This window comes from Bubalus kerabau, chromosome 4 (assembly GCF_029407905.1).
Source record: "Bubalus kerabau isolate K-KA32 ecotype Philippines breed swamp buffalo chromosome 4, PCC_UOA_SB_1v2, whole genome shotgun sequence".
NCBI classification, from domain to species: domain Eukaryota; kingdom Metazoa; phylum Chordata; class Mammalia; order Artiodactyla; family Bovidae; genus Bubalus; species Bubalus kerabau.
The window spans coordinates 166557704-166629792 of record NC_073627.1 but is presented as its reverse complement, the minus strand read 5'-3'; the positions used below and the strand labels follow the sequence as shown (position 1 = coordinate 166629792).

General features: G+C 43.9%; 1 long non-coding RNA gene and 1 other non-coding gene across 2 annotated transcripts; one reads left to right on the top strand and one right to left on the bottom strand.

The window, feature by feature from the left end:
- Nucleotides 1-1713: 1713 nt before the first annotated feature.
- TRNAC-GCA (transfer RNA cysteine (anticodon GCA)) lies at nt 1714-1786 on the top strand. The gene has a single exon. It is a non-coding gene; the product is annotated as a tRNA-Cys (tRNA).
- Nucleotides 1787-41571: 39785 nt separating this feature from the next.
- LOC129651769 (uncharacterized) lies at nt 41572-48284 on the bottom strand. The gene is made up of 3 exons (XR_008714294.1): nt 48030-48284; nt 47563-47867; nt 41572-42642 (listed from the first exon to the last, which is right to left on the bottom strand). It is a non-coding gene; the product is annotated as an uncharacterized LOC129651769 (long non-coding RNA).
- Nucleotides 48285-72089: the final 23805 nt, after the last annotated feature.

Here is a 72089-nt window from a genome sequence, read left to right as displayed (position 1 = left end):
TTGTGTCGCGTGGGCTCAGTAGCTGCAGCTCATGGGTTTAGTTGCTCTGCGCATGTGGGATTTTAGTTCCCTCACCAGGGATCAAACCCTCCTCCCTTGCATTGGCAAGCAGATTCTTAACCACTGGACCAGCAGAGTAGTCCCCTCCACTGGATTTTTAGAACTTAAAAAAAAAAAGAAAAAAGGAGCTAGATTAGTGTGGGGGCAGCAAGTCAGAGAAAAAATTTCTCAGTAGGGCACCATGTCTGATTAAGAGCTAGGATTTCAGATGAGCTCAGTGTGATTCCATCAGAATTCCTGAATCTTGAAGTGCTTTGGTTTCTTCCTCTGTAAAATAATTTTAATGATTCCTACCTCGATGAGTATCTGCTAGGACCAAATGTTTTCATATATGGAAAACAGTGTCAATTACACGTTCATCCATTCTCATGTATTGGAACAGCACATATCAGAAATAAATGCTCAATAAAGTGAAAATGTGAGTCACCGGTTGTGTCCAACTCTTTGTGACTCCATGGACTGTAGCCCGTCAGGTTCATCTGTTCATGGGATTATCCAGGCAAGAATACTGGAGCGGGTTGCCGTGACTTCCTCCAGGGGATCTTCCTGAACCAGGGATCAAAACCAAGTGTCCCGCATTGCAGGCAGATTTTTTTTTTAACCATCTGAGCCACCAGGGAAGCCAATAACTCTCTGCTATTTAGAAAGAACAGGCAGGAACCCCTGTTAGATGCAGGGGATTCAAATGTGATTGAGGCATGGTCCCTGCCTGCCAGGAGCTTACTGATGGAGGAGGAGTGGCAGATACATTACCAATTACAGTGGTAAAACTGGAAAACCCTGGAGTCAGCTGGGGGCCACAGACACTCATATCCTTGCCTGCTGCCTCTTGAGTCCCCTTTCCCGGTCGCTCTCTCTCCTCAATCCCTCTCTCTTGAATTTCTCCCAGGTTCCTTATCCCTCTCCCTCTAGTATGTATTATAGCTTTCTCTTTCCTCCACACCCTGAGTGGCAGCCAATACTGGGATCCTGAGGTTTTGCTTTCTACCCTAGGTGGGCTGATAGGGAAGTTTCCAGCAGAGGTGTTAAGAAAATATATATGAGTATTTAGGGATTGCTGGTGTGATTCCACAGACCTGCACACTTAGTCTAGTAAAACCTCTTCATGGCTTTACTGATTACAGATATTATAACATTAAGAATAAATGCATAACATTGTGTATATCCCTTTAAGACAGCCTTCATAATAACTGCATAGACTGTACTGTAGTAATTGTAAAATTAAATTTTACATTAAAGGATAATATGTGTGTCAAACATTTAGATATATTAAAAGGTCTATTATAAAACAACAGCTGATCTTTGTCTTACCACCTTGTTCCCCAATTCTCCTACTTATGTCTTCTGGAATTTACCTCCATATTCTGCTTAGAAATATGTGCTTGTACAGCTATGCTACAATTCATTGGAATTATCTGTTGACTTCCTTTGATAATGGATGAGATTTAGGTTTTCTTAGACAAACACAAATCCACTTCTTTTTCCCTTCATCCTCCCAAAATGGTTACATCACATTTTTTGTTAAATCGGTAATTAGAGTTTACATTATTCTGATTATATATCACTCCTTGACCAGTCAAGTAATATACTATGATTATGTTTCCTTTCTTATACAGCTGGGCTTATTTTTTAGTCTGGAATTAACATTTTGCTTTCCTGGTGGCTCAGGCGGTAGAGAATCTGCCTGCAATGCAGAAGACCCAGGTTCAATCCCTGGGTCAGGAAGATTCGAAGGAGAAGGAAATGGCAACCCACTGCAGTATTCTTGCCTGGAGAATCACATAGACAGAGGGGCCTTGTGGGCTACAGTCCATGGGGCTGCAAAGAGTTGGACATGACTGAGCGACTAACACTTAAACTTACAGTTTTTTCTTAATTTTCCTATTTGGTATTGTTTTTATTTATTTTAAAAATTTGTTTAACTTAAAAATGTTTTATTATTTTTAAAATTATTTATTTGGCCGCCTTGGGTCTTAGTTGCAGCACATAGGATCTTCGTTGAATCATGTGGAATTTTTTTCTGCAGCATGCTGGCTTAGTGGCCCCATGGCATGTGGGATCTTAGTTCCCTGACCAGGGATTGAACTGGCATCCCCTACAATGCAATGTGAATTTTTAACCACTGGACCATCAAGGACATCCCTGGTATTATTTTTGTATGACTCTCTTCTCCTTTAGGCTTGAGAGCCTCCAGGACAAGGATTATATTTATCATATATATTTATCTTTGTATTCCCAGACTAGCATAGTAGCTGGCAATAAAGATACTGAACATATGCGTGGATGATTGATGGGGTGGATATTTTAGTCTACTTGTGTTTCTCCATAGAGGCACGGTTGGCGTTTTGATAGGACAAGTCTTTGTTGGAGGGACTGTCTGGCATGGTGCAGGAAGTGATGGGTCCCTGGCCTCTGCCCACTACAGGGAGGCAGCTGTCCCCAGCCATTGTGTCAGCCCCAAGTCACTCCTGCATCTCCCCTGACACCCTTTGCAGTGGTGGTACCACCTGAGCTTGAGACCAACCACATCCGATGCAGTGGGTGTCAGCACCCAGGTGTGTCAGTGTGTTTGCCTGATGCCAGAAGCCTCGGAAGTCCAGCATTAAGAGCAGACCAAGAGCTGGCAGCTGTGCAGAGATGGGGCCCTCTTTTTTGGGTAGGGGGAGAGGGGTACAGGTCCAGGATGGTGCAAAAGTTTGAACGGGGCCCCCATCCAGAGAGGCAAAGCAGGGCCAAGCAAGGAACAGTCACTGTAGCAAGTCTATTGTAGTATCGATGCCTATTAGAATGTTTTGAGATATTTCCCTTTCACATCCATACACCCCTCCTTGGGAAATCACACTTGCCACCCTCATGGGGAGCAGCCCTATGAACCATGTGATGATGGCTTCTCAGCACCCACCTGACTGCAACAATGATTAGGAGCCTCAAGTAACAAGATAATTCATTGGCTGACTAGTGGCCTTTCAGATTTTCTTTTATTGAGTAATTGAACCAACAGGCCAGAGGCAGTAGTCATTCAATGGTGAGTGTCTGAGCTGAAAGGTCATATAGACTTGAGATGAAGTTTGCAACATGACGAAGGGGAAGCCACAGCACATGTAAGTCAGAGTTTTGGGAGAGCACATAAACTGTGATTGAAAAGAGGAAGCCGGCTGTTAGGCCAAGGAGAGCATGACTCAGCCCTGCAGGAAGGAGGGAGGTGAGAGCACGTGGCCCTAGAGAGGGGGAGGGACAGTAGCTTGTCTATTGGGTTCCATGAGACTCCCTGCTGACTTCCAATTACTCTTCTTATTTTATGAAGCTGGAGTGGTTTCTGATTCATGCAACCAATGATATACACTCACTATAACTCCTTGGTTCGATCTGCTATTGAGGTCTGATCTCATGTCAGTCGTTAAAGCCAGGAATCAAGAACCAGAGTCAGGGAAAAGAAGGATGTCAGTGAGTCATGGTGAAGTGGCTTTGACAATGCCAGAGCTGATCCAGCTTCCTGTTGGGACTGGGGAGCATGTATGATGATAGGAGACAGATGAGGGACGAGACTTCCCCACCTGAAGAATGGTATAGGGGCAGGAACTGCTGGGAGCTCCGTTCAGCCTCACACAGGGCATCCGATCCATTTTGCCTTGGTCTAGTTGGCTGATAATTTCGTCTTTCAGCCAGAAGCGGAAGAGGCTTGGGGAACTTCTGTTCTGGACCTAATTCTGACCAACTAGGAAAAATTGCTTGGCAAAGTGAATGTGACAGAAACCTTGGGAAAAGGCAACAACGTCATCCTGGGGTTTGTGAAAGCTGAAAAGAATGGAGGCCGGGCAGTTAGAAGTCTAAGCCAGTGAGCATTCATATACTTATTCATTCTTGGTGCTGGGACTACAATGTGTAGCAAAGCAGCGTTGCTCCTTTCGGGAGGCTTATGTTTCACAGCAAGTAAACAAATGAACAAAATCATTTCGGATACTTTAAAAGTGCTATGCAAACAATAAAACAGGTAATGGGCAAGTGCTGGGTGTGGAGGGCATCCAAATCAGATGGTCAGGGAACACCTACCTGTGCAGAGGGGACATTTGACCTGAAATTCAAGTGATGAGAAAGAACCAGCCAGCATATCATGAGAAGGGCCAGCAAGCACAAAGAAATCCTGGGTAGATCTGGCTTGGTCTGGTCAACAGGGGTCCACAACCTCCAGGATCTGATGCCTGATAATCTGAAGGGGAACCGACGTAATAATAGTAGAAATAAAGTGGACAATAAATGTAATGTACTTGAATCATTCTGAAATCATCCCCGTCTACCTCAGTATGTGGAAAATTTTCTTCCATGAGCTCGGTTCCTGGTACCAAAAAGGTTGGGGACCACTGGTCAACAATATAAAAAGCATATGCTTTTCCTTAGATTGAAAAGCTCTGTAAGTGTGCAGAAGTGTTTTTCTATTACAATTAAACTTGGGCAGCCAACCTCGTGATCTTGGAGAAAATTCTAGGATAGATTTTTAAATAAATAGTTCTTGATACCTACACAAAAATTGATGGCCATTAGTGTCTGATTTGTGACCACTTATATAACTAGATCCTCTCCATATTTTGCAGGGGTTGGGGGGTTCGGTTTAATAGAATAATTAGGGTAGAGAGAAGCAGACAATGTATTTTGATTTCAGCAAAGTATTTGATGATATCACATGTTATTTTTATGGGCAAATTCAAAAAATGAAAAATTCTTATTTGGCCAGCTGACTGCAAAAGATGGTCTTACAAAAGAAGGTCCATTTGATCTGTGATTCTAGGAGCCAAACTAGAACCAAGGGTTGGAAATTATGGGAAAGCAGATTTTAACTCAGCGTAAGTCTGACCTTTCAAAGAGTAAGATATGTCCTGAAGCTGCTTTGGAATTAGGACACAGATGAGTGAGACCGATGCAGCAGATGGTGAATGTTTGGGGGCCTGGTCTCAACCACCATGATAATCTAGGATTATATGATTTGGGAGAAATAAATGAACATGACATACCATTTTCTCTCTCTGATTTAATAATGCATGGGTCCATACTCAGTCGCTTCAGTCATGTCTGACTCTTTGCAACCCCATGGACCATAGCCCACCAGGCTCCTCTGTCCATGGGATTTTCTGGTAAAAATACTGGAGTGTGTTGCATGCCCTCCTCTGGGGGATCTTCCCGACCCAGGGACTGAACCTGTGTCTCCTGCATCTCCTGCATCAGAGGCAGATTCTTTACCACTGAGCCACTGGGGAAGCCCATGATTTAGTAATGATCTCTTCTATAATAAAGGAGATATCATTCATCCAGAGGAGAAACCTCAAAGCTTTCTCCCCCATCCCTCACCCCCACATTCCATCCATTCTCCAATGCCTTCTCCTCGTTTCTATTCCCACTGCCGTTGCCCTACTCAGACTCCCACCAACTTTTGCCTGAACTATCGTGTTGACCTCTTCATTGTTCTTCCAAACTTCTGCTCTCTCCCCTCATGACTTCATTCTTTGTGTGTGGCCAGAAAGACACTGTAGAAAACAGAAACTACACCAACCCCCCCTATTAAAATCTCCACTGACCCTTATTTCCCTAAGGAGAAGCTCCACAAGTCTTGGACTATCCCTAGGCTCCAACCTCATTTCCTGCATATCTGTCCTCCTCCAAACATGCCATGCAGGCTTAGGCCTCTTGTTGGTCCAGCCTTTCAAGCTCTCTCAAATGCCACATCTTCAAAGAAACCATCTTGCTTCCCTAAGCAAGAATAATTACTTTTCCACTTTTATTCCCACACAATAACGTCTCTCATTAATTACATAATGAATTTACTCTCTCTGTCAATCTTGCACTTTTCATCCTTTTCAGTTTACTAGTGGTGCCTGCTATGGACCTGCTCTGTGCCTGGTGTTAGCAGAGAAAGGTTAGTACTAGTTCATTATGTGGCTGGTATTTGATATGTGTTTTATATCCATTATCCCAACCTTAATCCAATGTTGTTCAGTTGCCAATGAGTTACTGTTATTATGAGATAAGAGACATTATCCCAATGTGATGGGCCTATGATATAGTTACTGGTATTATCCTGCTTTTAAAGATGAGGAAACTGAGGTTTAGAGAAGCTTACCATGATCATGCAGTTGGCAAGGGCCTGGGCTGGAATTTATATTCAGGGCTCAGATTTCTAATCACTGTGTTAGGACATCTTTTCATGACAGATGAAGAGACACAGAGAAAACCTTGCCCCCAGAGAGTTCAGAGACTGATGCTTCTGGCTGCTGAATGTCTATACTTAGTGTTCCTATATTTCTGAGGCCATATTTAGCCATTTCCTTATCAAGTCGGCCCATTGGATTTTAAGCTCTTTAAGGGCAGACATGGCACCATACCATCATGTTCCTCTCCCATCTCCCAGGCACAGCGTTACTCTAATTACATTTGCAGATTGAGTTAACAAATCATTAAATGTGTCAGACCAACTCTGCTGCAAGTGTTCCTGGGTAATAGGATTTAATTATATCCAGCTCTGGGCCCTGCACAATGGGGACATTGACAAGCTGGTGCACATTCACTGAGAAAGTGGAGGGGCTGTTTTGAGTGCTATATATAAACACTCCCTTCCTTGGCATTTATTTGGAAAGTATTAAAATAACCTGTGAATGTGTTAGAAGATCTTTCTGTTCCCTACTTTATAAATGATTATTTCAGTCTTGAACAAAGTTGTTTTTTTTCTCTTCTGCATGTTGCAGTGTTTATATTCTGATAATCAGATAATAATGAGAAAGCACATAACAGCTGTAAAAATGGCATTATGCAATAAACATTTTCAGAGTCAAGAGGATAGTAGACACAGTGACGTGGAGACACGTGCTACTGTGCCCAGTAATTAATTGTTCACGGCAACATTGGGTTTCCCTGGTGGCTCAGTGGTAAAAATCCGCCTGCCAATGCAGAAGGTGCGGGTTTGATCCCTGGGTCAGGAAGATCCCCTGGAGAATTAAATGGCCACCCACTCCAGTATTCTTGCCTGGGAAATTCCACGGACAGAGAAACCTGGTGGGTTAGAGTCCATGGGGTCACAAAAGAGTTGGATACAACTTAGCGACTAAACAACAACAACATTTATTGAGAGCTTGCTGTGTGCCTGTCACTGTTTGGAAGTGCCTTCTGCCTATGAACTCATTTACGCCACACAACCCCATTTTACAGCTGAGGAATGCAGAGGCACAAGGTCACTTAACTGCAGATCTCTACTGAGCATCTCCTGCATTCTACTATTGGTCTTCCTGGCTTTCCTATGAACTGCCCCTTTAAAGGCAAGGACAGTGTCTGGTGCAGCTCTGTAGCTTGGAGCCTGGCAGATTCCTGGTAGGACAGAACCTCACTGCTCTGTCAGGGAACAGGGCTCTTCCTGATCTGCTCATCTGGGAAAAGCTCAGTGAACTCGGTGGTCTTGCTGTCCAAGGAAGGCCAACACATCCTTCTGGGGTTGACTCAGGGGAAACACTAAATTAGCAGCATGGATGCCCAGTAGAATAAGCTGTGCTGAGGGTTGGCTCAGCTTGGTTCTGTGGAGCACAGAACTGAGTTATAAGGTTGCTGCTACTGCTGCTGCTCCTGCTAAGTCGCTTCAGTTGTATCTGACTCTGTGCGACCCCATAGACGGCAGCCCACTAGGCTCCTCTGTCCCCGGGATTCTCCAGACAAGAACACTGGAGTGGGTTGCCATTTCCTTCTCCAATGCATGAAAGTGAGAACTGAAAGTGAAGTCGCTCAGTCATGCCCGACTCTTAGCGACCCCATGGACTGCAGCCCACCAGGCTCCTCCATCCATGGGATTTTCCAGGCAAGAGTATTGGAGTGGGGTGCCATTGCCTTCTCCAGTCGTGAGGTTAGATGGTTAGAAAATTTCGTAGCCTCATCCTGAGACGGTCAGAGTAAGTGCGCTCTTGCTCACACGACCATAATTCTCTAGGTCTGTGGTTAGACAGCGTGTGAACTCACTGGGAGAGACACTGCCCCTGGTCCTCCTTGTTATGCTTCCATTTCCTACCACGCCCCCTTGGGTTGTAGTTTCCTCCTATGGTGATGGTACCACTTTTAGTCAAACTCTTGCTCAGCCTTGGTGTCTTTTCTGTTACTTTCCTGTGACTCTGCCTATCTCTGCTTTGACCTGTAACATGCTGATTTTAGTTTTATCTTTAAAGGGCTATCTCGTGCCCCTTATTTTAATTTGTCTTCTTTCCCCATCCCTCTAACCCCAAGTACAAACAGCATTATAATCCCCATTTTAGAGATGAGGAGGAACAGAGCCCAGCCTCCTGACTTGAAGCCTAACATCTGCCCCCTAGTATCTGTACACTTCAACAGTTCCATTTGCTTGTATGTTGCACATGGCATCAAATGTCTTTAGGCAATGGCATGGTCACCCCAGGACTCAGGCAGTCAGTACTACTACTGTGCTTCCTTTTTTTAAAATTGAATATTTATTTATCTGGCTGTTCCAGGTCTTAGTTGCGGCATGTGGGATCTAGTTCCCTGGCCAGGGATCGAACCCAGGCCACCTACGTTGGGAGCACAGTCTTCACTGCTGGACCAGCACGGAAGTCCCTTGGTTCTTTCCTAACTTGCTGGGCAGAGTGAACACTGTGCCCATCCCTGGCTTTCCTATGCAGCTCGCCAGTGCTTTTCATGCAAATGCTGCCCCCGATCTTTTAGCTTTTCTCTGCTTGGCTCTGGAGTCCTTCTTACTTGGCCGTGTTTTTCTCTGTCCACACAGAAGCTTTCTTGTACACTGCCCCCAACAGTACTTATAATCACCTCTCCTGAGCCCAACACCATAATCTCATATCTAATTCACTGTCTTCCTTTCTCATTTCTCTGTAGCCTTCATTTCACTCTTGCCCTGAGCCCGTCTTCCCCTCTCAACACAGGCCATTTCTCCAAATAGGCCAGGTTGGCCACAATCCTCTTCCAGCCTCTATCATCTGAATGGCCTCTTTCTCTGTCTCTTATTTACTTCTTTATCTGGGAGCCCATCCCATTTATTATTAAATTTCATTTACACGGATCTCAGGCCCCTGTGTGTGATTTCCCGGCTCTCAGCTGGTTGGATTCCTTTTTTCTGTCCCCAATTACAAGCAGACGTTAGTAATCAACACAGAGCCTCTCTGATAATCAAATTAGACAAGTGGGACTCTGCCTGTATTTTCTTCTTAATCACTGGGTGTGTTAGTAATAATGTCAGCTCAAATAATTTGGCGGTGTGAACCTCTCTCCATGTTATTTATTTATTTTTCCCAGATCTACTTCAGTATCATCCCACAGCCAAAGAATGCAAACTATGTCCTCATCCAGACTGGGTTTAGAATCTTGATTGTGGACAATGTCAACTGCTTCAAGCCTGGGTGAAGCTCATAATTGGCTGGTAGTACATCATGCAGGGGATTTTCTTTTTTTTTTTTTCCCCATCCTTAACCCTAGCTGGTAATGAGTTTGTGCCCTGCAGCTAGAGTCCTGATGGCCCTTGACATTTTCCTTTGCTTCAGGAGAGAGGTTACAGCTGGGCTCTGCTCTTTGCAGTGGAGGGGCAGGAGGGAGAGAAGGCAGAGGAGAGCTGGCTGCCAGTGCCTCCAACTCCTCAGGTGACCTTGGCCGAGTCACTCTTCTCAGTTGTAAAGTAAGGGCTCTGATCTCCAACCCTCTCCACTGGAATGGAAGGGGACAATGAGATAATGTTTCTGGAGCCCTTGAAGCCACTTAGCCTAAGGACGCTGTACAGAGACTGAAGTGTCTGTAGAAATGCACTGATAGATACACAGTGAAATTAACAAATGGGAAGCCTGGAAGAAGAGGTGGGACTTTTCCTGCAGGAGGTACAGGGCATCGGCTTTGTGATGTGACAATAAAACCAAGTTCTCCATGTGGGAAGCGGGGGCCCTGAAACATCACTTCTCCTCTGAAGTGGCTGGAAAAGGGGGGTGCCAGAAGCAAAGGTAGGATCTGTGTGCTCTAAATTGGACTTATGCTGCTCTGGTAGAATGGAGATGGCACTCTATCTGAAGATTTTTTAAAAATGTATATGTATGATTTGTTGGCTTTGGGCAAGTCATTTAATCTAAATCTTACATTTCAATCTGTAAAATGGGGATAATATTACCTCACAGGGGCTTTTCCAGGATATAAGGAAGGACTTACTACAGTAAGTCCCCCGCTTACAAACAAGTTCCATTCCCAGAGTGCCTTTCTAAGTCCAATTTGTTCATAAGTCCAACAAAGTTAGCCTAGGTACCCAACTAACACAGTTGGCTATATAGTATTATACTCTAGGGCTTCCCTAGTGGCTCAGATGGTAAAGCGTCTGTCTGCAATGCAGGAGACACGGGTTCGATCCCTGGGTTGGGAATATCCCCTGGAGAAGGAAATGGCAGCCCACTCCAGTATTCTTGCCTGGAAAATCCCATGGATCACGGAGCCTGGTAGGCTACCGTTCATGGGGTTGCAAAGAGTCGGACATGACTGTGCAATATATATAATAAGCTTATAATACTTTTCACACAAATAATACATAAAAAAACAAACAAGCACACAAAAATAAAGAAAGTGTTTTTAACCTTCTACTGTTTGTCGTTCAGTCACTGTCGTGTCCAACTCTTCACTACCCCATGGACTGCAGCATGCCAGGCTTCCCCATCCTTCACCATCTCCTGGAGTTTGCTCAAACTCATGTCCATTGAATCAGTAATGCCATCCAACCATCGCATTCTCTGGCGCCCCCTTCTCCTCCTGCCCTCAATCTTTCCCAGTATCAGGGTCTTACAGTACAGTACTTTGAAAAGTACAGTAGTATAGTATAACAGCTGGGATACAGGGGCTGGTATCGAGTGAACAGGCAAGAAGAGTTACTGACTGGAAGAGGGAGAGGAGGTGGGAGATCATAGAGCTGAAGAATCATCAGCAATAGGAGATGCAGGGCAAGCTACAACTTCACTCATACCTGACGCGATGACACAGGTTCTGGTTCCTTGCTGGATTCAATTCTATCTACTCTCTTTAATAAAAGATCCAGTGATGTCTGAGGATAGCTCTTGTCTTCTCATCATAGATGACACCCTGGGCTTGAAATAAAGATACTGTACTCTATACAGTACCGTATAGTACAGTACATAGAAACAACCACATGTGGAGGACGCATGCACGTGACAACGTATGCCGGACACGTGAACTAACTTATGTGATTGGATGTGCAATGCACATTCGCATCTTTCAAAGTTCACAAACTGAAGGTTTGTATATGGGATACTTACTGAAACAATGGTGTGCTGGTGACCTGGATCTCCAGAAAAAATAAAAATCCCTGATATGTGGCAATTGTAATTTCTGTGGTGTAAACGATAACACTATGGATGATTTCAGGCTACTAATGGTTTAACTGCTGACTGGCAAGATTTCTGATTATTAAGGGACTGGGCTTTGTGAGTCTCTGATTGTAACACATGTAGGTACCATTCGAGGGCCTGTGTGCAACAGGCCTCATACATATTTCATCTCATCTTCACAGCTTGCTCCTCAGGTAGTTATAATGAACCCCAGCTTACTGATGAAGAAATTGAGGTTCTGAGATACCTAGTAGTTTGTACAGGGTCTCAGGTTAAGTGAGAGAAGTAAGGTTTGAACACATAATTTTAAAGTCTATGCTCATTCCTCTATTCCAGTTTGGGTAGGCATGTCAATACAAGGGCAAGTGTGGCGTAATCTGAAACATATTACAGTGAAGTAAATGACTCCCTTATCTGAGATATGACAGGATAGATTCTCATCTTTTGCAGAGTTCTAGGGCAGCAGTACCTAATCTTTTTGGCACCAGGGACTGGTTTTGTGGAAGACAGTTTTTCCACAGACAGCGAGGGTGTGGCTGGGGGGAGTAGGATGGTTTCAGGATGATTCAAGTGCATGACATTTATTGAGAACTTTATTTCTATTCTTATTCCATCAGCTCCACCTCAGATCATCAGGCATTAGATCCCAGAGGTTGGGGATCCCTGTTCTAGGATTCACCCTGGATTTTTCAGATTCATAAGGAATGAGGCCCCACCCCTTTCATCTTCCTGGCCAATAAACTGCCAGATGGAAGGAGGGCCTCTGCTTCTGCTTCTCTGCTGGGAACCCGCACACATTCCTGTCGAGAACTGTAGAATGGAAATGGCCATTAAAATTAATCCTGGGAGATGAGGCAAGCCAGAGTTTGGCCAGATTCCAGTGTAATGTGCAATCCCCCAAAGAGGAGAAAGAACATTCCTTCTGAGATGCCGCTCCTCTTTGAACACTTGGCCCCGGTCCAGCTAATGAAGGGCAGAACTCCGTGGAGGACTGCCTGTTCACACTCCCTTACAGCTTTTTCCCTTTGCCAGCCCGGCCTTCATGCCCTACTCTTGGATCTGGCCAGCTACTTCCATGCCTCAAACCTATGACACCCACTAACTGGATTATAATTATTTATTTGCCTGCTAGACTGAGCTGCTCTCAGAGCTTGAAAAACCAGCTGGCATCGCTGCCAGTCCCACGTTTCTCCCAGCCAGAGGCCATCCTCCAATACAGGAAGTGCACTTTTTCGCAAGGACTTTGCCCACAAGCAGGGCAGCAGCAGCTCATGTTGACCGCCAAGGTCAGTTTTCCTCTCTGTCCCGCTGAACCCAGATCCTGGGACATCCTTCTCTTCTAGAGACTTAACTTGGGCAGCTAACCAGAGGCAGAGGGACTTGCCAAGTCACCGATTCCTAGACTGTGATTCTACAGCTGGGTGCACACACTTGCCAACAGCAGAGTTTCTGGTGTGTAGGTGGCGACCAGCATGGATCCTGTGCAGTGGCAAGGGATGGCCACCAGCCAGGGAGGCAGGTGCGGGGAGCAGAGGGTGACCGAGGGCAGAGGGGGATGTGCAGCTTGGTCTCTGCAGCTCACGGGGCAGACCTGGGAGCTCTCAGTAGGCTATACAAAACAGGCAGCGGGCTGCATTTGGCCCCTGGACTGGAGCTTGCTGCCCTCTGCTCTAGACAATCAATGAAACAATAAATCAAGCCCTGGTATACAGTCTTTGCCAATTTATGTGGTACAAATATCCCCACTATGGAGGATTTCAAGCTACCAACATGACATCACTGAATTTTGGGTTGGGAAGAGACATGTGGTAGCATGTCATTAGATAGTATTTCTGCCATAAGGATGCCATAGACATGAATAACTCAAGAACATAGCTTATAGTAAAATGTTGTAAAATGATTAGGAAAGGATGATTTTTGAGTATTACCTTTGTTATTAATATAGCTTACTTACTTGTAAGTTTATAGACTTTAATATTAATAATGGTTATTGGACAATCACCTTGCAGAATTCCTGAAAAGTCAGCAAGTTTAGGCTTGGCTGCAGCATACCAGTGTCCTTGGTTCCTCTGACTACACCAAACCATATGGAAGGGAAGAGAGAAAAGCCACCCACAACAAGAGATCTGAGAATCAGCTCTTGACATAGAAATGTTAACCTCTTCCATTCCTTCCCCTGAAGAGTTCTATACCTGGCATGATGTCCGGTTGTTTTCTTAATCTTAGAACAAGAGCAAGAAGATTTGTTTCTTGATGATGTGAAGGGGGCTCTTGAGCCGCCCCTAGTGGTTAAAGAGTGTGGCCAACATGAAATTGACACAGAAGAGGAGCAAAGAACAAGGACAAAACCAAGTCCAGACAGAAAGTGTCCAAGATAACTGAAGGACAGGGTGGAGATAAGAGACAGAGGGGTCAACACGTACCTCAGTTGGGTACTGATTGGGTCAGACCTGTTTAAGACTCAGAGTTGGGGTAGACTTATGGTTGAGCCATTTCTGATCACCACCTCAGTCAATTAGGCCAGGATATGCTACATTATGGAGAAGGCAATGGCACCCCACTCCAATACTCTTGCCTGGAAAATCCCATGGATGGAGGGGCCTGGTAGGCTGCAGTCCATGGGGTCACTAAGAGTCGGACACGACTGAGTGACTTCACTTTCACTTTTCACTTTCATGCATTGGAGAAGGAAATGGCAACCCACTCCAGTGTTCTTGCCTGGAGAATCCCAGGGACGGGGGAGCCTGGTGGGCTGCCGTCTATGGGATCGTGCAGAGTCAAACATGACTGAAGCGACTTAGCAGTAGCAGCATGCTACATTAAGGGGCTTCCCAGGTGGCTCAGATGGTAAAGAATCTGCCTGCAATGTAGGAGACGGGAAGAAATTAAAAGATGCTTGTTCCTTGGAAGAAAAGCTATGACAAACCTAGACAGTGTATTAAAAAGCAATGACAGTACAGTTATGTAAAGTTTAAAAATAAAATAAAATTAAAAAAAAATAAAAAAAAATAAAATAAAAAGCAATGACATCACTTTGTCAACAAAGGTACGTATAGTCAAAGCTATGGTTTTTCTAAAAGTCATGTATGGATGTGAGAGTTGGATCATAAGGAAGGCTGAGTACCAAAGAATCAATGCCTTCAAACTATGGTACTGGAGAAGACTCTTGAGAGCCCCTTGGACTGCAAGGAGATCAAACCAGTCAATCCTAAAGGATATCAACCTTGAACATTCATTGGAAGGACTGATGCTGAATCTGAAGCTCCAATACTTGGGCCACCTGTTGCGAAGAGCTGACTCATTGGAAAAAACCCTGATGCTGGGGAAGAATGAGGGCAAGAGGAGAAGAGGGCAAAAGAGGATGAAACAGTTGGATGGTATCATGTCCACCAACTCAAAGGACATGAGTTTGAGCAAACTCCAGTAGATAGTGAAGGACAGGGAAGCCTGGCATGCTGCAGTCTATGGGGTCACAAAGAATTGGACATGACTTAGCAACTAAACAGTAACAACCAGTATTCTTGCCTGGGAAATCCCATGGACAGAGGAACCTGATGGGCTATAGTCCATAGCATTGCAAAAAGTCAGACACGGGTGGACGACTAACACTTTCACTTTCACTTCATGCTACATTAAGAAATAATCCCCCAGTCTCAGAAGATGCAGTGTAGATACATCATGAGTTGGCAGGGAGATTGAGGAAGTGTTGGCAAGGGTAGGTGCTTTGCTCATCAGAATCGCTAGGAGACCAGGCTGATGGAGCAGGCTCATCTCAGATAATACCCACTGAAGTATCAGAGGGAGAGAGCCCCGGATGGTCTTTCACTGGTGATTAAATTCTCTGTCCACTTCTTGCTTCATTATAGAACTCATTGTCCAGAACTGGAATTAGTTACCAGGCCTCATCTGAGCACAAGAGAAGCAGCTAGTACATTCTACCAGGTAGTACCATTCTACCATGGACCCAGAAGGGACTTTGAGGAGGACAGGAACATCTAAAGAACAGCACTCATGGCTGTCACGTCTTGAAAAACACATGAATCATGATGTACACAAGTAGAGAAGATGCCAAATTCCATTGGAAAGGAAGTCATAACCGAGCTGGATATCGACAGACAAGGTCCACCATGCCCTGGGAAGAATGTGTGTGAAGGCCAAATGTGAGGAAGAGGCTGGGGTGTTTGGTGGGAGTGGCAGGAAGCGCTGGTGGCTGCGTGGAGGGTTCAGTGGTGGGATGGGATGAGATGAATGGGAAGGACAGGAGGGAGTAACTGGTGCATAACTTCTGTGCCTCCCCAAGAAATTTGGACTTGACCTCGGGAGCAATGGGACGGAATGCTTAAGGATTTTAAGCATGGGTAAGACGTGCCCAAATCTATGCTGTAGAAAGAGAGCTCTGACTGAAGGATGGAGGCTAGATTGGAGGGGCCAGTCCTGAAAGCAGAGGCCAGTTAAGGAAGATTGGTGGTGAGAGTCTGACCTGGGAGTATGACAGGACGATGAAGGCTTGAGATACTTCCTAGGGAGGTTTCCCTCTTGTGATCCCTTATCACGAGATCCTTTTTTTTTTTTTTCCTCAGCTCTTCTTGTTTTGACCCCAGCCCCAACGAGATGGGAAGAATCAGAATGGGAAGATGTTCTTTCCCATATGTGCTGTGCTCAGTCGCTCAGTCGTGTCTGACTATTTGTGAACCGCTGGACTATAGCCCGCCAGGCTCCTCTGTCCATGGGATTCCCCAGGCAAGAATACTGGAGTGAGTCGCCATGCCCTCCTCCAGGGGATCTTCCCAACCTAGCGATTGAACCTGCTTCTCTTGTGTCTCCTGCATTGCAGGTGGGTTCTTTCCCATGTATTCCAGTCATCAGCATGTACTGTGAACACTTCCTCCCTGGCTTCTGCTCCCACCTCCTTCCAGCACATTCCTCTCCACTCCCCAACACTGTGTCACTGAGGAGGGAGGTGGTGGATCAATATCTTCACTGGGGCTTCAGTGCACCCTCCCGCCCAGAGGCTAGTGCCTGGGTCCTGCCTGCTGGGCACCGCTGCAGTTTCTCAAATGCCTTTCGACACTTACTGCAGGATGACCTTTGAGCACTGGTGCAAACAATCTATTTTTTCCCAGCCTTGGGGACTGGCCTGCCGTCTCAGTTTCAGCTTCCCATGTATTTACTGCCTGCAGAAGGTTGGCGTTCAGCCACCCACTCCTGGATTTCACGGTGGTCATCAGTTGTCCCTTATTCCAGAGCAGTAGTCCTTGACAGTGGAAATACTGAAAAGCACAGAATGGTGCTTCTAGAATGTCAACTCTGTGAGGACAGGCACACTCTGCTCTTGCTCAGCTTTGGACTATCTGGATCCACAATTCCAAGAATGGTCCCTGGCACACAGGAAATGCTCATCAGGAAGTGCGTTCTGAATGAATAGGTGTGAAATGTGAGCACCTAGAGGAAACAGCCAGCATGTGGGTATAGCACTTGTCTTTGGGTGGTAGGACTGTTCTGGTTTAAGGCTGTACAGAGAAACCCAAAGGAACTTTTTGGCCAACCCAATATAATATATGATAAGCAGACAAGGGGCCTGTTTACTTGCAGTCATGTGACCTTGGGTAAGTTGCTTCTCCTCTCCGTGCCTAAGCTTCCCCATCAACATGAATACCTCCCTTGGCTGTTAGGAAGGTTAAATGAGATCATGCCTGTAGATAGGGAACCTCTGGTGCTGGGGACACAGGAAGCACTCAATCAACATCACACCGTCACTTTGTTATTGTCGTCGTATGGTCCTGATCGTGATTGGACATTTCCGTGGATACCTGGAGGCTTGCCTCGAAGGCTTCCAGAGAAGAGGTAGTTGTGGGGAGGACAGAGAACCTGGCTTGGAACGAGCTGACCTGCCGTTTCCTGGCCAAGTGACTGCAGTCAGGGGCAGTAACTTCTGAGCCACTGTCCCTTCTGCGCCACAGAGACTTTTGTGTGAATCAATAAGATGTGATGATGTCAGGTTCCAACCAGGTGTGCGTTATTATTTTTATTACCTAACAAGTTAAAAAAAATACAAGGAGTCTGCAGGCCTTTCTCCTCTCCTTAATGGAGTTACTGCTCTCCTTCATCGCAAACAGAGAGTTCCTTGTCCCCAACAACCACGAGAGCCTGGTTACAGGGCAGAGCCTGCAGCCCAGGGTGGCTTTTCTGCCAGGCCCAGTGAGGCTCCTGTCTCTCGATAACCCGGGTCCTCCCTTTCTCCTGCCCCAGCGCTTCCCACACAGCTGCAGCCTCATTATCCAGAGGGACTAAGAGCTTCGGAAAGGAGCTTAACCGGGGCTAGGCTTTCAAGTGTTCGTCATAAAGCTTCAAAGTTCACACCTTCATTAAGATGTGAAGAGTCAGGCTCTCCCCCCACTTCTCCTGGGGCTATTGTTCCCTTCCCGTCCGGCTGCAGAGTCAAAAGACAAGCGGGATTGGTTTTCTTTGTCCAGACAGCTCTCCTAACCAGAAAGGCTAGACCTGTTTGTGAAGAAGAGAAAGCTTGTAACCTGTAGCCCCCTTCAGACCTGCTGGGAAGGTTTCACGGATGCTGGGGACTTGAGGCATTTCTCAGGGCTGTGAGGCTGTCCCCAGGAGGCAGGACTGGACTTGTTCTGTGAGGTCTCAAGGGAGGGGCCTGAGGACCAGCGGGTGGAAGCAAAGGAGGTGGCAGGTTTCAGAATCCTAGAAGGGAGAGCTCTCTACCTAGCGGAGGTATGCGAAGGTGGACCTTTGCCATTGGGGCAGGGTGCTCTCCATGGCAGTGGCGAGAGCAGGGGCCTCACTCTCGCAGGAAAGCTCTTGAAGATGTGAGGCTTTGGCTGTGAAGTTCAGCCAGTGAACTTTGAGGCCCCTTCCAGCCTTGTCATGCTGGGACCTCCTGACTCCGTGACCTCTACTTCTGCATACTGGACCACTTCCCAGCATTTCCCTTTAAACAATCCCCTGTCCTCCAGGCTCCCAAGTGTAGCTGTCTTCATAAACGCATGGGTGGCCTCCTTGCCTCTTCTGTTTTTCTTTTAGCTATTTTGAGAACGAAGCTATAGAGACATCTCGGAGTCTCCTCCTTTGTTACTGAGAAAGCATTTGCTTCCTTTAAGTACATGTCCAGGTCCTGATGGGTCCTTTTCCTCTTCACTGTACCCTCTCCAGGACAGGCTGAGCTCAGAGGAGCCCCAGGCACCAAACTTGGGACAGTTTTGATTGGTTCTCATGGGTAGGAGATAGCCTCACAAATAGATCCCTTTCTCCTCTCTGCTGGGAAAGCATACAAGGGGATTATCTGTGAGGGCACCTGCCCTTTGAATGGTCCTCTTGGTTTCATGATGGGGTTTCCCAGGTGGTGCTAATGATAAAGGATCCACCTGTCAATGCAGGAGACGTGGGTTTGATCCTTGGGTTGCAAAAATCCCCTGGAGTATGAAATGGCAACCCATGCCTGTATTCTTGCCTAGAAAATCCCATGGACAGAGGAGCCTACAGGCAGGCTACAGTCTATATATAGGGTTGCAAAGAGTCAGACACGACTGAGTGACTGAACACACAGCCCTCAGTTTCAAGATGAGCAACAAAGCAGAGACTGGTTTTCAGGTGAGACAACTTATGACTTGGGATGTGTGACTACAGATCACAAGTTTCACAGGCAAATGTTTTCCTTTCTATTGAGTAGAAAAAGGAAGGTAAAAAAAAAAACCCATAGTGTGTTGGAAAGATGATGGACTTTGTATACAGGCCTGAGTGTGGGTCACAATTCTGACACTCAGTAGCTGGGGGACTTTGAGCATGCCATGGTAACTCTCTGAGCATCCATTTCCTCCGGTTTCATGAGGTCAGGCAGTGGAAATACTCATCCTGTAAAGTGGCCCTAAGATTTAATGGGAGATGGCCATGCAAGGTTCCAGAGGCCCTTATTAAATGTTAATTCTCTCTCCCTATTATTATAGTTAATAGTCTTTCAGAAATTGTGTTAGTGGTCTCTTAATAAAAGCATTCTATGTATAATTATTTCCATTTTTAAATGTTCATGCATGTCATTGAGTGAGAATGCCCTTTGGTTTTTTAGGTATCTCTTCTATGAAATATGTATGTGTATTCCATTGTGTGTGCAGGGACCTTTGTTGTAGTGGTGTTTGTAAGAGCCAAAAATAGGACCTGGCCTATATGTTCCATAAAGCATTAAATAAACTATGATTATATCTATACTAGGGAACACCAGGCAGCCACTATAAAGGATGCAGACAATCTAGATGAGCTGACATGGAAAGACATATTGGGAAGAAAGAGAGTAAGCTACAGCATAATGAACAATGTGATACTTTTTTTTTTTTTTTTTTTAAGGAGATGTATGTGTACCAATGCACAGAAAAGGTCCTGGAGGCAATACATCAAACCATGGACAGCAGTTTCTAGTGGGGGACTGGGAGAGGTGGATAAAAGAAAGAAGCTCTTATTACTTTCTATCTACTGGGTTGTGTTGGGATGTTTTACAAAGAGAATATATCTACTTCTTACAAGAGTGGAGAACAAAAAACTGGAGACAATAAAAAGATCTGTGGTTGCCAGGGTTTGGTGGGAGGGAAAATGGGATAAGGGGATTGCAGAGTTTTAAGGCAATGAAAATGCTCTGTATGTTACCATAATGGTGGGTCCATATCATTCTACATTTGTCCAAACCACAGAATGTCACCAGTATGAGTGAACCCTAATGGAAACTATGGACTTCAGGCAATTATGGGGTGTCAAGCGGGTTCATCGATTGTAACCAATGTACCACTCTGGTGAGGGATGCTGATAATAGGGTTGCCTTTGTATGCCTGGGGGCAGGGAGATATGGCAAATCTCTGAACCTTCCTCTCAATTTTGCTGTGACTCTGAAAATGCTCTAAAAAATATGAAGTCCTAAAAACAAAAAAAAAGATAATAAGTAAAAGATTGCACCTTTCACTGCCACTCAAAAGCTTAGGTTGATACTGTCAAAAACAGTCCCATGGATCAAATTAAGCAACTTGCCCTTTCCTTTCCTTTCAAGGAGTCAGGATTGCTAGGATCAGGGACTTAGTGGAAGCCATTTATTTGGAAATGGAGCTGGGCTGGATGAAGTGGGCTAGATGGAATTTAGGACATTGCTGACCTAGACTGTAGAAAGAACATTCATTTATTCATTCTTTTATTCAACAAAAATTTATGAAGGGAGGGCCTGTACCTTTTAGGTGCTGAGGATAAGATAAAGAAAAGCCCCTGTCCTAACAAAACTTGCAAGTGACTGGGCAGAAGCCAGAGTAGGGGGTATAGATAATAAACAAGCCTTGTTTAATATGAATTCAGTGTTCTGCAAAGACAGATGCTCCAGAACAAAGGGGTGAGGAGTGAGAGTTGAGGTGGATGCAGGGCTGGAACAGAATCCTCAGGGAGACCTCTCTGTGGAGGTGCTGTTTGAGCAAAGATCTGAATCAAGTAAGGGAGTAAGTCACACATCAGAATGGAAGCCTAGAACAGAGAAGGAGTGTGGTGTGGTCTGGAAGCAGCAAGAAGCTGCTGGGAGGTGGTGGCTGATCACAGAAGCCTCCTAGGGCATGCCAGGAACTTTGGATTTTTTTTTTGCACACAGAGAAGCCATTGGAAGGTTTCGAGGGAAGGATGACGTGTGGTCTGGCCACATTTTGTAGAAGGCCATTCTGGCAGCTTTGAGAAAAGAGAGAGAGAGTAGGAAGGCAGGCATCTGAGGTCTATTTCTAAATGCACAGCTCTTTTAATTTTCTAAGAGAGCAAGGATGCCAGTTTGTGTGAAAGTGATAGTGGTGGGGTGGAAAGAAATGCTCAGATTCCTGAAATATTTATTTATTTATTTATATTTTGGCTGTGCTGGGTCTTTGTTGCTGCATGCAGGCTTTCTCTAGCTGTGGTGCGCAGGCTTCTGATTGTGGTGGCTTTTCTTGCTGTGGAGCACAGGCTCCAGGGCCTGAGGGCTTCAGTAATTGTGGTTGACTCAGTGGTTGCAGCTCCAGGGCTCAGTAGTTGTGGTGCATGGGTTCAGTTGCTCCTCAGCATGTGGAATCTTCCTGGACCAGGGATCAAACGTGTGTCCCCTGCATTGGCAGGGGGATTCTTCACCACTGGACCACCAGGGGAGTCCCTATACAATATTTAGAAGGTAGAGCTCAGAGGATTTTTGATGCTTTGGATGTGGGTTGTGAAGGAAAGAGGGAAGTTGAGGATGAAATGCTTGACAAGCATCTCCACAGTCTGTAGTAATGAGCTCTCATGGGAAGCTTTCCAGTTCTCTGTTAGTCTAACTCTGTTACTGATTTGCCCCTCACATCCACCCTCTAGAGGAGAACTGTTGTCCTTCGACAGATGAAGCGACGGAGGCTCAGTCGTGCCTTGCGGAAGGTCACAAAGCTCCTACTTAGAGGAACCATGTCCTTATTCCCTTAAATCTTGTGCTCAGTTTGCATCCAGTGGATGGTCCTCACTGGGTGTGACTTTTTTGCTGGCGGGTTGTAGGGCACGATTGCCAGGAGCTCACGAAGAAAGGTATTTGTGCTCAGGGCAGCAGAGGAGGAAGTTTTAAAGGAGATGGGGTTTCAGCACCTGTTGTTTGGTCCTTTTCAAATGCTGGCGGAAGATGGCTCAAGCTACTGCAGCCTGGCTGCATCACCAGAAGCAGGTGGTGGCCGCTGAAACCTCCATGGGGTCAGGCCAAGAGTGACTCCCTACAACCAGGCACCAGGCATGATGGGTCACTCTTTAGGTAACTGGCTCGTATTCCCTAGGCTATTCTCCCCAAAGGCTCAGCTCCTTCCACTACCTCTTTTTCTCTCCTCCTCATCCCTGACTCCACTCAGACTGCTTCCCATCCCAGCTGTTCCACTGAAAAGACACTCTGCCTCTCTCCTGGCTGAACCAGTGTCCTCTCTGCTCTTCTTGCCCTCCTTCTGGTCCTATTCCCCTTCCTTCCACTCTGCACTCTCGCCCTCCTCTGTGTCTCCCCCGACACCAGCGTCTCATTTCTCTTCGGCCTTGCAGCTTCCTCCTTCAGCTCATAGTCCCACCCCAAACCTGGGTCTTCCAGCTCCAGATTTTCAGTTCTTCTATAGAGATGTTCCCAACCTGTATCTCCAGCTGAGACCTCCTGAGCTCCTGAAACCATTGCTGCCCAGATCTCTGTCTTCCCAGGCAGAGATAACAATCAGGAACACAGCTGGAACATCCAGAGAATGGAGAGATGGTCCCTCCACATGGACTGGAGATTCTAAGATTCAGAAGGGAGATGCTGAGACCAGATCGTGAGGGGCCCCAAAAGCCACTCCAGAAAGGCAGTGTGCATCTTGCATTCAGGATTAAAAACAGAGGTTTCTGGTCCCAAAGAAATGACCAATTGCATTTTGGAAGAAGAATCACTAACTGTCCCTGTGGCTGGTGGACCGGCCTGGATTTTACTAGTCTACAAGAGAGCTGGGAGTGCCAGCTTTGGAAAACAAACAGACACAGTCTTCTGAGGAGTGGGTTGGATTTCAGAGGAAGTGGAAAGGAGGTGAGGGAGGAAGGAGAGAGGCTTCCGCTGGTCTTCCAGCAGCCATGGCTCCTGCTGTGTTGGTCTCTCTTTCTGGGGCAGGATGCATATCTTTCTCATTTTTTCTTCCCAGTGCTCATTCTTATGGTTCTGAATGGGGAAAAAAAAATTCTTCTGGGAGGCCAAATGAATTCATTAATGCTTCACTCTAACCCACTGAGTGAATCAGCATGTTTTCAGTTTGTTTATAGGTTAACTTTATAGTTTACAGCACACTTTAATTCAAATAATTGTATTTGATTATCACAGTCAGGCAGTTAAGCAGATATTGAGATTTCTATTTTGCAGATGAAAAAACTGAGAATCAAAGAGAGGGGACATGTCCAGGGTCCAACAGCTATCAGTGACGGAGTCAGGCCTTGAACTCCTTGGAGTCTTTTGACTCCTTGACCAGGACTTCGATGGGTACTGACTGATTATACCCATCAGGAGGTCTGAAATTTCCAACATCAGACACAAAGAAACAGTTTAGTAGACATAAGCTGCTTTTGTCCACTCAGTTTGCAAATCCCCCATTTTTGATATTTGCATTTCTGTTAGTTAAGATAATGTGAGCTGCTGAAACAAACAAGTCCCCAAATGCATAATGTTTCAAGCACAACACAATATCTACCATGAGTATTCCTGTTTGGTGGGTAAACATTTAGGGACCAGGCTCCTTCTATTTTATGTATCTACCATCTTCTCTTTATAGCTTCCAAAGGTGGGTGGGAGGTTTTGATGGGTTTAGAAGCAATACATATTATGTCTCACTTTCCATTAGTTAGAACTCAGTCTGTGGATACAGCCAGCTGTTAAGGAGGCTGAAATCATTCATTAGAATGTGTATCCAGGAGAGAAAACAGATTAGGGAAAGTGAGACAGAGACTGCCAGAGCAGTGGTGAGCCATTGCTCCCGATCTGTCAGCCCACCAGCGCAGTAGGATTTCCTGCTTCCTACCCTCCATCCTCCTTAGCTTAGACCCAGGACGGTTCAGCTTGGATAACAGTAATAAGTGAAGTAAACTTACTTCACTCCTGCACATGATTATTGGTTCAGGTAATGACTCATGACCCATGTTGAGGTTCAGTGAAACTCAGTCCTAGGTTTTACTGGGACTTTTGGCAAAGAGAACCTCTTCTGCCATTGGGGTTGCTGAGATGTGAAGACATGAGCCAGGGCAACCATTGTGTCAGCATGATGGGAGAGCGGGCTTGAGAATGAAGCCAGCAAATGAGAAAGCAAGGCTGAGAAATAGAGATACCTTTCAGTGATATCCTTTGAGTATCTACATTCTGGCATGTCAGTCCTGATCAAGTCCTACCCCTGACTTTTTTAACTAAAATATCTACTATATCTTTTTAAATTGCTTTTCTTGAACCCAGTTTGAATTGAGTTTCTGTCGCTTATAAGCAAGAGGCCTAACAGAAGCCCATTTGCGAAACGCTGTGAGCCCGTTGCCCTTCCCACCCCATCCTCCAGCCTGACGGCAGGGCACCCCTCCTCAGTGCTCCTTGAGGGCACTCCCCCTGCTGGCCAGGGAGTGGCTCTCAGCCTTTCAGTCATCCCATCTCCACATGGCTTCATTGTTCACTTTCCCACTTGCTTTTTTTTTTCTTTAAAATACAGGAATTGTTATGAATCAAATGTAACACATATTGCCTTCTAAAGAGGTCGGAACTATTTATAATCACATTGATTTTTTTTTTATACCCTACAGAAATGATAGCAGAAAAACTTTTTTTAAAAGATGTAAGCTTAGTATCAGGTGCATCTCAGGCTCACAATCACTTTTAGGTGTTTTAAAAGTCAGAGTATGATATTTAAAGTGGATAAGCAACAGAGACCTACTGTAGAGGACAGGGAACTCTACTCAATGTTATGTGGCAGCCTGGATGGGAAGGGAGTTTAGCGGAGAGTGGATACACGTACATGTAATGTTTTGCTGTCCACTTGAAACTATCACAACATTGTTAATTGGCTATACTCCAATATAAAATAAAAAGCTTTAAAAAAGTCAGTGTGGTCTCCATCAGAAAGCCTTCACTGGTAGAAAACCATGGCAAAATTCTGGTAGCGGGGACTTCCCTGGCAGTCCAGTGGTTAAGACTTTGCCTTCCAATGCAGGGGATATGGGTTTGATCCCTGGTTGGGCAGCTAGAGTCCCACATGCCTCAGGGCCAAAAAAAACAAAACATAAAACAGAGGAAATAATGTAACAAATTCAATAACAATTTTTAAAAAATGGTCCACGTCAAAAAAAAAAAAAAAAAAGAATCAAACCAATGATCCTTTTAAAAAAAATCTGGTACAGTGGGTATGTGATATCACATTTATACACACACATAGACACACATATTTTAAGAAATGGAAACTATAGCATTGTTGTAAAAGAAGTTCAAAGAAAATGTGTTGGAACTTTACAAGAAGTTCGGGGGGCCTGGGGAGTTCTGTTAACTAGGAGACAGGGGCTAGAAGACGGCTCGGTGTGGATTTCTGCTGCTGGAGAGGGTTGCACGAGCCCAGAGGAAATTTAGAGGCCAACTGCTCTCCTTTCACAACAGGCTCCAGCCACACTCCACCATGCACAGCTCCTTACACACTCCACACTCTCAACCTTCCTTAGACTTATACCTAGACGTACTCCCCGTACTTCTTCACTTAGAAAACATCATTTGAGCTGCCTCACATGGTACCACTTCTCTCAAAATTTCTAGAAAAGAATCAGAAATGCTCTTCTCTGTGACTTATGATCCTTTGCACACACGACTGTATTGAAATTTTTCACATTGTGCTTTTTGGTGAATGGCTTCTGTTTTCATCTCTCTGACTTAACCGTGAGTTTCAAGCAGAAACTATGGCTCAACCGTCTCTCTAGTTCCCACACTTTGTGTCTAGGGCTTGGGTGTGTAAAAAATCAAATAAATGAAAAACACAAATCTTACAACATTGCACAGCAGGATTTATGGGGGAGAGAAAGGTGTTTGCTTAGCTCTGAGAAGACTGATAGAATTGACAATTCAAAGAGATGGAGACTCTGGACAGGCCAGATAAACTTCGGGCATACTTTGGTCTGTAACTGAATTATGTTTTTCTTGATCACATAGGTAACAGCCAAGACAATTTTGAAATGAAATAAAATAACCTGAATTTTTCCACCTGTTCCATGTAGACTGGTCATTATCTGGTTAATACTAGGGTTACCCGTTCACCTGGGAAAGTTCAAGTTTGTATCTGCTGCCCCCGCTAACTACTTACAGTACCCCAGTTAGGTCTCTAAAGTGTCCCAGTGTGTGTGTAAGCTCTTTGGCCACCCTATTAATGGAGAGCACTATTGACCTGAGACGTCAAAGATGGAGTTGAACTAAGAGACAGTTTCTACTAAGTTGGAGAGTCCTTCATTCTAGCTTTTGTCCATGTCTTAACAGTCAGTGAAAGTAAAAGTGTTAGCTGCTCTGTAGTGTCTGACTCTGCAACTCCATGGACTGTAGCCCCAGGCTCCTCTGGCCATGGATTTCTCCAGGCAAGAATACTGAAGTGGGTAGCCATTCCCTTCTCCAGCAGATCTTCCTGACCTAGGGATCTAACTTGGGTCTCCTGCATTTGAGGCAGATTCTTTACCATCTGAGCCACCAGGGAACCCAGTCTTAACCATTAAGAAGAGGAAATTTTATTCCTGCTGCCCTTCTATTGCTTTCTGAATGGGAAGAAGGGATTTTGCTCTCTTTCTCTATTAAATTGTAGCCAAAGAAAACATTGGTGTTATCCATCATTTTAATCCATACAACCCCACAGTAATATTAATAACTATTTTAAAGAGAAAGAAGTTAGGACTCAGAGAAGTTAAGTAAATTGCTCAAGAGCACACAGCAAAGAAGGGTGAGTGCTAATGTTAACCTCATTTTGTGAGACTCTGTCTCATGCTTTGTCCACTTTGCAACATCACTCACTATTTTAAAAACTGTTTTCACAAACAGATTCCCTTATTTTGGATCTCATTTTCCCCTGTCTGAATTATTAAGTGTAATATAATTTCTGCCTTTCCAAAGAAGACCCTGTTTGACATCTATTTGTTATGGAAGATCATTCTAGTCTGTGAAGTTCAGTCTGTAGGTTATTGGGTTGTTTCTGATATGAAATAAAGATTGAGTTTTTGTGAACAAGTGGCTCTGCTGTAATTAAACTCAGCAATGATCTTTTGACTTAGGGACCATTAATATGTAATTAAGCAGGTTTAACTGGAAAACGTTTTAATTATTTACAGTAGGGACAAGCAAGGGATTCAGGAGTGGGGACAGAAATTAGACAGCAGAGCAAATAATGCTTTGCCTTGTGATTATTTCAGCATTGAGGATCACAAGGCTGCTTGCAATAGCAAAATACTGGAAACCACCTATAGTTTATTCCATGCAATGGAATACCACACAGTTGTTGTAACTGGTTATAGATACTTACTGATGTGGAAAAATAGATCCAAGACATAGTTAAGGACCAAAAGCAGATTGTGAAGCAATATGCATTATGATACTTAAATAAAAAATTATGCACACCTAGAAAAAGTTCAGAAAGATGTCTAAGTACCTCTGCTGTCCAAATTATGGGTGATTTCCCTTTTTCCCTTTTTTGGAATTATTTGATTGTCTAAATTTCTTAGTTAACATAAATTATATGTACAATTTTAAGTCAAAAATTATTAAATATATGAGAAAGTGCCCATTTCTCTCTCATCACTATCAAAAAGCTAAATGCTAGTCAGCATCAAAAAAGAAGGAAATCCTGCCACATTGGAAATGCAGATGACCCTTAAGACATTACGCTAAGGCAAGTAAGCCCATCCCAGAAAGATGAATACTATACGATGCCGCTTATAGGCAGTATATAAAATAGTCAAATGTGGGATGATGGATGCCAGGAGCTGGGGGTTGGGTGGGGGGAATGGGGAGTTGCTATTCCATGAGCATCACGTTTCAGTTACGGAGGATGATCGCATTCTAGAGATGTGCTGTATGACCTCCTGCTGCTAGCTCACGTTACTGTAACGGTGCATCTAGATTTTTGCTGAAGGTAGATCTCATGTTACGTGTTCTTACCATGGTTAGAAAAGAATAAAGAATAAAAGCTGTGCGTGTCCCACAGGACACTTTCCCCAGCTAAGCCATATGCCATGGTCTACAGGGAACTCACCCAGCCTCCCTTCTGAGACCACCAGACTTGTATCACTTAGTTTCGAAATGCCTGTTACATGCTAGGAACTGTGCCCCAGGTTCTCCCCTGTGGGATTTTCTGTAATCCTCCTATAAACCCAGTAAAGTGGAAACCATACTCCCATTTTGCAGATGAGGAGCTGATTCTGAGAGTCCTGAGATTCCTGATGGAATTTCTATTCCAGAAGAGGTTCTACTCTTTCAGCTGAACAGCCTGCTTGATGCCAAGCCCAGAGCTCTTGAGAAGGATAGCAGCTAGTCATGGGAATAAAATGTAAGCATGAATGTAAGCAAGAGTGAGGGAAGCGAGCTGACAAAATGTCCCCCTTGCCTCTGAGGTTGGGACTCTGGTCCCACTGTGCCCGAGGCCATTTATACAGTTAACCCCTGGAGAAGGCATTTGCTGGAAAGAATAACCTATTGCACCTTAAAATGAATGGCTGCTTTGGGTTCTCACATTTATTAGCTACTATTCACCAAGCATTTCCAATCTGCCAGACCCCACACTGAGTACTTTTCAGACACCATTTCATTTAAGCCTTATGACCACCCTATGAGGTAGGTACTTTTATCCTCATTTCTGCTAATGAGAAGATTGAAGCTTGCTGAGGTGAAGTATGTTGGTCAAGGTCACACAGCTTGTGAGTGGCAGGGCTCCAAAAGTCCATTCTCTTAACCACAGTGCTACTTTGCCTCCAGAATTAAAAAGAACAAGAAATGGAAGAAGAGATCAGAGGGGCAAACCTAAAGACCTGGAGACTTTGGTGAGGACCTGGGACCAGCCAGATCTTTGTGCCTCTCCCAGTGCCTCTTGTCCAGCCATGCCAGATTCTTTAGCCTCCTTCGTGGGAAGGTGCTAAGATGTGCTATGTTGAGGCAGGATAGAGAAATCATGGGTTGTAGATGCATATTGATTGGTTCAAGCTCCGTCAGTGCCACCCACAAGCTATGTGAGCTTAGTTCAGCTACACAATGTTTCCAAGCCCTGTTTTTATGGTAGGCTCATCGGGACGGCTCGGTGAGGAAAGCAGGCATGAAAGTGGCTGACACAGGCTTTGGCAGGTGTATTAGTCAGGCAATGCTAGGCTATGCCGAGATAACAAAAACACTCATTTCTCTATAAACATGAAGTCCCATCCAGGTCATCTTGTACTTCTGTTGTCTTTCACCTCCAGTCACCACAGTAGGGAACAGAAAACGGAAGGAGGCACCCCAGCTCCAAGCTGCCTTGGTCCAGACTCGGGACACGTCACATCTGCTCATAGTCCGCTGGCCAGACCTTGGCACCCAAGCCTGAGCAATCACAAAGAAAACTGGGAGAGAGAGGGGAACACATGGGTGGATATTCAGGAAAGAGGGTTGTTTCAAAACAGGACTGCTTCCTTCTCTCCCACTTCCCAGTGCATTTCTCAGAGCTGAAATTCGCACACACATCTAGAGCTATTAGTCAGAAAGCTCTCTGGTTCTAGGTAAGTAGATTCAGCATCTCTCACAGCTTTGCTTTTACATTGTACACGAGGAGAAAAGTATAAGTGAATTATTCTGATATTGATGATCTTTCATTGTCAATGGCAAAAATTCTGAATTAAATTAATACTATTACTACATTTTGGGAAACTAATTGAATGGACTGAATGCCTCCTAAAAAAAGAAGTCTTTCTCTCTTCTTTTTTCAAGATCCTATAATCCACCTCGCACAGCTTATGGGATCTTAATTCCCCCATCAGGGATTGAACTGGGCCCCCATACAGTGGAAGCATGGAGTGTTAACCAGTGGACCACCAGGAAAGCCCCTAAAAAAAAAAAATCTCTTAATTTGATGTGTGTACATATATTTTACTTTTGCATCATATCACAAATAACTAGAACTAATTTACCCTAGTGATTGTTTGCTTGCGCATTCTTATCTCTCCTTGTTTCATAGGATTTGAAGCAGTACCTTAGAAATTACAGAATGCTGTAGCAATTGGTTCTTACTATTTCTTATCCCCACCCACCACAAGTCATTCTCCCCCTTGGCACTGAGGAGATCTTTTAAGATGCAGAACTGATCAAGCCAAATCTACTTAAAAAGAAATTTAAAATTTTCTAAGATTTTACTCCGTCCCCCCAAATCCTTAGCCTGCCAGCATAGTCTGCCATGTTCCACCTTTCCAGACTGTGAGAGTTGTGCTTTGTGTCAACCTAGCTAAGGGGAATGATGCCCTTCCCTGTATAATTCTGGGTTCAAGTCGTCCACAGATAATTCTGCTGTAAGGGAGATGAAGGTGGGACTCATAATATTGGAAGATTTCTAATGGAAAAATGTCAGATGGGAGGCCAAGAATATGTCAGATGTCCATTACTAACATGTGCCAAGTATGTACTATGTGCCATGTACTGGTCCTGAACCCTTACAGGCACTGACTTTTTTATTCCTGGTAAATAAAACCATTGAGTTTGGTCCTATTGTTATTCCCATTTATCAGATGTAGAAAATGAGGTTAAACCCCTTGCCCAAGATCACCCAGTCAGGATCTGCACTCATGTGGGGTGACTCCATAGCCCATGTCTTCCATTACTACTATAATTATATGCTACAGAAACTTCAACAGAGCTTCTGGAGATTTTAAATTCTCTATGAAAGAGACAAAGAGATGATCTCTTTTTGTGTGAATATGATTACTGGAATTTTCAGTCATCTCTTCACGAGCTTGGAATAAAGCTGAACCCCACAGAGGACAGAGTTGATAGAAACTAAAATATATATATATATATATATTTATACTCCTCTGGTGCTTGTGTGTATGAATGGTTGACAATGCACTCTCCAATTAATTAGAGGTTTCCTTGAGATCAAAGGGTCCCAACTGGGTATGTCATGGCATGGTCAGGATATCAGAAGTTTTGCTGCAGTAACAAATAACTCCCAAATCTCCTAAAACAAAAGAGGTTCATTCCTTGTTCATGCTATATGGTCACTGTAAGTTGGCTATGGCTCTGGTTCTGATGAGCTGAACATTGCTGGCCACTGTGATAGAAGGAAAGCATGAGGCAGAGTATACACTGGCTCTTAAAAGCATAGCTTGGAAGTGACATGTCAATTCTGCTCACATTTCATTGGCCAAAGCAAGATGCATGGCCATTATGAGTCCCCAAGGTGAATAAGTAACATAATCCTTTTGCTAGGAGGGCTACTAATTGGGGGAACAGTCAGTCAATTTACCATGAGACATTGATCCCTTAGCCAGAGGGTGTATGGACAGAGGCTGGGTTGATTAAAACCCTCTAGAGATATCTTTGGGCACAACCAACCTTTCCTGTTTACCCCTGGAGTCCTGTTCAAATATCCTTTTCTACAGTTCAGTTCAGTTCAGTCGCTCAGTCGTGTCTGACTCTTTGTGACCCCATGAATCGCAGCATGCCAGGCCTCCCTGTCCATCACCAACTCCCAGAGTTCACACAGACTCACGTCCATCGAGTCAGTGATGCCATCCAGCCATCTCATCCTCTGTCGTCCCCTTCTCCTCCTGCCCCCAATCCCTCCCAGCATCACGGTCTTTTCCAAGGAGTCAACTCTTTGTATGAGGTGGCCAAAGTACTGGAGTTTCAGCTTCAGCATCAGTCCTTCCAATGAACACCCAGGACTGATCTCCTTTAGGATGGACTGGTCGGATCCTTTTCTACCCCATGAAGTAAAAACAATTGAAAATCTTGACCTTGATTGATTACTAATTCTCGCAAGAACCAGGGCACTAGGATGCTGTTAACACAAAGACAGGACTTGAATTTGAGATATTTTTTATTAATTTTTACTGGAGTGTGTGTGTGTATATATATATATATATATATATATATCCCCTCTTTTTTAGATTTCTTTCCCATTTAGGTCACCAGAGAGCATTGAACAGGTGGAACCTGGGATTTTACTCTCCGTATCCTAAGGTCCTTTTGGCTCTAATAAGGGACACTCTGAGTAGGTGAGCCAAATTGGTGACCCAAGGAGCCAGAGTCCTGGCCCTTCAGCCCCACTGGCATCCGTCCATCTCTTCTTCTGGCTTGAACTGGCCTGTTGACAGGGGTAGCAGTGACCACACAGGCTCACTGATAACCAGGGAGTGTGTTAAAAACATATAGGCTACAAACTGTATTTTTTTTCTTCTTATTAAGGCTCTGGAGACAAGAACATGACAACATTTTGGCAGCTGGGACTATAGCCATGTGCGAGGAGAAAGTGATTTGCATGAGCAATGCAAAACCACCTGGTTTATTGCAACTGACTCTGAACAAGTTAAATGAATCAGACTCCCAGTTGGATACCAGAGGAAGCTGACTTACACACACACACAGCCCCTGCAAAGAACTCTATAAAACACAACCACCCAACACGCATGTTCCATACAGAGAAACTACTAAAGAACCTCTTGCCTTCTTGCTCTCCCTCCCCAGCCTTAATTTTCCTGGTGAGTTTGTATAAACTCTCTTACTTTGGTAGCTTTATGGCTGGGCTTCCTCATCCCAAGCCCACCCACCTCTCTATGGATGCCCTTAGGAAGGATATGCTTAGTGGTGCCAAGGATTCAGAGCAACAGGGGTGCTTGTCCTGTAACCATCAACAATTAGAACTTCTCTCCAGCCCACCTGACTGAAGAACCCTAGGTGCCACTCCCTGGCTGAACCTTCTGCACACTGAGTTTCCAGACCGTGGTCTTGGACTGTCAAATGCTACTTATGGATCCATTGGGCCTTCACATCCCCTCAGCCCCCCAGGGTTTCTGCTCTCTCCTTGCTGTTGTTGTTCTGTCACCAAATCGAGTCCGACTCTTCACTGCCCTGTGGACTGCAGCACACCAGGCTTCCCTGTCCTTCACCATATCCTGGAGTTTGCCCAAGTTCATGTCCATTGAATCGGTGAGGCCATCCAGCCATCTCATCCTCTGTCACCCTCTTCTCGTTCTGCCTTCAATGTTTCCCAGCATCAGGGTCTTTTCCAATGAGTCAGCTGTTTGCATCAGATGGCCAAAGTATTGGAGCTTCAGCTTGCATCGTCCTGCCAGAGTATTCAGGTTGATTTCCTGTAGGATTGACTGGTTTGATCTCCTTGCTGTCTAAGGGACTCTCAAGAGTTATCTCCAGCATCACAGTTTGAAAGCATCAATTCTTCAGTGCCCTGCCTTCTTTATTGTCCCGTTCTCACATCCATACTACTGGAAAACCCATAGCCTTGACTATACCAACCTTTGTGGGCAAAGTTTGCCAGGTATTAAAAGTAAAGACATATCCCAGCAGTGCATTTGTTTTCTGGAAAGGCCTTCATGAGGGTTGGTTACAGGCTGGTCTGGCTGGGAGAGATGGTTTTGTGTACTGGAAAAGACAGAATACGGTAGGCAGGGTCACAAAGAAGGTCCTGTAATGTAAGGAAAGAGCACTTAGCAGGAGACTGAAGACTTGATTTCAAGACTGAGTTAGGTTACTAATCCTGATAATTCTAAGTTTACTTCAGCTCTCACCCTTTGTTCATTCGTTGAACAAACATACATTAATTGCCTGCTACAGGCCAATACTGTATTGGCTGCTGAGGGATAGGGTGGTTGTAGCCAGCCTTCAAGATGGTCCACAATTCCTGTCTTCTGATATTCACATTCTTGTGAATATCACACTCCCTCAATGAGTAGCTGATCTATGTAAACAATAGGATAATGTAGAAATGACAGTCCATGATTCCCATGACTAGGTCATAAAAGGCACAGTGATGTCTGCTTTGCTTTCTCTTGGAATTCCCACACTGGGGAAGCCAGCCATCATGTCGTGAGGATTCTCAGTGGCTTGGAGAGGCCTGTGCGGGAAGGAACTGAGGCCTCCTCCCAATAACCAGCACCATGTGAGTCAGCCGCTGTGGAATAGATCTATCAGCCCCAACCAAGCCTTCATATAACTGCAGCCCACCTGACATATTTCTTGCAACATCAAGAAAGACTTCTGGGGAATTCCCTGGCAATCCAAATGGTTAAGATTCTGGGCTTTCATTGCTGCAACCGGGGTTCAATTGCTGGTCAGGGATCTCCCAAAAGCTACATATGATGGCCAGATCGGATCAGATCAGTCACTCAGTCGTGTCCGACTCTTTGCAACCCCATGAATCGCAGCACGCCAGGCCTCCCTGTCCATCACCAACTCCCAGAGTTCACTCAGACTCACGTCCATCGAGTCAGTGATGCCATCCAGCCATCTCATCCTCTGTCATCCCCTTCTCCTCTTGCCCCCAATCCCTCCCAGCATCAGAGTCTTTTCCAATGAGTCAACTCTTCGCATGAGGTGGCCAAAGTACTGGAGTTTCAGCTTGAGCATCATTCCTTCCAAAGAAATCCCAGGGCTGATCTCCTTCAGAATGGACTGGTTGGATCTCCTTGCAGTCCAAGGGACTCTCAAGAGTCTTCTCCAACACCACAGTTCAAAAGCATCAATTCTTCGGCACTCAGCCTTCTTCAGAGTCCAACTCTCACATCCATACATGACCACAGGAGAAACCATAGCCTTGACTAGATGCACCTTTGTTGGCAAAGTAATGTCTCTGCTTTTGAATATGATATCTAGGTTGGTCATAACTTTCCTTCCAAGGAGTAAGCGTCTTTTAATTTCATGGCTGCAGTCACCATCTGTAGTGATTTTGGAGCCCAGAAAAAGAAAGTCTGACAGTGTTTCCACTGTTTCCCCATCTATTTCCCATGAAGTGATGGGACTGGATGCCATGATCTTCGTTTTCTGAATGTTGAGCTTTAAGCCAACTTTTTCACTCTCCACTTTCACTTTCATCAAGAGGCTTTTGAGTTCCTCTTCACTTTCTGCCATAAGGGTGGTGTCATCTGCATATCTGAGGTTATTGATATTTCTCTCAGCAATCTTGATTCCAGCTTGTGTCTCTTCCAGTCCAGCATGATGGCCAGATAAATAAATACAAATATTAAAATAAAATCATGTAGAGAAGGACTTTTGTCCAGAACCATCTATCAGAGCTGCTTCTGAGTTCCTGACCCACAGAGACTGGATAATCATTGTTGATTATTTTAAACTACTCTGGGGGCACTTTGCTAAGCAGCAGCAGAGAGCTAATAATGTAGCAACCAGGACAAGGTAGAGGTCCTTACCCCTACCATCATGGAGTTACAATCTAGTGAAGTAGGGGTGAAGAAGAAGAATAGACAAAGGAATCAAATCAAGTGAATAAGTGTAATTCGTGGTAAGGGCTGTGAAAGAAGCAAGCAGGCGGTTGGGCTGAGATGTGATGGGCTAGTGCCTTTTGATAGGGTGGGCAGGGAATGCCTTCCCAGGGAGCTGACATTTAAGCAGACACTGAAAGGTGAAGGCTCCCAGGGGCAGCCCCCTGCTCCCAGATACAGAAGCTCCACTTCAAGGATGACAGAGCCTCCCAGCCTGCCCTTGGCTGCTCATCTCTGACTTTTTTTCATCCTTTAAACTTTTTATTTACAATAAAACTTAACAATCTTTAAAAGCTGTTTGTTTGGCTCTACTGGGCCTTAGTTTCAGCATGTGGGCTCTTAGTTGTGGAATACAGGATTTAGTTCTCTGACCAGGGCTCAAACCTGGGTCCCCTGCATTGGGGGCACGCAGTCTTAACCACCGGACCACTGGGGAAGTCTCAAAATTTAACAGTCTTCAGGTTCTTAAATGTATCACACATCACTTCATGCATTAATTAGCATTATTCTTGCTCCCTTTAAGATGTGCTACATCTTCACTCCAGCCATTTGCAACCCTCTAATTTCTGGTTCAGTCTCCTCTCGTTCCTCTTCTCCAAGTAGACAAAGTAAGCAAGCATCTTTTTTCTTTTTTTTTTTTTTCATTCATGGATATGTTCCTAGAGATTCAGCTGATAGTTTTTGCTAACTGGCTCCTACTGAAGCCTGGGCTGGTCTGCAACTTGTAGTGTTATTTATAATAGGTTAAAGAAATGAACGTCTACCTTGTCTAAGCCATTGCATTAGGGGTTCTCTAGATGGTAGCTTCTTAGGTGCTCTGCTATGTAGTACCAGGGGGCCAGCAGTTATGCGGGGTCTTGGAAGCTATGGTTTGGGGTTGGCCCTTTATTCTAACAGCAGTGAGAGAGTCATTGGTGGGTTTTAAGTAGTAAAGCAAAATGATCTCATTTGTTCTTTAAAAAGTTTGCTCTGCTGATTCCATGGGTCTGTACTCCCCAAGTCTCCGGTTTCTAATTTTTAAAACAGGAGTCTGAGATAGAATTTTCCACCCTGCTTATCCCCGCAAAAGGTCTCCTTTCCAGGCTAAACGTGCCAGTTCTTTTAACCTTCTTTCACACAGTTTGGTCTCTTCACAAGCCTGGTTGTTCTCTGTGGAGTATGCATGTGTCCAGTCCTCTGGATTTGGGTTACTTCAAACCCATCTCAACATTCCACCCATTGTCTGTCCAACCTGGGGTGGAGCAGGACTGCCAGCCTTGCTGTGAGATCAGTTTTGAGATGTGTTAACTGACATAGTTTCGTTGCAAAATCTCTTTGCTGCTGCTCCTGGAGGTGAATTGTATGAAACCATTCCTTGCTACCCTGAGGCTGTCTCCGACCCCAACCCCTCATCCTGCATTCTCTCTGCAGTTGGCAACACTAGGGCAGAAAAGACCAGGGGTCCTTGCAGGACATTTCCTCTGTGATGGTTGGGGGCAAGAGATGGCTTGATTGGAATTCCAGGAAACTTCTCTGCAAGCATGACATAATTCAGTCACTCAGTCGTGTCTGACTCTTTGCGACCCCATGGACTGCAGCACGCCAGGCCTCCCTGTCTGTCACCAACTCCCAGAGTTCACCCAAACTCATGTCCATCGAGTTGGTGATGCCATCCAACCATCTCATCCTCTGTCGTCCCCTTCTCCTCCCACCTTCAATCTTTCTCAGCAGCAGGGTCTTTTCCAATGAGTCAGTTCTTCACATCAGGTGGCCAAAGTATTGGAGTTTCAGCTTCAACATCAGTCCTTCCAATGAATAGTCTGGACTGATTTCTTTTAGGATGGACTGGTTGGATCTCCTTGCAGTCCAAGGGACTCTCAAGAGTCTTCTCCAGCACCACAGTTCAAAAGCATCAATTCTTCGGCTCTCAGCTTTCTTTATAGTCCAACTCTCACATCTATATATGACTACTGGAAAAACCATAGCTTTGACTACATGGACCTTTGTTGACAAAGTAATGTCTCTGCTTTTTAATATGCTGTCTAGGTTGGTCATAACTTTTCTTCCAAGGAGCAAGCCTCTTTTAATTTCATGGAATTCCAAAATTTCAGTGATTTTGGAGCCCAAAAAAATAAAGTCCATCACTGTTTTCATGTTCTGTAGAAAAAGTGGCTAAAAGACATGATCTTTGCATTGGAAACATTTGGATCTTAGTTCCAAAGAGAATCATCTGAGAATGAAGCTGTGGATGGGTCTGAAGCCTGATGGAGAGTTGTCATACAAAGGATCAGATCGGCCTGGAGTTCAGATAAAAGATCACAGTAGCTAATTTAGATAGGAATGATAGCTTTCCAACTGGGGTAACAGATAAGTGCTTCCAGAAACAGCTTCTTTAGGCAGTGAAGCCACAAATGGCTGCCTTCAGAAAGAAGAGGGAAATGGTAGAAGACAGAGAAGAATTTAGGTCAGCCAGAATGGGGCCCCAAAAAGTCAAGTTCAGAAATAATTTAACAGATAGGGATCCAAAGAATATGTGGTTTGCCTGACAAATGACATTCACTTTGAAAGTGAAAATGAAATTGGAGAAAGCAAAATTGCTGCATAATGGGTCCTGGAGATTAAAGAGATATGATACCAGGGGAGAAGGGAGTTGTAAAGCCTTCCTAGTTAAGCATGGAAATACAATGAATGAATCTTGGCCCATAAGGGTCAGGTGAAGCACATACAGATAATGGCTTAATCCCAAGCAGCTCCATAACAATGTTCATTAGCAGAGAGTCTCAAGCTCTTGACAAATATGCCTGGCCAGGCTCATGCCACCTCCTCTCCAACTGCTCATTCTCAGAGGAACTCTCACAGCACAAGGCCACTTAATCCAACAGTTAAGCCAAGGAAAGATGGAAAACAGCTTTTGCTCTGAATGCCAAGGGGCCTCCAAAGAGCTGGATGGTGTGGAACAGGGAAGAGATGATGCATATTGAACCTGAAGAAGCCCATGGGGCTGGCAGAACCTTGCCCTGGCAACATAACCATCCCTGGCCACCTCGCAGAAGACACATGGACTTCTGCCTAGGGACATCTGGGCTTTATTCCTGGTCTAATGAATGGATTCTCTGTGAGATTGGTAGACCAGACACTCAATCTCTATGAGACTCATTTCATCCACTCCTAGGACAAGCGTAATCACATCTATTGATCCCTTTCTTCTTCACAAAAATAAAGGCTTGCACAGCATTTTTGTCAACACCGACTTCTTATTTAACCCTCACAGTCATTCTACAAAGGGTATGATTGGCTCTATTTTATGGAAGAGGAAACAGGCCCAGAAATGTGAAATGACTTGCCCAAGGTGTAGACCTATGTGGAATAAACAAGACTAGAACACAAATGATCCGATTTCCGATGCAGGGCTCTTTGTCTGACCCCACGACCATCTGTTGAACAAGAGAGAAACTCTGAGCACTGCTGCTAGGTTACAGTATATTGTGGTAAAGAGCATGAGTTTTGGAATCAGCCAGCTCAGTTTCACGTTCCAGCTTTGTGACTTTCTAGTAGTGTCACTTGGTCACGTGAACTTTAGCATCTTGTTTATAAAATGAGGAATCAAGATGACACCTTGGACACAAGCTTATTGTGGATTCAACGTCCAGGAGTGTTTGGTGCATCACACAGCAAGTGCTTAATGAATGGAAATTTCTTCCCCCAGTCAGCCATGGGAACGTGTTGCTGGAAAACCTGGTGGGAGTGATTAGGAGGGATGGCTCTGAAGTCAGATGACATGGGTTTGAATTCTGACTCTGCCATTTGGAAGATGAGTGACCTTAAGAGAATTGTTTAACTTTTCTAAGTTTTATTTTCCTCATCTGTAAAATGGGGTCAATACTTGTCTCCTATTATTGTTGTGAGAATTAAATGAGCTACTTGAAGAGTGCATGGCACACTGTGAGTGCAACAGAATTATTCTCCATTACTGCATTGTTGTATTGTGACTGTTTATTAATGGTCAGGAAGAAGAGTCAGGGCCTCATTAAAGTGAACAGTTCCAGAAAACTAGTACCCACATCCACATGCAGAGAAGCCAAAATTGTTGGTGTTATAATATGGGGTTGTTGGGACCTGAAGAGTGTTTTTCTCAGCTCCCAGACCTGGGGCTGCATTTGCATTTCAGCATCATGTCAGGCTCAGTGTCTTTCTTCTCTTCATCAGGCTTTGTAGCAAATAGTATCTCAGCACTGTCTGTAATGGCTGTTTGGGGTTCCTCCCAAATGAAATGGGAGGACCCATGAAAATGGGTTCTCATTTTCAATTCAGCCCATAAGTTCATTCACTCATTCCTTCCTTTCCTCTTCCATCCATTCATTTACCCATCTATATGTTTATCCTTCTATTCCACAAACATTTCTTGTACGTCTTCTTGGGTGCCAGGCCTTGTTTATAAAGTGCAGCAATGAATCAGATATGGCCATACCATTCTGGAGCCAACATTGTACTGGAGGATGTGAGGCTTGTGTATAAACCCTGTAGTACAAGGAAGGATGAGGTAAGGGTCACTATAGCATTCGTGTTAGTTGCTAAGTCGTGTCCAACTCTTTGTGACTCCATGGACTGTAAGAATGCCAGGCTCCTTTGTTCATGGAATTCTCCAAGAATACTGGAGTGGGTAGCCATTTTCTTCTCCAGGGAATCTTCTCAACCCAGAGATCAAATCCAGGTCTCCTGCACAGCAGGCAGATTCCTTACCAGGAGAGATGGTTAAAGTGTCAGGGAAGCAGCACACTGAGGGATGCTCTTCAGCGGTGTTGAGCAACTCCAAGAGCTTTTGGTTAAATGCCAGAGATCATTTCACAATTTATCTTTCTTTCTCTCTTCAAGATCGCAGAAATCCCTACCTCCTAGTCAATTTCTTAGTGACAACCTCTTCTCTTTTTTAAAAATAGCTGTTTATTTACTTACTGAGGTGTTACGGGTCTTTGCGGCTGTGCAGGCTTTTCTCCAGTTTGAGCAAGCAGCGGCTGCTCTCCAGTGGTCGTGTGCGGGCTGCTCGTTGCGGTGATTTCTCTTGTTGCAGAGCACAGACTCTGGGGTGCGAGAGCTTCAGCAGTTGTGGCTCCTGGACTCTAAAGCATAGGCTCAGTAGACGTGGCTCACGGGCTTAGTTGCTCGGAGGCATGTGGGAGCTTCCCGGATCAGGGATTGAACCTGTGTCTCCCACATGGGTGGACAGATTCTTTACCACTGAGCCACCAGAGAAGCCCTTTCTTTTTTTAATTTTCATTAAAGTATAGCTGATTTACAGTGCTGTGTTAGTTTCAGGTATACAGTAAAATATACATACATACATATGTATAACCAAATATAGTTAGTACAGTTATACATATATACATATTAGTCACTCAGTCATGTCTGACTCTTTGCAATCTCATGGACTGTAGCCTGTCAGGCTCCCCTGTCCATGGGATTCTCCAGGTGAGAATCCTGGAGTGGGTTGCCATTCCCTTCTCCATGGTATCTTCCTATTATATATATAAATTATTTTTTTACATTCTCTTCCATTATAGGTTATTATAAGATATTGAGTTTAGTTCCCTGTGCTATACAGTAGGTCTTTGTTAGTTATCTACTTCATATATAGTAGTGTGTATATGTTAATCCCAAACTCCTAATTTATCCCTCTCCCCTCTCCCCTTCAATAACCATAAATTCGTTTTCTATGCCTGTGAGTCTATTTCTGTTTTGTGCATAAATTTCTTTGTATCCTTTTTCTTAGATTCCACACATAAATAATATGATATGATATTTGTCTTTCTCTGTCTAGCTTGCTTCATTCAGTATGATAATTTCTAGGTCCATTCATGTTGCTGCAAACGGCATTATTTCATTCTTTTTTCTGGCTGAGTAGTATTCTGTTGTATATGCGTACCACATCTTCTTTATCCATTCATCTATCGATGGACACTTGGGTATAACAATCTCTCTTCTATCCTGGCAGAAAATGCTTCCTTGTTCAGGTCAAAGCTAACCATTGCAGTCAATCCATGGTGGGCCCAGGCTTTTCTTATCCAGTCTCAGTGAGAGAAAGAAAAACACTAGACCAGATCATGGGCTAGATACTCACATGTCTGAGCCTTGGCCAGAGGGGTGATGGGACCACTAAGTGAGATGGGGAATTCAGGAGCAGAGCGGGTTCGATGAATATGATGGGGGAAGAGACAGCAGAGTCATGAGTCTGTTGAAGTCCTGAGAGACATCCAGGTGAAGGTCTCCATGTAGAGTTGGATATTTGGGTCTGAAGCTCAAGGGAACTACTGATTTGCAAGTCATGATACGGGTACAGATATAATAGAAGCCGTGTGAGCAGGTCCATAACCCAAGAAGAGGCTCCATAGTGAGAAGAGAAGGAAATCCATGACGAATCCCCCAGGAACATGAGAACTGAAAGAGAAGGCAAAGGCAAAGCATCCAGAGAAAGCTACCAGCATGGGTGAATGCAACCGGCGAGAGAAAAACCCAAGATGGATGAATGCTGGTTCAGATGACAAAGAAGAGGATTCAAAGAAGAATGTGGTCAGCCTTGTCAAATGCTTCAGGTAGATCAACTAAGGTTAAGAACTAAAAGTTCATTGGATTTGACAAATAGGCAGTAACTTCAGAGGTGGAGTGACAGAAGAAAGAGGTTTCGAAATGTGCACTATTTCAAGAAGATAATGATAGGATGCAAGCATAGAGGGATTCGCTTTGGAAATACGCTTCCCTTCCTAAGTCACAATGAGAGAGGACATTATAATAGGAGAAAATACAGTTAATTTTGGAAGTGACTGGAAGGAATCTGGGGGAATTTATATGTGGCGGTCTTCACTTTGGGAAGTAAGAGATGCTTGGGATAGTGTGAGAATGGGTGTACGACAGGACTTGAGAGGTTGGTGGTTTGGATGAAGTTTGTGAAGAATGGGAGAGGGGAAGGGATAAACATTGAGATCAGATGGGTGATTTTCCAAGGTCAGCATTTTAGAGGCAGATGTTGCTCTTTGTTGTTTAGTCACTAAGTCATGTCTGACTCTTTTGCGATCCCATGGACTGTAGTCTGCCAGGCTCCTCTGTCCATGGGATTTCCCAGGCAAGAATAATGGCGTAGGTTGTCATTTCCTTCTCCAGGGGATCTTCCTGATCCAGGGATCCAACCCACATCTCCTGCATTGGCAGGCAGGTTCTTTACTGCTGAGCCACCAGGGAAACCCAGAGGTAGATGTTGGCAAGTCATAAATGTAATCTCCTGGAATGGAAGAGAAGGGTATAGAAATAGGTAAAACAAGACTTTGGAAGATGAGGTGCTTTATGTATCTTGAGGGCATCTGAAATGGTGGCAAGGATGGGGGTGGAGAGTAAGGCTGTGAACCAATGCCAACAGACACCAACTCTGCATAGTGAGGGTCTGCTTCATGCCAGGCACTGGACACCGTCATGCCCAATAGGCACAGGTGATAAATTTGAATATAGTCAGTGAGTGAGAGAGGTGGGTATAGGAGACATATAGCATAGGGCATAGTCTATGCATTGGTATCACTGTGACTTGTGGAGACACATGTCTTTGAACCACATGGGAATGGAAATTCTGATAAATATCTGTGGGGGATGAGGAGAATACTAACCACCTGGGTTGTGAGGGCTGTGTGTTTTAAGGGCATGGTGGTAACAATTGTGGACAGATGAACAGCTGCCCCTGGAGAAGGCTGCAGAGAAGCAGATCATTAGGGACACCACGTGCCTAGCCATGTGTTAACTGCTTTAGTAACAACTGCGTTTGGCCCTGCTCTGAGGGTCCCTGGAACCTTTTTGAGCGCCCATCTGTGCTGCCAGACCTCGATGGGTTTACTGTTTCTCTCTGCCCTGTTGGCTAAGCCCTGCTCACACAGGGATAATGAAGGTCTCATTTGCCTCCAACAATATGGTGCCTTTCTGCATAATTTACATGTTTTCTTCAAGGCTCAGACACTAAGTAATGAAGTAACAAATTCTGGTGCAGGGTCTTGCTACTGATACATGGAAACCCAGACTTTGTTTCTTTATTCTTCTGTGGCGCCTCCCCAGCACAAGCCTGGGAAGATGTATCTCAGTCCCGGTCTTGGCAGGAACATGTCAAAGAGAGAACTTGGACTTCTCAGGATGACTGGCTGCGTCTAAGTGCTAGCTTTATGTCGCTGTCACCTCTTGAAATTCAGTAGCAGTTGGTTGATTTATAAATACTTCTCTGAGATGAGATTTTGTTTCTAATTTGTAATAACATTAATGACCACTTATTGAGCACTTATAGGGGTCAGCCACTGTGCTAAGGATTTCTGTGAAGCATTTTTTAAAACTCTGCACAGCAGCAGATAAAATAGGTGCTTTTTTCACTCTTCTTTTTCAAGGAGGTAACTGAGGCTGAGGGAAAATCAGTTATCCATGGACACAGCTCCTGATGGAGACAGGATCACACCCAGAGCTTGTGCTCTTGGTCACCACCACACCTCTTCCTTAGACCCTCTAGCCCCTCGTCATTTGCCATCAGTATATTCAGAGTGTTTCAGGTCTCGCATTTATTCATTTGGCCATCTTTCATGACCTGTTCTAGAGGTCATGGGAAGTCATGACCTCAAGGAGTTGAGCATTGCTCAAGTGTAAACTAAGGCAAGAGGACTTCCCTGGTGGCTCAGTGGTAAAGAATCTGCTTGCAGGGCAGGAGACTCAGGTTCATTCCCTGGGTTGGGAAGATGCCCTGGAGGCAGGCACGGCAACCCACTCCAGTATTCTTGCCTGGAGAATCCCCATGGACAGAGGAGCCTGGTGGGCCACAATCCATAGGGCTGCAAAGAGTCAGACATGCCTGGAGTGACTGAGCGTGTATACACACAAACTAAGGCAAATAGCAGGGGGTCTCTGATACTCAGGGTGAGGACAGGAGCCACTTCATAGAGGGCCGTGTGGCCACATTCAAGAGTTTGGGCTCACAGGTAATGGGAAGACATTTGAGGAATTCGGGTAGTGGAGTGAACATTATGCAAACAAATACTCATCACTCACCTCCTGCATGTCAGATATTAAGGAGGGCGATGGTGTAGGACATAGGGTGAGGCACATCAGGTGCTTAGAATTTAACTCAGAGTAAGTGCTTCCTTAAATTTTGTGCCCTAGGTGCCTGGCTGTCTCACCCTAGTCCGGGCCTTGGAGGGAGGTACCAGGGACTGAAGGATGAACACAACTTGGATCTGCACCCTTAAAATGTGATGAGCTATGGGGAGGAGAGAGGACTGGACAAAGTTCCAACTAACCACCCACATAGGGCATTGCATGAGTGTCTAGACCACATACCCCTACACTGCAAATGTAGGAGTATTTTAGCCATCAGCGTTCCTGTTGCAGACGAGTCCTGATTACATCCATGTCCTTCTGTCACGCTCTCAATCACTGTCACCAGTTTGCATTCCTAAAAGCTTTTTGCAAGTCTCCTCAAATAAGTGGTGGGTGTTGACTACTTCCACTGACTTTTTCCTGTTGTCTGGATACCAACCTCCTGTACACTAGGCCTAGAGGGTGGTTCTAGAAATTCCTACAATATAGATTCATCTTGGAGACTTCCCTGGTGGTCCAGTGGCTGAGACTCTGTGCTCCCAACGCAGGGGACCTAGATTCAATCCCTGGTCAGGGAACTGGATCCCACATGCCTCAATTAAGGGTTCACATGCTGTGACTGATGATCCTGCATGCTGCAACAAAGATTGACGATTCCACGTGCTGCAGCTGAGACCCAGTGCAGCCAAATAAATGAGTATTAGATATAGGTTCATCTTGTATCACCAAGATCCAGGATTCAAAGTCAAGCTAGATAACTGTTCAGCTGAGTGGGGTGAAAGTAGGATGGTGGAGCAGCCCCTATATTTTTCTAAGTTTTAGAATCCAAGACTGGGGACCCTTCAGATCTCCCCATTCTTTTCACTTGGACTCTATGAGTTCAAAATCTAGTCCATTGCTCTTTCACAGTTCAATTCACACACAGTTCAGTTGCTTAGTCATGCCTGACTCTTTGCGACCTCATGAACCGCAGCATGCCAGGCCTCCCTGTCTATCACCACCTGCAGGAGTTTACCCAAACTCATGTCCATTGAGTCGGTGATGCCATCCAACCATCTTACCCTCTGTTGTCCCCTTCTCCTTCTGCCTTCAATCTTTTCCAGCATCAGGGTCTTTTCCAATAAGTCAGCTCTTCACAACAGTACTGGAGTTTCAGCTTCAACATCAGTCCTTCCAATGAACACACAGGACTGATCTCCTTTAGGATGGACTGGTTGGATCTCCTTGCAGTCCAAGGGACTCTCAAGAGTCTTCTCCAACACCACAGTTCAAAAGCATCAATTCTTCAGCTCTCAGCTTTCTTTACAGTCCAACTTTCACATCCATACATGACTACTGGAAAACCATAGCCTTAACTAGACGAACCTTTGCTGACAAAGTAATCTCTGCTTTTTAATATGCTGTCTAGGTTGGTCATAACTTTCCTTCCAAGGAGTAAACATCTTTTAATTTCATGGCTGCAATCACCATCTGCAGTGATTTTGGAGCCCAAAAATATAAAGTCAGCCACTGTTTCCCCATCTATTTGCCATGAAGTGACGGGACCAGATGCCATGATCTTCGTTTTCTGAATGTTGAGCTTTAAGCCAACTTTTTCACTCTCCACTTTCACTTTCATCAAGAGGCTCTTTAGTTCTTCTTCACTTTCTGCCATAAGGGTGGTGTCATCTGCTCTTTAGGAATTATAAACAAGTTTATCCTAAATAAAGAGAAGCTGTCACTCCAGGTCACCTCTGCCTCCACGTCTTCAATTCCAGTAATTCCTAATGGTTTGGCCTTATATTATTACTATGGTTGTCGTTCAGTTGCTAAGTTGTGTCTGACTCTTTGCAACCCCATGAACTGCAACAAACCTGGCTTCCCTGTCCTTCACCATCTCCCGGAGTTTTCGCAGACTCATGTCCGTTGAGTTGATGATGTCATCCAAACATCTCATCCTTTGTCATCCCCTTCTCCTCTTGCCTTCAATCTTTCCCAGCATCAGGTTTTGTTTTGTTTTGTTTTTTTCCCAATGAGTCAGCTCTTTGCATCAGTTGACCAAGTATTGGAGCTTGAGCATCTGTCCTTCCAATGAATATTCAGGTTAGATTTCTTTTAGGATTCACAGGTTTGAACTCTTCAAGGGACTCACAAGAATCTTCTTCAGCACCACAGTTTGAAAGCATCAGTTATTCGGAGTGTGGATTAAATGGCCAAAGAGAAAAACTGCATTAAGTTCCTAGAGGGGAGGGGACACTGTTGGCACAAAACAGGAGTCGCTGTGGAGTAGAATGTGAAATACAGTCCTTGCAGACTCTATACTCTAAGGCTGACCCAGAGAGACAGAGACCTTCTGGCACTATTTGCCTGAGAAAGTTCAGTGTGGACACAAGAGGGTGCTCACCTATGCTAAGACGACAGATCCACGAAGGCTGGGGTTCTCTTGGGGAGGGAGTCGGCTTTCAGTTTTACTGTCAACTGGATGATGGGAAGCAGCACAGTTCAGTGGAAAGGTCTCTGGGACTTCCCTGGTGGTCCAGTGGTTAAGACTCTATGCCCAATGCAGGGGTCACGGGTTCAATTCCTGGTTGGGGAAATAAGATCCCACATGGCCCCTGGTACAGCCTAAAAAAAAGGGGGGAGCCCTGGTTTGGGAGATAAGAAGCTTAGTTCAAGTCTAGCTCTCCTCCCATCCCAGGGCAAGTAACTTGGCTGCCCTGGATTTTTCTTCACTTCAGAATGACTAGATGATCACTCATATTGCTTCCAGCTCATAGATTTCCCATTCTATGAATGCCCAGGAAAAAAAGGAAAACATCACCCCATCTGGCTCCCACCTTCCAGAGAATGACTTGTGGAGCTGTCGCTCTTTGGGGACAGATGGTAGGCAGGTGTCTGTTTCCATATTTGGTGTGATGTAAGGAGGAAGCAAAGAAAATAATGATGTCTGAGCCAACTTACCCGAGAAGGCTGGCTCCTCACCCAGCCGCCCTGACCAGCTGTTTACTCTGCATGGTTTGTCCTGGGGCCCCTCAGCGTCTGGTACCTGACCCACCCTCCCCAATCAAACTGGCTAGTTCCAAAATTATTCCCCAGGGAACCCTACCTGTTTAAGGACTCTCTCTCTCTCTCTTTTTTTTTTTGATGCTTTCAACTGTTGCTCTCACGGTCCTCAGTCCTAGAGGTCTTCATTGAAGCCACCAAGCATGTAACACTTCAAAAGAAATGTTGCCACAAGATATTTAACACTGCAAATCCTCTCTCTGGGCACAGCTTCTGTCTTTCCACTGCACTCCGAGTCTGCAGTGCCCAGTAATAAAAAGAGCAGGGGCTTTGGAGCACAGTACGTATATGGGGCCCTGGGCAGAGCCTCTGTTTTCTTCTCAGTATGGAGTGGGTAATAGCACACACCTGGATGAGCGTGGATGAGAGAATGAAAGAGAGGATGGTTGAGAAACACCCAGGGTCTCAGAAAGAACATGTGAGTTCCTTCCTTTTCCCCTTGTGGTGGCCACTTAGTTGAGCCCTCGAAATTATTCCACTCTAGATGATGTTAGTCATGAGAATTCTTACCTTCTGCTGTCTCTGGTTTAAGCATGGGTAAGTGACCTAATTCTGGCTGATGCATGAGGGGAAGTCTGTTGGGAAGGCCTGTGGGAAAGGTTTCCTTTCTCCGAATGAGAGACCTAAGGAGACAGTCCCTGTTTTCCTCTGGATAAGGTACTCTTTGAAGGTGACCTCTGTAATTCCTGCAGCTGGAGGATGAAGCCAATATACATCATGAAGGGCAGCACCCCTGGGTTGTAAGAGAGCCCTCTCAGCTCTCCTCTGGTGATACCCTACCCCTGGACTTCTGGTCACGTGGTGGGTTAACTCACATATTTCCTCACCATTTAAGCTAATTTGATTTAGGGTGTTCTGTTCCTCTCAGCTGAGGGCATCCAAATTGCTAAACCTCTCATCATGGGCCCCTCCTCTTAATTATCAATTCTTCAAGTTCCCATGGCCCATTTCAATTTCCTACCATTCCCCTTGTGCCATAGCCCAGCTGGGCTCCTGAGCCAGCTTTTCCAAGAGTAGTACCCTTCCTGCCCACCCTTATGAATTGACATGTGTCTATTTCTGCCTAAACAAGCCCTGGTGTTGTTTTTTTGCCCCTAATCTCTAAGGCTGCAAAGTGTTGCTGGAAAGATATATTAATGTCCAGCAGCCGTTTTCTAGGTCCGTGCTTGCTTTCTTTCTGGGGCCTTGGCTTCCAGTCAATCTAAGTGCCCAGGGATTGAACCAGGGTTTTCCTGCATGACAGGCAGATTCTTTACTATTTGAGCCACCAAGGAAGCCCCTTGCTATTTCCACCTCTGTGCAATTGCTCACCGTGTTCCTCCCAGATGATATACCCTCTCTCTCTCTCCTAGAGCAAGCTTTCCCATCCTTCCAGGCCAATCCCAAATCCTTACAGTGAGATGCAAATGCAACCTCCTCAGAACCCCTGTGATGTTTTATCTCTCTTCAAATCCAGGTCAATGTCCTAATATAGATTTTCGTCTATTTCCTTTATATTCCCTAGTAGGCCCTGGTCTCCTTGGACAAGCTTTGCTTCATATGAAGAGCCACACAAATCTAAATTAATAAAGAAACAAAGAATAAAGATTAAAGGTTCAGGTTTTAAATCAGCCAGACTCTAGTTTGAAGATGAGCTGTGCCACTTAATAAGTAAGGGAAATAAGGAAAATTGTTAAACTCTGTGCCACACTGTTTATCTGAAGTTGGGCCAAATAATACCTACCTAAGGCAACCAGAGATCAAATTGCCAACATCCGCTGGATCATGGAAAAAGCAAGAGAGTTTCAGAAAAGCATCTATTTCTGCTTTATTGACTATGCCAAAGCCTTTGACTGTGTGGATCACAATAAACTGTGGAAAATTCTGAAAGAGATGGGACTACCAGACCACCTGATCTACCTCTTGAGAAATTTGTATGCAGGTCAGGAAGCAACAGTTAGAACTGGACATGGAACAACAGACTGGTTCCAAATAGGAAAAGGAGTACGTCAAGGCTGTATATTGTCACCCTGTTTATTTAACTTATATGCAGAGTACATCATGAGAAACGCTGGACTGGAAGAAACACAAGCTGGAATCAAGATTGCCAGGAGAAATCTCAATAACCTCAGATATGCAGATGACACCACCCTTATGGCAGAAAGTGAAGAGGAACTCAAAAGCCTCTTGATGAAAGTGAAAGTGGAGAGTGAAAAAGTTGGCTTAAAGCTCAACATTCAGAAAACGAAGATCATGGCATCCAGTCCCACCACTTCAAGGCAAATAGATGGGGAAACAGTGGAAACAGTGTCAGACTTTAATTTTCTGGGCCCCAAAATCACTACAGATGGTGACTGCAGCCATGAAATTAAAAGACGCTTACTCCTTGGAAGGCAAGTTATGACCAACCTAGATAGCATATTCAAAAGCAGAGACATTACTTTGCCAACAAAGGTCCGTCTAGTCAAGGCTATGGTTTTTCCTGTGGTCATGTATGGATGTGAGAGTTGGACTGTGAAGAAGGCTGAGCGCCAAAGAATTGATGCTTTTGAACTGTGGTGTTGGAGAAGACTCTTGAGAGTCCCTTGGACTGCAAGGAGATCCAACCAGTCCATTCTGAAGGAGATCAGCCCTGGGATTTCTTTGGAAGGAATGATGCTCAAGCTGAAACTCCAGTACTTTGGCCACCTCATGCAAAGAGTTGACTCATTGGAAAAGACTCTGCTGCTGGGAGGGATTGGGGGCAAGAGGAGAAGGGGACAACAGAGGACAAGATGGCTGGATGGCATCACTGACTCGATGGACATGAGTCTGAGTGAACTCTGGGAGTTGGTGATGGACAGGGAGGCCTGGTGTGCTGTGATTCATGAGGTCGCAAAGAGTCAGACACTACTGAGCGACTGATCTGATGTGATCTGAAGGCAATTAAGGACAATAATACCTACCTAAGACAATTAATCATTTTTGGATTACTAGCATGAGATATGGAGAAGGCAATGGCACCCCACTCCAGTACTCTTGCCTGGAAAATCCTATGGACGGAGGAGCCTGGTAGGGTTCAGTCCATGGGGTCGCTGAGAGTCATACACGATTGAACGACTTCACTTTCACTTTTCACTTTCATGCATTGGAGAAGGAAATGGCAACCCACTCCAGCGTTCTTGCCTGGAGAATCCCAGGGACAGGGGAGTCTGGTGGGCTGCCGTCTGTGGGGTCACACAGAGTCGGACACGACTAAAGCGACTTAGCAGAAGCAGCAGCAGCAGCCAGTATTCAGAATTCCAGAATTCCACGAACAGAGGAGGCTGACAGGCTACAGTCCATAGGGTCACAAAGAATCAGACAAGACTGAAGCGACTTAGCACACACATGCAATCTATAATTTTAAAAAATGAAATTCATACTGGCAACATTCAAATAAAAATAAAATGCTTCTGGACTTCCCTGGTGGTCCAGTGGTTAAGAATCTGCCTACCAATGCAGGGGACACGGGTTTGATTTCCTGTTTTGGGAAGATTCAACATGCTTTGAGGCCTCTAATCCTTGTGTGCTACAACTACTGAGCCCAAGCTTTAGAGCCTCTGCTCTGCAACAAGAGAAGTCACCGCAACTGGGGAGTAGCCCCTGCTCTCTGCAACTAGAGAAAGCCCACGCACAGCAATGAAGACCCAGCACAGTCATAAATAAAATTCAGTAAAATAAATAAATTAAATGCTTCTATCCCCTTTGCCCATCACATGGAGGTTGACATAAACTCAGTATTCAATTCACATGTTCTGCTGGCCAACTCTGTGCTGCATGAAATGATGTATAGATCAATTGAATATCAGTTCAGTCACTCAGTCGTATCTGACTCTTTGTGACCCCATGGACTGCAGCACGCCAGTCTTCCTGGTCCATCACCAACTCCCAGAGCCTACTCAAACTCAGGTCCATCACGTCAGTGATACCATCCAACCATCTCATCCTCTGCCCTCCCCTTCTCCCACCTTCAATCTTTCCCAGCATCAGAGTCTTTTCCAATAAGTTGGTTCTTCACATCAGGTGGCCAGAGTATTGGAATTTCAGCTTCAGCATCAGTCCTTCCAATGAATATTCAGGACTGATGTCCTTTAGGATGAACTGGTTGGATCTCCTTGCAGTCCAAGGGACTCCCAAGAGTCTTCTCCAACACCACAGTTCAAAAGCATCAATTCTTCGGTGCTCAGCTTTCTTTATAGTCCAACGCTCACATCCATACATGACTACTGGAAAAACCATAGCTTTGATTAGATGGACCTTTGTTGGTAAAGTAATATCTCTGCTTTTTAAGATGCTGTCTAACTTTTCTTCCAAGGAGCAAGCGTTTTTTAATTTCATGGCTGCAGTCACCATCTGCAGTGATTTTGGAGCCCCAGAAATGGTCTGACACTGTTCCCAATGTTTCCCCATCTATTTGCCATGAAGTTATGGGACCAGGTGCCATGGTCTTAGTTTACTGAATGTTGAGCTTTAAGCCAACTTTTTCACTCTCCTTTTTCACTTTCATCAACTGAATATGGAACTAGTCTTTTGCCCTAAGATTCCTCATCATGATTCTTTGAACATGAGGCCGCTCATAGATAGTAAATGCTTCCACATGGTGGATTGCCTCGCTCAGATGTTTACATCTTCTTTCCAACAGATAAAAGCAGAAGGGACATTTTAAGAATCCTTCCTGTTACTATACTTAAGTGGTTCTTAAACTTTTGTAGGAATAGTAATGAATTAAGGTTTCTATATGGGCAGATTCCAAACCTCACCCTGAGAGAGTCTGCTTGGTAGGCATAGGTGTGCCCCAGGACCCTGCATGTTTAACAAGCATCCAATCTGATCATGATTTAGATGAGAAACACTGAATGCTGGGTAGAAACTGTGGCAGGGAACTGGATTCTCAAAGGAGAGGGCACACCATGACATTGAAGCAGGCATGACTAATAACCCAGGCCATTCACTGGATCTCAGTAGATGGACTCAATAGTCTTACAAGTAAGGTGGGAACCAGGTATCTTATGTCAAAAGAAGCATTCCTGTGGTGTGGAAGATTCCAAAGGGAAAGAGTCAAAAATAATAAAACCTTTGGCCCCAGTCTCAGGATAAACTAAATCTCTAGTTCTATTCTGAAGACCAGAATGGTCTATGGACTACCTAGAGGTGAAATGGGTAGGTGAGCTTGGTGGGAAAGAAGGTGATCTCAACCACCAAGGTCTGGAAACTTAACAGTTTTCTATGTCAAATAAGAGTTATTTGTTCATTTCCTTTTTGACCTCCCTTATTATTTTGTATAGTTCCTGTTGAAAATGTCAGCCTCGTTTGGGAGAATAGCCTTAGGTGATGTCAGTTCCCCGAGAGGTGGGAATTGAGTAACCACCACTATTCCTTTTATCCAGTGCCTTTATACACACTGGGGCTTCCCTGATAGCTCTGCTGGTAAAGAATCCGCCTGCAATGCAGGACACCCCGGTTCGACTCCGGGGTCGGGAAGATCCAGTGGAGAAGGGATAGACTACCCACTCCAGTATTCTTGGGATTCCCCTGTGGCTCAGCTGATAAAGAATCTGCTTGCAATGAGGGAGACCTGGGTTCGATCCCTGGGTTTGGAAGATCCCCTGGAGAAGGGAAAGGCTACCCATTGTAGTATTCTGGCCTGGAGAGTTTCATGGATTATATAACAGTCCATGAGGTCACAAACAGTCCAACAGGACTGAGCAACTTTCACTTTCACTTTATACACATTACCTCCAATTTTCACAAACATTTGATAAAATAGATGTTAACAGTCAATGTTTTATTCTGGATGAGGAGTGAAAGTATCAGAGAGGTTAAGCAATTTGCCTGGGACCACACAGCAAAGGAGATGAAACTCAACATGCACAGGGTGAGCGCTTCTTACAGAAGTTCTCCTGATGCCTCCTCATGCTTGCTCCCTGGACAGCGTCATCCTTCAGTGTCCAGGAACACCTCTCCTAGGACCCACCATTCCAGCCTTGCCAGGCACCTGGCAGAGAAAGTGATTTCTGAAGCAGAGGAAAACCCAGGAAGATTGCTCAGTTCCTGGGCGGGCTGCTTCCCAGCTGGGGATGACAGTTAATCTTGAAAATCAATTCTGTGCCTGCTCTCTCTCTGCAGACACTCCCCAGGGTAGGCCACGGCTCCTCTCACTGCTGTTAAACAGCACAAGACGTGGTTGCCAGCATGAGGAGGTCAGGGGCAACTGTGTGCTGGGCCTCGGGACGTGCACAGAGCACTCGCTGCGGGGCTCGTAGGTGGCGCCTTCAGATGCGGTGGCAGGCAGGGGATGGGCAGACAAGAAGTGATCCCGGCCCTTCCACCTGTGCACGAGCAGAATTGGCTCCCTCGGTCAACCTCACTCTCTCACAGCCCAGGCACTGACTCTTTTGGCTTTGTGACAAAGCTGTCCTTCTTCAGATGCTTTCTGGACTGTGGTCCTTCGACTTCCGAGACTTCTCCAAAAATGGACAAGGCTGACCCATGGGTGATGGCCCACCAGGGATCTGGGGTCCTCTGAGTATGTGGCCCCATGGCTTCTGATGTCTCACCGTCATGTCTTCTCAAGACCACAGTCGTACTACACTGGTCCAGGATGAGTGGCCTGCACTAACCAGATCATGCTAGAATCTTCTGCTAAGCTCCAAAAGGCAGGCAGGATATATCACTTTTTGAAAGAATTGGTTTTTTACCACCTGAGGCCCAGGAGCGGGGTTGTATGAGGGCTATTTCCCTAAATGGCAGAGTGGGCACTGCCAAAATGTCTTCATGTGTGGGTTGGGCAGCAGGGAGGGGCCGATAGAGCCCTGGTGCCATGCCTCCCTAAGGTGGTGGTGAGAAGGATGGTTTCTTTAAGCCTGAGTTATCTGGGGATCTCACCCACTCTAGAGGAAAAAACCACACAGTCCCTCCTTTCTAAGAATCCAGAACGGTTGAGGGAGTGGGGCAGTGTGCTCAGGTCTAGATAATTTGAATTGAGGTGACGTTTCTGGAGAGAGGCTACATGCGGTGGAATCCCCATTCTGCCAATTCATAAATGTGAGATCTTGGGCAACTCGCCTGATTTCCCTGAGCCTCGGTTTTCTCATCTGGAAAGTGGGTAATGATTCATGAATTCAAAAAGTTTGTACTAAGCACTGAGCAAGTACTCTTCTAGATATGAGGGGTACGGTGGTAAATGAGATAGATGAGGTCTTAGGGGCCTCAGGTCATTAGGGACTGATGATAACTCTGGGGACCAATGCAACAGTGAAGGAAACAGATGGCTAGTAAAGAAGATGTGGTACATGTATACAGCAGAGAATTCAGTTTAGTTCAGTTGCTCAGTCGTGTCCGACTCTTTGTGACCCCATGAATCACAGCATGCCAGGCCTCCCTGTCCATCACCAACTCCCAGAGTTCACACAGACTCACGTCCATCAAGTCAGTGATGCCATCCAGCCATCTCATCCTCTGTCATTCCCTTCTCCTCCTGCCCCCAATCCCTCCCAGCATCAGAGTCTTTTCCAATGAGTCAACTCTTCTCATGAGGTGGCCAAAGTACTGGAGTTTCAGCTTTAGCATCAGTTCTTCCAAGGAAAACCCAGGACTGATCTCCTTCAGAATGGACTGGTTTGATCTCCTTGCAGTCCAAGGGACTCTCAAGAGTCTTCTCCAATACCACAATTCAAAAGCATCAATTCTTCTGTGCTCAGCTTTCTTCACAGTCCAACTCTCACATCCATACATGACCACTGGAAAAACCATAGCCTTGACTGGACAGACCTTTGTTGGCAAAGTAATGTCTCTGCTTTTGAATATGCTATCTAGGTTGGTCATAATTTTCCTTCCAAGGAGTAAACATCTTTTAATTTCATGGCTGCAGTCACCATCTGCAGTGATTTTGGAGCCCAAAAAAATAAAGTCTGACACTGTTTCCCCATCTATTTGCCATGAAGTGATGGGACCAGATGCCGTGATCTTCGTTTTCTGAATGTTGGGCTTTAAGCCAACTTTTTCACTCTCCTCTTTCACTTTCATCAAGAGGCTTTTTAGTTCCTCTTCACTTTCTGCCACAAGAATGGTGTCATCTGCATATCTGAGGTTATTGATATTTCTCCCGGCAATCTTGATTCCAGCCTGTGCTTCTTCCAGCCCAGCGTTTCTCATGATGTACTCTGCATATAAGTTAAATAAGCAGGGTGACAATATACAGCCTTGACATACTCCTTTTCCTATTTGGAACCAGTCTGTTGTTGCATGTCCAGTTCTAACTGTTGCTTCCTGACCTGCATGTAGGTTTCTCAAGAGGCAGGTCAGGTGGTCTGGTATTCCCATCTCTTCCAGAATTTTCCACAGTTTATTGTGATTCACACAAAGTCTTTGGCATAGTCAATAAGGCAGAAATAGATGTTTTTCTGGAACTCTCTTGCTTTTTCCATGATCCAGCGGATGTTGGCAATTTGATCTCTGGTTCCTCTGCCTTTTTAAAAACCAGCTTGAACATCTGGAAGTTCACGGTTCATGTATTGCTGAAGCCTGGCTTGGAGAATTTTAAGCATCACTTTGCTAGCGTGTGAGATGAGTGCAATTGTGTGGTAGTTTGAGCATTCTTTGGCATTGCCTTTCTTTGGGATTGGAATGAAAATTGACCTTTTCCAGTCCTGTGGCCACTGCTGAGTTTTCCAAATTTGCTGGCATATTGAGTGCATTGCTGCTGCTGCTGCTGCTGCTGCTGCTAAGTCGCTTCAGTCGTGTCAGACTCTGTGCAACCCCATAGACAGCAGCCCACCAGACTCCACCGTCCCTGGGATTCTCCAGGTAAGAACACTGGAGTGGGTTGCATTTCCTTCTCCAGTGCATGAAAGTGAAAAGTGAAAGTGAAGTCACTCAGTCGTGTCCGACTCTTAGCGACTCCATGGACTGCAGCCTACCAGACTCCTCCGTCCATGGGATTTTCCAGGCAAGAGTACTGGAGTGGGGTGCCATTGCCTTCTCCGATTGAGTGCATTACTCATTTATGGCTGAGTAATAGCTGAGTATTGAGTGCATTACTCAGCCATTAAAAGGAACAAAATTGTGTCATTTGCAGAGATGTGGATAGACCTAGAGCCTGTCATACAGAGTGAAGTCAGAAAGAGAAAAACTAATATCATATATTAACACATATAGGTGGAATCTAGAAAAATGGTACAGATGAACCTATTTGCAAAGCAGAAATAGAGACATAGATGTAGAGAACAAGTGTATGGACACCAAGTGGGGAAAGATGGGGGTGGGATGAACTGGGAGGTTAGAATGGACATATATACACTGCTATGTATAAAATAGATAACTAATGAGAACCTACTATATGGCCCAGGGAACTCTACTCAGTGCCTGTGGTGACTTAAATGGGAAGGAAATCTGAAAAATAGGGGGTGTATGTATACATACAGCTGATTCACTTCACTGTATAGCAGAAAATAACACAACACTGTAAAGCAACTATACTCCAGTAACATTTTTGTAAAAAGAATTATACAAGAAAAGTTTATGTAGTTTTGAGTATCATAAAGGAAAAAAACAGTGTAATATGATGACTAAGGGGGATACTTTAGATTGGGGTGACTTAGGGATGACCTGTCTGAAAAGGTGACATCTGAATGAGATCTGAATGACAAGAATGAACAGCTATGCCAGCACCTGAAGTTGGGCGGTGAGAAGGTAGAAGAACTTCAGGTGGATGGGACAGTCTGGGCAAAGGCTCAGAAGTAGGTACCTGTTTGATCAACTCAGGGAGATAGAGGTCTGAAAGGTGCCCAGTGTAGCTGAGAGAAACAAGAAATGGGGAAAGTGGTAAAGGAGGTCAGAGAATAAGCAGGGGCCAAATCATACGGGGATCCCACGGGCTGCGGTAAGGAACGTATATCTCATTACCGCATGATGGAAAACTAGAGGGTTTTAAGCAGATGAATGGCATGGCCTCTCTGGCAGTGGCAACATCCCTCTGGCAACTGGTGGAGAATAAATTGGTGAGGCGGGGGCAAGAGTAGAAGTAGGGAGATCAGCTTGTGCTGTTGCAGGAGTCTGGGTAATCAGTTACACTGATTTAGATTATGGTGGAGATAAAGAGAAGATGTCAGAGTCAGATGATTTTGTGGGTAGTGCTGGTAGAATTTAAGGATTAGCTGAGAGAAAGCAGGAAAGAGGAAATCCAGGATGGCATCTGGTTTTCGGAGCTGCCTCATAGTCATCTGATGAGGACTGACCTAGATAACAGATGACTAGTACTTAGCACAGTGCCAGGAGCTTAGTAAAGTGTTCATGCCTTCTCATCATCTTCATTATTCCTGGTCTTGGCTCTGGGACTGATGCTCAGCTGAACTCGGGGTCAGTGCCTCTCTGGTCCTCAGGTTCTGTATCTGTACAGTAGATGGCCAAATGTTCATTAATCCACTTCACAGATATTTATTGGACTTCTGTGATGCACCAGGATTCATGCTGAGTACCAGTGATACAGGGTGAAGAAGACCAAACAGTATCTGTCTTGTAGAACTTACAATAGAGTGGTGAAGGCACTATGAACAGGAGTTGATAGTCCTTGGGAAGGTCAGGAAGGAGCTGATGGTAGCCAGGCCTTGTCCAGTTATGTGTCCAGGGAAGTCTTTCTGGAGCTCTCTCAAAGCTTTGTAGTCACTGATTTGAGTGTCATCCTGTGGGCTTTTCTTGCCTTAATAAAGAATGAGGTTGAAACTTGTCTTTGCTCTGGAGACTTCAGTGTCTAAGAAATCTGTGGTTTCCTTGGTCCACCGGGTCTTCTTTCTTGCAGCCAAGAAATTGGAATAAGACTTGAATTCCCTTCCTCCCATCATTCAAGTACTGCTTTCTAAACCTTTCAGCTACAGAAATTGCCTCCAATGAGTTCCTATGGTTTCCTCTATTTTTTCCTTTGCATTTAGACTGATCTGTTTGGAGCCATGTTCCTTCTCAAACCGTCTTCTGTCCTGACCACCTTATTGTTCTGTTCTATGGAGAATCTATTCAGGACATATCCCACAGTCCCTTGTGGTTCTCAGCACCCACCCCCTTCTTTGGGAGCCTTGGTGCAAAGGAGGGTCTGATGATCTGGTACTTGGTAGGCACAGGTGTTTCCATCCTACCAATCTGATGACCAAGCTGAATCTTGAGAAAGTGTTTCCCATTCCTGAGTAAAAATTGGCCAGTGGGTGGCCAAAGAACAGAGTTCAGTCATGACTCCTTTCAGAGCCTTGGTTTCTTGAATTGTGAAATTATTGAGTTGGACTGAAGGAGCTTTTCAGCTTTTTTTTTTTAAGCTTTCAATTTTGACATAATTGTGGTCACATACAGTTGCAAGAAATAATACAGAAAGATTCTGTGTACTTTTTATCTAATTTCCTCCAATAATAAAACCTATTGAACTATAGTAGAATATTATAACAAGGATATTCACATTAGTGTAGTCAAGATGTGAAATATTTCCATCACCACATGAATCTCTCACGTTGCCCTATTATAGAGATGCACACATCTTTCTCAATCAGCCCTGACTCCTAGAAAGCACTAATCTGTTTTCTGTTTCTATAATTTTGTCATTTCAGGAATATTATGTAAGTGAAATCATACAATATATAACCCTTTAAGTTGGCTTTTCCATAATTTAGCATAATTGTCTGGAGATTTATCCAGACTGTAGCATGTATTGACAGTTTTTTAAAAAAGTTATTTCTGAACAATATTCTGTGGTATGAATATACTACAATTTACTTAATCATTCACCCATTGAAGGACATCTAGGTCATTTCTGGCTTTGGGCTATTATGAATAAAGCTGCTTTAAACATTCGCGAGTGATGGTATGGGGAGAGAGGTGGGACGGGGGTTCAGGATGGGGAACACGTGTACGCCTGTGGCGGATTCATGTTGATGTGTGGCAGAACCAATACAATATTGTTAAGCAATTGGCCTCCAATTAAAATAAATAAATTTAAATTAAAAAAAGAAGTACACTGAGATGAAAGAAGAAAAGGGGTGACTAAAAAAACCCAAATTACTTCTTAATCTCTGAAATTAAAAAGATTGTTAAATAAATGCAGTACACAAACAAGAAAATAAATAAATAAAAATAAACATTCACGAGTGGGTTTTGTGTTGATGTAAGTCTTCATTTCTCTGGGACAAATGCTCATGAGGATAATTATTGGGTCATATGTCAGTTACAGGTATTGTTGTTTTAAGAAACTGTGAGAGAAACTTAAGTGTTTTAAGAAACTTATCCACAGTGGCTATACCAATTTACATTCACACCAGCAATTCTTCATATTCTTGGTGTTGTTGCTAATTTTTTATATTAGCTATTCTGATAGGTATGCAGTGATACCACACTGTAGCTTTTATTTGTACTTCCCCAGTGGCTAAAAATGTTGAACATCTTTTCATGTGTTTATTTTCTGTCTATCCTCTCCTGTAAAATGTCTCTTCATGTATCTTGCCAATTTTCTAACTGATCATTCGTTCTTTTAATATTGTCTTAAGTATTCTTCTGGATACTAGTCCTTTGTCGGATATGTGATTTGCAAGTTTATTCTTATGCTTTCATCCTAATTGAATCTTTTACAGAGCAAATTTTTAATTTTGATGAAGTTCAACTTAATCACTTTTCTTTCTATGGATTGTGCTTTTGGTGTCCTGTCTAAGAACTTTGTCTAGCCCTACATTATGAAGATTTTCCCATTTTGTTTCCTAAAAGTTTTATATCTTTGTTTATTTTTGTTTTTGGTGTCATATCCAAAAACATACTTGCCAAGACTAATGTCAAGGAGCTTTTTTGATATATACAGTTTTACAGTATTAAGTCTTACATTTAAGTCACTAATCCATTTCAGGTTAGTTTTTCAAGTGGTGTAAGATAGGGTCCTTTGTTGGCAAAGTAATGTCTCTGCTTTTCAATATGCTATCTAGGTTGGTCACAACTTTATTTCCAAGGAGTAAGCGTCTTTTAATTTCATGGCTGCAGTCACCATCTGCAGTGATTTTGGAGCCCCCAAAAATAAAGTCTGACACTGTTTCCCCATCTATTTCCCATGAAGTGATGGGACCAGATGCCATGACCTTAGTCTTCTGAATGTTGAGTTTTAAGCCAACTTTTTCACTCTCCTCTTTCACCTTCATCAAGAGGCTTTTTAGTTCCTCTTCCCTTTCTGCCATAAGGGTGGTGTCATCTGCATATCTGAGGTTATTGAGATTTCTCCTGGCAATCTTGAGTCCAGCTTGTGCTTCTTCCAGCCCAGCATTTCTCATGATGTACTCTGCATATAAGTTAAATAAGCAGGGTTACATTATACAGCCTTGACATACTCCTTTTTCTATTTGGAACCAGTCTGTTGTTGCATGTCCAGTTCTAACTGTTGCTTCCTGACCTGCATACAAATTTCTCAAGAGGCAGGTTAGGTAGTCTGGTATTCCCATCTCTTTCAGGATTTTCTACAGTTTATTGTGATCCACACAGTCAAAGGCTTTGGCATAGTCAATAAAGCAGAAATAGATGTTTTTCTGGAACTCTCTTGCTTTTTCCATGATCCAGTGGATGTTCACAATTTGGTCTCTGGTTCCTCTGCCTTTTCTAAAACCAGCTTGAACAACTGGAAGTTCATGGTTCACGTATTGCTGAAGCCTGGCTTGGAGAATTTTGAGCATTATTTTACTAGCGTGTGAGATGAGTACAATTGTGCGGTAGTTTGAGCATTCTTTGGCATTGCCTTTCTTTGGGATTGGAATAAAAACTGACCTTTTCCAGTCCTGTGGCCACTGCTGAGTTTTCCAAATTTGCTGGCATATTGAGTGCAGCATTTTCACAGCGTCATCTTTCAGGATTTGAAATAGCTCAACTGGAATTCCATCACCTCCACTAGCTTTGTTCGTAGTGATGCTTTCTAAGGCCCACTTGACTTCACATTCTAGGATGTCTGGCTCTAGGTCAGTGATCACACCATCATGATTATCTGGGTTGTGAAGATCTTTTTTGTACAGTTCTTCTGTGTATTCTTGCCAACACTTCTTAATATCTTCTGCTTCTGTTAGGGCCTTACCATTTCTGTCCTTTATCGAGCCCATCTTTGTATGAAATATTCCCTTGGTCTCTCTAATTTTCTTGAAGAGATCTCTAGTCTTTCCCATTCTGTTGTTTTCCTCTATTTCTTTGCATTGATCGCTAAGGAAGGCTTTCTTACCTCTTCTTGCTATTCTTTGGAACTCTGCATTCAGATGCTTATATCTTTCCTTTTCTCCTTTGCTCTTCACTTCTCTTCTTTTCACAGCTATTCGTAAGGCCTCCCCAGACAGCCATTTTGCTTTTTTGCATTTCTTTTCCATGGGGATGGTCTTGATCCCTGTCTCCTGTACAATGTCACGAACCTCAGTCCATAGTTCATCAGGCACTCTATCTATCAGATCTAGGCCCTTAAATCTATTTCTCACTTCCACTGTATAATCATAAGGGATTTGATTTAGGTCATACCTGAAAGGTCTAGTGGTTTTCCCTACTTTCTTCAATTTCAGTCTGAATTTGGCAATAAGGAGTTCATGATCTGAGCCACAGTCAGCTCCTGGTCTTGTTTTTGTTGACTGTATAGAGCTTCTCCATCCTTGGCTGCAAAGAATATAATCAATCTGATTTCGGTGTTGACCATCTGGTGATGTCCATGTGTAGAGTCTTCTCTTGTGTTGTTGGAAGAGGGTGTTTGCTATGACCAGTGCATTTTCTTGGCAAAACTCTATTAGTCTTTGCCCTGCTTCATTCTGTATTCCAAGGCCAAATTTGCCTGTTACTCCAGGTGTTTCTTGACTTCCTACTTTTGCATTCCAGTCCCCTATAATGAAAAGGATATCTTTTTTGGGTGTTAGTTCTAAAAGGTCTTGTAGGTCTTCATAGAACCGTTCAACTTCAACTTCTTCAGCGTTACTGGTTGGTGCATAGACTTGGATTACTGTAATACTGAATGGTTTGCCTTGGAAACAAACAGAGATCATTCTGTCGTTTTTGAGATTGCATCCAAGTACTGCATTTCAAACTCTTTTGTTGACCATGATGGCTACTCCATTTCTTCTGAGGGATTCCTGCCCGCAGTAGTAGATATAATGGTCATATGAGTTAAATTCACTCATTCCAGTCCATTTTAGTTCGCTGATTCCTAGAATGTCGACATTCACTCTTGCCATCTCTTGTTTGACCACTTCCAATTTGCCTTGCTTCATGGACCTGACATTCCAGGTTCCTATGCAATATTGCTCTTTACAGCATCGGACCTTGCTTCTATCACCAGTCACATCCACAGCTGGGTATTGTTTTTGCTTTGGCTCCATCCCTTCATTCTTTCTGGAGTTATTTCTCCACTGATCTCCAGTAGCATATTGGGCACCTACTGACCTGGGGAGTTCCTCTTTCAGTATCCTATCATTTTCCCTTTTCATACTGTTTATGGGGTTCTCAAGGCAAGAATACTGAAGTGGTTTGCCATTCCCTTCTCCAGTGGACCACATTCTGTCGCTTACTCCTTGGAAGAAAAGTTATGACCAACCTAGATAGCATATTCAAAAGCAGAGACATTATTTTTCCAACAAAGGTCTGTCCAGTCAAGGCTATGGTTTTTCCTGTGGTCATGTATGGATGTGAGAGTTGGACTGTGAAGAAGGCTGAGCGCCGAAGAATTGATGCTTTTGAACTGTGGTGTTGGAGAAGACTCTTGAGAGTCCCTTGGACTGCAAGGAGATCCAACCAGTCCATTCTGAAGGAGATCAGCCCTGGGATTTCTTTGGAAGGAATGATGCTAAAGCTGAAACTCCAGTACTTTGTCCACCTCATGCGAAGAGTTGACTCATTGGAAAAGACTCTGATGCTGGGAGGGATTGGGGGCAGGAGGAGAAGGGGACGACAGAGGATGAGATGGCTGGATGGCATCACTGACTTGATGGACATGAGTCTGAGTGAACTCCAGGAGTTGGTGATGGACAGGGAGGCCTGGTGTGCTGCAATTCATGGGGTCGCAAAGAGTCGGACACGACTGAGCAACTGAACTGAACTGAAGATAGGCTCCAATTTTATTCTTATGCATGTGATAATCCTCTTTTCCTAGCAGCATTTATTGAAGAAATTATGCTTTACCCACTGAATATAATATTCTGGACTTCCTTGTCAAATATTAGTTGGTTGTATACATGAAGGTTTATTTCTGGGCTCTTGAATCTGTTCTGTTGGTGATGTGTCTATTTTTATGCCAGTACTATATAGTTGATTTTGGGGAAACAGTGGAAACAGTGTCAGACTTTATCTTTTTGGGCTCCAAAATCACTGCAGATGGTGACTGCAGCCATGAAATTAAAAGACACTTACTCCTTGGAAAAAAAAGCTATGACCAACCTAGATAGCATATTGAAATGCAGAGACATTACTTTGCCAACCAAGGTCCATTTAGTCGAGGCTATGGTTTTTCCAGTGGTCATGTATGGATGCGAGAGTTGGACTGTGAAGAAAGCTGAGTGCCAAAGAATTGATGCTTTTGAACTGTGGTGTTGGAGAAGACTCTTGAGAGTCCCTTGGACTGAAAGGAGATCCAACCAGTCCATTCTAAAGGAGATCAGCCCTGGGTTTTCTTTGGAAGGAATGATGCTAAGGCTGAAACTCCAGTACTTTGGCCACCTCATGCAAAGAGTTGACTCATTGGAAAAGACTCTGATGCTGGGAGGGATTGGGGGCAGGAGGAGAAGGGGACGACAGAGGATGAGATGGCTGGATGGCATCACTGACTTGATGGACATGAGTTTGAGTGAACTCCGGGAGATGGTGATGGACAGGGAGGCCTGGCATGCTGCGATTCACGGGGTCACAAAGAGTTGGACACCACTGAGGGACTGAACTGAACTGATACAGTTGATTACTATAGCTTTGTAGTACAGTTTGAAATCAGGAAGTGTGGCATCTCTGGCTTTGTTCTTTATTATCAGGATTGCTTTGGCTATTTGGCATCTCTTGTGGTTCCATACGTATATCAGGATTTTTCCTATTTCTATAAAAAAAAAGCCCTTTGAATTTTGATAGGAATGCATAGAATTTATAGATGGCTTTCAGTAGTATGGAGATTGTAACAATAATGAGTCTTCTGATCTATGAACTCTGGCTATCTTTTCATTTATTTGAGTCTTCTTAAAATACTCTAATCCTTGCTCTTTCCTTTCTCCTGCTAATTTTAGGCTTAGTATGTTCTTATTTTTCAGTTCTTGAGTATAAAGTGAGTTTTTTTATTTGATTTTTTTTTAATGTAGGCACTTATTGCTGTAAACCTCCTTCTCAGGACTGTTTTTGAAGCATCCCATAGGTTTTGATTTATGCATTTCCATTTTCATTTGTTTGAAGATATTTTTATTTCTTTTTTTGATTTGCTATTTCGAGACATTGCTTGTTCAGGAATGTATTGTTTAGTTTCCATATTTGTGAATTTTCCAGCTTTATTTCTGTTTTTTATTTCTAATTTCATACTATTGTGGTCAGAAAAGATACTTGGTATGATTTCAGTCTTAAATTTACTAAGACTTGTTGTGTGACCTATCATATGACATTTCATATGATCTATCCTGAAGAATGTTCTGTGTGCACTTAAGAAGAATGTTTATTCTGCTGCTGTTGAGTGGAATGTTTTAATATATGGCTATTAGATTCGTCTGGTCTGAAGTATAGTCCAAGTTCAACATCTTATGATTTTATGAAGGTTACAGGGCCAGAAAATGGAAAATGTTGACACTGTAGATAGGAAGAAACTCAATTATTTCTTACAAGGTCAAAGCATTACTGTACCTTAACTAAATATAGGAACAATAATCCTTTTCTCTAACTTCTTCTTCCCATCCCTAAACTGTCCTTGAAAGACTCAAACATTTTATCTTTAGATGACTCACTTTTATATGATCACAGGGGCAGAAACTGATTATCCATTGTAGGAACCTATGCTTGACTCTAGTTCATGGCACATATGTTGCCTCTTCCCCTCCTATGTACTTGACAGACATTATTAATTGAAAATAGCCCTCTCTCCACTGAGCATGGTCAAAAGTTAACAGTTTTCTACACATGCTTTCAGGGAGGGAGGGCAAATTGTTACCAGTAGAGTCAACATAACAGATAAACTCCATTAGCCATCCCTGCTGGAGACTCTGAAAGGATCACATGAAGTAACCTATTCTTAGAGTAGAGCTGTTCTTAGGGTTCTCTGGTGATAAACTCTCATTTCACAGATTTCTATCAGCCCTCACAAAGGTGATTCACCTCCTATTTCACAAGTTTCCAGCACAAGCAGTGAGGGATGGATGATACTGTAAAACCTTGGAGCAATTATTTGCTAGCTTTTAATAAGGACAAGCACACAACTAGGGAAATGAAGCCTTGTCCAGCTGCAAGGACATCAACCCCCTGAGGACAACTGCAAATGACAGAGGTTCATCCTTATTTTGAGATTGATGTTTTGCTGAAATGGTATCAGTCTTGCCTTTCTGTCATACCAGGAAATGGCAGTAATAAGGGCCACAGTTTGACACAGCAAGCCTTGGAAGAGGCCTCAGCACAATAATTGTTAATAAAGAAGTTGCTGGTATCATGACTCCATTTTTTCCAGCAGATCTTTATTTTCTTCTTTGCATCTGCTATGGTGACAGGATGGAATCTGAGCTCCTTAGTCTGGCATGTAAGGCCCTTGGTGATCTTATTGCAGAACTGCAGATGGTTTGTGCTGGAAGGCCCCTAACACACAAGCTTTTTAGTTTGTCTGATGCCCAAGGGTTGTAGTGCCAATTACACATTCAGCTAGGGAAAAAAAAAAAAAAATCCATGTCCCTACAAAGACCAATATAAGGAACTACAGATAACTACTGAAGGCCCATCATTCAGTCTTTCAGACAGCCTGTCAACCAATAGTTTTTTATGTTTCCTGTGTATCTTAGTCTCCTGGGGTTCCAAAGTATCATAACTGACTTAAGCTACTTCCAGAAATGTAAATTCAATGAAAACATACATATGACAAAAAAGACTCACAGGAAATCAAGAACTGTTTCCAACATGGAAACTGTCTGGAAGCTCATTGAGAATTCTAGGCTGCAAGGATCATTGCTGTTATTATCTGTCTGGCCCACGTACATCTGGGCAATTGCTTCTACCTACAAATTCTGTAACCCTTTGCTCTGCATGTCTCCTTCTACCTCATTTATTTGTTCTATTCATACCTTGGACCCATTCATGGCACCTAGTACTTTAGTTCTTTGGAACTTTTTAGCTTTAGCTTCTTTTGCCAGTTGAGTGAATCTCTCTGCATTTCCTGCTTTGAATTTTTTCAGGCTCTGATTAGCAATGTTTGTCCCTGTTTTGGCAACTAGATGAACTCATAAATTGTTGGCATGGATTGGCTTTTCATATGTTAAGTTCAAAGAAAGAGATGATCATAGAGACATAAGGAAGGTGATCTTTCTGTTTGCCATATGAGGACATAGCAAGAAGACTGCTATCTGAAAACCAGGAAGAGGATTCGCATCAGGAACTAAATTGGTTAGTCCCTTGATACTGGACTTTGTCTGCCTCTAGAACTGTGAAAAGTGAAAGTCATTCAGTCATGTCTGACTCTTTGGACCCCATGGAATAGTCCACGGAATTCTCCAGGCCAGAATACTACCAGGAGTGGGTAGTTGCTCCCTTCTCCAGAGGATCTTTCCAACCTAGGGATCAAACCCAGGTCTCATGCATTTCAGGTGGATTTTTTACCAGCTGAGTCACCAGGGAAGCCCAGAACAGTGAGGAGTGAATTTCCATTAAGTCAAAATAAGTAAATAAATAAAAGTGAGAGGATCATATCATAGAACATGATTGCTTAAGGCTGAACCCCAGCGGGGGCTGTGGAAGGTCCAGGAGCCATCAGGAGGGGCTCAAGGATGTGTCTGTCCCTGTGGTTTCGTTGTTGAGTACACTTGTGCTAAGCTTTGCAGATACAGCTAAGTTAAGAGAGCCTCTGAGGGAGGGTTGGTGTATGTGGAAACTAGATCAGAATTAAGATGAGATCTTTTGTGTGGCTGTTGCAAACTAGCTGTTTTAAATCAAGACGTGAACATAAACAGGATTAGCAGAAAATTGTTCAAATGAATAAGAGTGGGGCTGTGTATTGTATCCTAGACTAGAAACCTGAATATTAGTTGAATTAAATGGAATCAAATTGTGGAAAGCAGACATAATTCAAAGAAATTGGGAGGGTATGCATTTAAAGGAAAATGAGTAGTAAAACTGTAATACAGTGTTGTATTGTAAACAAGGATGTCAGAGTCAGACAGATCTGGCTTCTGGGTCTTGTGTATCTCAAGCTGAATTTGTGACTTTGAGCAAGCTACTTAGGTTCCTTGAGCCTTGGTTTCTTTGTTGGAAAATGAACTAGTAACATTTAGTTTGGGGGTTATTATGAAGATTAAATATGAAATGCCTGTAACATATTTGTCACAGAGCTTAGAACATAGATGTTCAATAATGTTCATGGATGTTTGCTATTATAGTATTATTATCACATTAATTTTAGTGAGTTCCCTGGTGGTACAGTGGATAAGAATCTGTCCCTGCCTGCCAGGGACACGGGTTCAATCCCTGTTCTGGGAAGACTCCACATGCCATGGAGCAACTAAAGCCCACATGCCACAACTATTGGATCCCACATGTTCTAGGGCCCAGGAGCCACAACTACTGAAGCCTGAACACCTAGAGCCTATGCTCTGCAACAAGAGAAGCCACTGAAATAATAAACCCATGCACTGCAACTAGGGAGAAGCCCCCGCTTGTTGTAATTAGAGAAAGCCCATGAGCATCAGTGAGGACTCAGTGCAACCAATAAATAAAAATTTTAAAGATACGTTCATGGTCTCAAAGAATCTTGGTTTACTGTGCCCGAGAAGTCTAGAAAAGGTCAGCCCGGTGGGCTAAGACAGAAGGTCAACCTGGTATCCACGAAGAAGCCCCATTTGGGTACAAGAGCTGAAGAAGTTTTTAGAAACTTTAGTCTTTGAATTCACACTAGGATTTCCCCCCCAGACACAACATACCTCAAGCCACACATGTGCATAATAGCAGGAGCTCAATTAGTGGTTATATCAGAAAGTCACAAAGATCTGAAACTTTTTTGAAAAAGAGGTGTGTGATAGCTCCTCTTCATCACATGAAACAGTCCCTTTGAGCTGTGAGTGTATCTCAGCTCCATCTTATGACTGTACTTTCAGAAAAGTCTCTTCCAATAGATTGGAGCGGTTGAAAGTTTAAGGGAGGAAATATGCCTAAAATATGGCCCTCTACATAATTTGCCAATGCCCTCCAAGGGCTCAAAGTTAGAATTTCTTATGTTCACAGTCATATTTATTTAGCCATTTTAGGCACTACGGGCTGTAAGATATTTGTTGCAACCACTCAGCAGTACCATCATAGCACAAAAACAGCCATAGGCAATACATAAATGAATGAGCATGGCTGTGCTCCAATAAAACTTTGGTAACTACGTGAGGTGGAAAAAAACTTTATTTATAGACACTGAAATTTGAATTTCATATGATTTACACGTGTCATGAAATCTTCTGATTTTTTTCAATTATTTAAAAATGTAAAGCCATTCTTAGCTCTTAGACCTTACAGAAACAGGTGGGGAGCTGGATTTGGCTGACCCTTGGTCTATGGCCTTAAAAAGAAGAAAAGTCTTACAAAATGTTTGGCAGCTGCAGAAATTCCCTTAGCCCTTCTTGTGCTTACACTGCAATTAGAAAGAGTGCCATAAGCTTGGAGAAATGAAGTTCCAAAGCTTACTTCAGCTGTAATCTGTTCTTTTCACTTGTTTAAAGTCTATCTTTTTAGGATCAGGCTAATTTCAAAGTGATTCTGTGGTTTGCCCAGTCCTGAAAACACCAAAGTGACGAATAATGGGATTAGTTAACTGTTTGTACACCCATACAACATAATAATATGCAGCCAAAAAAATGATAATGGTGTTGATGTCAACTGATAAGGGAAACTTGTTCATAATTATGTGGGAATAAGCAAGTTTTTAAGCATGATGTCTAGTTTAATCCCATTGATGTAAATGTAATTCTACGTGAATACATAACAAAAATTACAAGCAAATATGATTTGTTAAGCGAACCACATTATAAGAGAATATGATGTTTTGTTTGTGTTTTCTTTTCTCTCTTTTCTTATTTTTTCTATACTTCATAATGGTGAGTTGTATAACAATTCAAAAAGTACATGCAACAGAACCTTAAAAAGATAAACCACTCTGGTTCTAGATGAAGTCGTTAATGGCTGATCTTGAAGTAAATTGCACAAGTAGCCAGAGTCCGCTCAAGTTAATGACGTTGACTTAGATCCCTCCTACTCTGCATGTTTCCCCGCACATCACCCTAATTCAAAGGGCAGGAGCAGCCAAATCTCTGTCTTCTCCTTCTCCTTCCTCTTCTGCTTTTCCTCCTCGTTCTCCATTATCTCCTCCTCCCAATCTTCCTCCTCCTCTTTCTTCTAAATCTATGAACATTTTCACCTTACAGAGGAAGCTCATTGGGTGCAAAGAGCACTAATAAAGTTGCTAAGGGATACATCAGTCTCAATGTGGTTTTTCACTATAGCAAGCTTCCATGCCATAATGGGGGAAGTTTCTGTAATTTTTATTTTAAGCAAATCCAATTCACATGTTAAGTGTATTTACTCAAAAATAGATCAGAAATATTGTCTCTTTTGCTTTTGCATATTCTTAAACCGGATGTAGATAAAAAGGGCAAAGCGGCAAAGACATAATGATTTGTGGACTGCCTGCTAGGTGCTGGGCACTTCACCCATCTTTCCCCCTTGATACCTCACAACAACCCCATAAAGAGGTTCATAGTCTCTCTTTCAAATGAGGGATGCAGAGCTCAGAGACGTGAAATAATCTGCTCAGTGTTACATAGCGAGTATGGAAAGGGGCGGGATTAAAAGTACAATTCTACCTGGCTTCAAAGATCATATGCTTTCAGTTACACAGTGGTTATTAACTTAGTTTTACAGATGTAAACAGGGCTGTATTCTGAAATAGCTCACTCATTTTGCTTTTAGGAAAAAGTTAAGACAAAAAATTTAGTCAACGACTTCAAGTTTCAGAAAAAAAACAAAAATAATATTGATTAAAAATGTAACAACCCTATTTATCAGACACAAGTTTTTATAGAATTCGAGTATGCATCCCTGCAACAAAGCAGTCTGAAAACTGTTCAATACTGAGATTTTTAAGGACAAGAGAGACCTTGGTGATTCTGTAGTCCAATTGCCTCATTTTCTAGATGAGAACACTAAGGTCCTAAGAGAGGAAATGGTTTGTCTAATGACCCAACAATTGGTGAGAGAGCTGGGATGAACCCCCAGGTCTTCCATCTCCTTGCTTCTACTTGGTTATAGGGTTCTGTGTTTCTCAGTTCAGCAAATCAGTCAGCTAAGCTCTATGAGACATGTCTGGGATGTTTTGAAAATTCGACTTGGGGAAAGAAATAAAGATGAGTAAGGACAGTTTCCTGCTCTCAAAGAGCAATCAGTCCACTGCAGGAATATCCCTAGGAAATAAACGCAGCATGTTCAGTGTTGTCATAGAAGGAGGAGTAGCTCGATGAAGACTGCAGTTGCAGGGGGTGAATTTTGCTTTTTGTTTCTCTGCATGTGTTCTTTTTTTGTATTTATTTATTTTATTTGCCTGCACCAGGTCCCAGGTGCAGCATGCGGGGTCTTTTGTGGCATGTGGGATCTCTAGTTGCAGGCATGTGGGATCTAATTTCCTGACCATGGATCAAACCTGCATCCCCTGCATTGCAAGGCAGATTCTTCACCACTGCACCACCACGGAAGTCCCCCTGGGTGCTCTTTTAAATTTTGAATTAAATTCTATTTTGAGTTACATACACCAAATTTTAAGAATGTCCCTAAGCTTAACTCCTTGAGATATAAAATTTGACTTGATAGCTGATCAGCTCCTTGGCCCTTTTATTCAGATCCATGTAGCCTGAAGAAGCAACTTGAGTTCAAGAAAAAGAAGCTGACGGTTTACAGTGGAGTGTTGTTCCCCAAGCAAAATACAAGTGTTTGAAAAACCTCGCTGCCTGGCCAAACTTCTGGCAAACAAGGAGTGTGTCACCTCTTGGGCCTTTGCCAGAAGTTTTTGCTACATGACCTCTCAGCTCTTAATAAACCTTCTCAAGACAGAGACTTGTGGTGCTACACTCTTGCCAGCATCTGAAGGTCTTCACAAAGAAAGACAGCGTTTTAGCCAGGGAACTGGTCTCTGTTGATCCATTTTTTTTTCTTCTTCTCTGGATTTCAGGTTCTCTCCCCATAAAAGGCAAGTATAGGACTATCTCACAGACAGCAAATACAGCTCATTTATTTCAGTTCACAACTTACTGATTGCTTGAAATTGGCCATAGTGGGAGATGTTTACATCATATAAATTGGTAAATGCTACAAATCTGGATACCACCCCTAGCTCCAATTCCCAGAACTAGTTATTAGACCTTT